The sequence below is a fragment of the Benincasa hispida genome, chromosome 4 (assembly GCF_027475165.1).
Source record: "Benincasa hispida cultivar pf3 chromosome 4, pf3_genome.v1.1, whole genome shotgun sequence".
In the NCBI taxonomy this organism is placed as follows: Eukaryota; Viridiplantae; Streptophyta; class Magnoliopsida; order Cucurbitales; family Cucurbitaceae; genus Benincasa; species Benincasa hispida.
In genome coordinates, this window is record NC_143481.1 from 69,740,142 (window position 1) to 69,812,230 (window position 72,089).

Consider the following 72,089-nt stretch of genomic DNA (forward strand, 5'->3'; position numbering starts at 1 on the left):
GATGAGGTGGCAGCTTATCAATGAAGGGTTATCATGCAGCTGCTAGTATAAAAGGGAAGTTTGGATTTGAAGAGAGGGTTTGAGCAGTTCACTCGTGAAAATGAAGTGATTTCAAAGCTATTCAAACCCTGAGTATGTCTAGTTGTTGAGGTTAGGTTTTCGGAAGGAAATTTCAGAGGAATGAGCTGGAGAGTGAAGAATCCGGCTGAAGGTTGAGCTCTCAAGTAAGCTTGGGCCAGCCTTGATGAGTTGAGAATTCTAGCCAAACCACGAGAAGTTCTGAGGTGAAATTTTAAGGTAAGCTTTCTAAGATATTTTAGATCAAGTTTGTAGAAGGAAACTTATTGAGAAAAGGCCTAGAAAATTAGTTATTAAAGTTGTAAGTTGAATCTGAAATCTTGAATAAGCAAGTGGCTACTTGGGTTGAGCAAGCAAGCAGCTTGAAGGGCCAGATGATGATGTTGAACGCACGCACTGAGAGCTAAGTTACGTGCAAGGGATGCGTTGGCCTGGGCGCAAGGAGCATTGAGATGTGTTGGACCATGCAACACATGCTGAAGCCGTAAGGGCAAGTGTTGTGTGGGCGTTGGACTGCAAGCAGGCGCGCGAGGTGTTAGGCATAAGAGGGGTTGGAGCATGTGGCGTGTGACTGGCCGAACGCATGAGGCATGCGTTGATGTGCCACAAGATGGGTGCATAGGCAGTATGATTGTCGCAAAGGCTAGCTATGCGATAGGTTGTAGGCATGGGTTGGAAGCTTGACGCCTAAGGCAGGACATGGATGCATACGATGGACGCATGGTGAAGTTGTTACCGCCTAGTCAAGTTAAGGCCTAAGAAATTGGCTAAGTGTTCAACGCACAGTGAGCTTAGCATTGAAGGGTAAGGCTGCACACTAAGACAAAGTAAGCTAGTTCTGGAATGTTAGTCCTAAAAAGGGGGCCAATGCTAATGAATAGAATGTGTTGTGATGTCCACAGGTTTGACATCAAAAGGAGAAGTACATTAAGAGGATTGCCAAAGACAGTAAGTGACTTTAAATTCTTTAGATGCCTTAAGTGAATTGCAAATGCTTTATGAATGTCTTAGCAATTCATGTTTACTGAAGGCTTTTTATGACATCTATTCTCAAATAGTTTCCAAAGTAATGCATCTCTCTTTAATGTCATGTTATGTAATTTAATGATCATGAGTATGCGTTAGTACTGAATGCCTTAGGGCAACCAAGTCATATAGAGATAAAAATGTGCCTCAGAACATATATCACATATGAATAGCTCAGTACTGAAGGACTAGATGTGAAAGTACTAGAGCTAAGTCCTAGACATGAGTTCTAATATCAGAATCCAGTCTACATGCATGTAAGATAGCTAAGACTAGGAGAAAGGTGATGGAAAAAGCTGACATACCTTATCTCAGGGATGAAGGAAATCTAAACAGAGACCTCCATGAGCAGCGGAAGTAGATCGTTCAAAATCCCATTCAGAATGAACACAAGAATTACAATCTTAAACAGAAACAAACAGATTATGCATAAACAAAAATTACAGCATGCTACAAGAAGATACAAGGGATAGAGTATGTGTACCTTTGGAGAACTCTTCTTCAAGTATCCTTCGATCGATTTCCAATGCGTCCAACGATGCACTCGAATGCAATGAATAGAATAGCCAACAACACGAACAACTGGATGCACCTCGAACCCAATCAAGTCCAACTCGATCCACGAACGTGAAGGAACTCTTAAACAAAAGTATCCATGAGCGAGTTCGGATCTTTCCTATTTCATTATGACCGAATTACCACACACACATTCTAACAAACAGGTATGCATTTTAACACTAATTATAGGTATGCTTTGATAAATAAAATATAATAGATTGAATAAACGTAACAGTTGAAGACTATCTTCACTCGAACTCAATCCAGCGAAAGCGACTCCTCTATGGTCCAAATCGCCCACCAATCAGTCGCCTAACAGCACGATTGTCTACACGAATGGCAGCACACGAACAAGCAGCAACCGGGGACGACACCACCACTTGAAGACCTTGGTATTCTTGGAGTGAGAATCCAAAGAGTGGACTTTGATGGAATTGGTAGAGGAAGGAGGAAAGGACGATCGTGTAGAACGACAAACAAGTGGGAGATAGTAGGTGACTATCATATAGTTGGGTGCTCGTTGCTTAAAGAAAGGTACACGATCGTGTAGGATTTACTAAGTGATCGTCTAGTAATTAGTAAACGATCGTTTAGAAAAACTTGGTGTGCTAAGCGATCGTTTAAAGAATGTGTGCGATCGTTTAGTGCGCAGGGTGTACGATTGTACGACGATGGGCACTATCGTAGGGCTCTCAACTAAGCGATCGTGATGTTTTCACTCCTTGAGCGATTTTTTTCGAACTCTTTGCAAAATGAAAACAATTTTCATTTTATTCTTCAGTTACAATAACCGAAATTGATCTTCCCACTATCACATAATTTAGGGGAAATTCCCGGTCAATTATCATATAACCAACTAATTAATTAATAAATGAATATAATCATATTATATTCTTAACCTATAGTTTGATATCATATATCTACTATAGTAATTTCTCCTCTACTTGATATAAATCATATTTATATCTAATTTCCTCTAAAATAATGTATCTCATACATTTAGTCAATTATATCATATTTAATTAATCAGTTCAATTATATCATATATAATCAAATTTCCTCTTGTTAATTTGAACATTTCAAACTGACCCAAAAACTGACTCTCGACTTTATCCAAGCTACCTAGGGGACCTTATGGACTTGTGGCTCGAAGCTCCAACGGTACGTGAATAGCTAACTAAACTCTTTAGCCATGAGATCCACCATCCGTTAACTGCCAGGCATTCCACTATAGACCAACAGCTGAATTCTTTTTACCATAGATTTATTTCTTTGTCCAGCGGATATAACCAATCATGCATACGATGACTCTTCATAGATGCTCATAAGTACAACTGGCCAATTTACCGTTTTGCCTCTATAGTTACATCTCACTTTTTAAATACCACTGATTCCTCTAATGAACAATACAACATAGTCCAACTATGTGTGAACACCTCTCGGGCTAAGAGAAAGTGTGTGGCGCCACATCGTTCAAGCCGTGGAATCAGCCCTTAAGGGAGCTATCTATCTACTTGCCCCTGCTTTAGGGAAATAGTGAATTCCATCTTGTGTAGTTGAGTTCTCAGCTCCCAAATCAGACGAATCCCCAAAATGATAGGTTTAAGTCAGCGACCTGGCCACTCGCACCCATACAAATTAAAGAACTGCCCTTAATGGCAAAAGTTTCTAACTCACTCAGGATTGAGGTCATGTTACCTATAGTCATACTAATGAAGTGAAGTCTCTGTCATGAATGGTGTTATATAACGAGACGTTAATATTTCATGGTCAGGTCTTATACAAACTCTTTGTATAGGATGCCCCTACTTGCATGTCCCCTACACGAATGATCAGGATCAAACCATCTGTGACAAGTCACAACACTTGTGACCATTCCACAAAGCGGGCCGCATCCATAGCGCTACCAGGATAAGGTTTATCTCCTATATCCGTATACTATAGATCATTTTGGTTATCACTTAAGACATGATCCACTTGTATATCACCACATACATGCTTAAGTTACATACAGATAACTAGGGATTTTATGTTTATTGGTTTGTGGTAAAGCAAATAAAACAAACAACTGAGCAAAATCAAGAAGTGAAGTAAAATATCATATATTATACATCACAAGCATTCGTACAAATTGTTTACAAACTATAGGACACGAGACTTTAGGGCATCAACCCCAAAAATCTCTCACTTGTCCTAAAGTGAAGTGGGGTGTACAAAAACTAGTACAAAAAAATAAACTAGGGCATAAAAGCCCAGTATAAGAAAATCTCCCACTTGCCCTAGTCCAGCAGCGGGCGATCTTGTAGACCCATGCTCTGAAGGTGACTCTCAAACTCTGTAGCCGTGAGAGCTTTCGTAAACAGGTCAGCAACATTATGCTCCGAAGCGATCTTCATAATGATCATGTCCCCTCGATGCACTATCTCGCGGATTAGATGATACTTTCGCTCTATGTGTTTGTCGCGCCTATGACTTCTAGGCTCCTTGGAGTTCACCACTGCTCCACTATTATCACAAAAGAGGGTAATGGGCCTAGACATATTTGGAACAACTTCCAATTCTGTCAAGAACTTCCTAAGCTAGACAACCTCCTTAGCAGCTTCGCAAGCCGTTACGTACTCCGCCTCCATAGTGGAGTCAGGATGCACCCTTGCTTAGTGCTTCACCATACTATAACTTCTCCGTTAAGAGTAAAGACCGACCCTAAAGTGGACTTGCGAGAGTCCCTATTAGTCTGAAAGTCAGAATCCATGTATCCAATAAGGACCAAATCCTTAGATCCATACATGAGCATGTAGTCCCTCGTTCTCTAAAGATACTTGAGGATGTTCTTCACTACGGCCCAGTGACCCTAGCCTAGGTTAGACTAACACCTACTGACTATGCCCACAGCGTAGCAGATGTCTGGTCTAGTACAGAGCATCGCATACATCAAACTGCCAATGGCAAATGCATATGGGACCCGTCTCATCTTCTTAACCTCTTGAGGCGTCTTAGGACACATGTCCTTAAACAAAGTGACTCCATGCCTGAACGGCAGTAGGCCCCTCTTAGAGCCCTGCATCGAGTACTTGAGCAACATCTTATCAATGTACGATGCCTGAGACAGTGCTAGCACTTTGTTCTTACAATCTCGAAATATATGTATTCCATAACAAACTGAGCCTCTTCCAAATCTTTCATTTGGAATTGGGTCACTAGCCAGTTTTTAACTGGAGTTAGTAAACCATCATTCCCAATGAGTAGTACATCATCTACATACAACAATAAGAAGACTACTAAAGCATTGATGATCTTCTTATAGACACAAGGTTCATCAACGTTCTGGTCAAAGCCATACGACTTGATCGTAGTATCAAATCGTATGTTCTAAGATCGAGATGCCTGTTTCAACCCATAAATGGACCGATTCAGCTTGCAAACCTTTTGCTCTTGACCTTGGACTATGAATCCCTCGAGTTGCACCATGTAAATGGTCTCCTCAAGATTGCCATTCAGAAATGCCGTCTTGACGTCCATTTTCCAGATCTCATAATTATAATAAGCTGCAATGGACAGGAGGATGTGGATCAACTTTAACATGGCAACAGGCAAGAAAGTCTCCTCATAGTCTACTCCCTCTACCTGGGTATAACCCTTTGCCACAAGTCGAGCCTTGAAGGTCTGTACCTTCCCATCAGCACCCCGTTTACGCTTGTAGATCTATTTACAACCTATAGGTCTTACCCCATCAGGCTGATCTACAAGATCCCAAACTAAGTTGAAGTACATCGACTCCATCTCGAGATCCATGGCCTTGACCCATTCATGCCAGTCAACATCCTCCATTGCCTTCTAATAAGACAACGGATCTTCAATGTTTCCATCTACTACCAAAGCAAGAATTTCCGTGAAACCCAGATAGCGAACAGTTGGGTTCGCAACCCTTCCACTACATCGAGGTTCCCTCAATTCTTGAGGTGGAACTGACCTACTAGTGAACTACCATCAACAATTCCTGCTAATGAAGCAGGCTCTTCAACAACTCTTATTGAAGTTTCAGTAGTTTCATTGAAAATCTCACGCAACACGACTTTACTTCGTGAACTATGCTCCCTAATATGATCCTTCTCCAGGAAAGTAGCATTCGTGGAAACAAACACCCTATTTTATGATGGATCACAAAAATAACCCCCTCGTGTACCTTTGGGGTAGCCTACAAAGAGGCATAACCTTGACTGTGGTTTCAACTTCTTGGGATTTGCCTTAAGCACATGTGCAGGGCAACCCCAAATGCGGAAATGACGTAAACTAGCTTTACGCCCGTTCCACAACTCCAGAGGTGTTCTTGCAACACTTTTGGAAGGAACACAGTTGAGTATGTATACTACAGTCTCCACTGGAAAACCTAAAAACGAGTCCGGTAAGGAAGCATAACTCATCATCGAACGAACCATGTTCAACAAGGTTTTATTTCTCCTCTCTGCTACACCATTTTCCTGAGGTTTACCCAGCACTAAGAGTTGGAAAACGATTCCATGTTCTATCAAATAATCCTGGAATGCCGAGTCCAAAAACTCTCCACCTCGATCCGATCGAAGTATTTTAATCCATATATCCAGTGCGTTTTCAACTTTAGCCTTGAACTCTTTGAACTTTTCCAAGGATTCAGACTTCCGTTGCATAAGATAAACATACCCATACCTAGAGTAATCATCAGAAAACTGCTAAAATACTCATAGCCACCTCGGGCTCGCACATTCATAGGACCATAAAGGTCAGAATGTACTAACTCAAGAGGCTCTTTGGCTCGATAACCTTTTCTAATAAAAAGTCATTTAGTCATCTTGCACCGGTAAAGAATTTTCTTCTAACTCACTTAGAAATCCATTCTTCACCAATCTCTCAATCCTATTGAGATTGATGTGCCCTAATCGAAGGTGCCAAAGTTGGGCATTTTCTTTTGGAGAAATACATCGACGTTTAGTTTGAGTTACGACAGTTTTAAACAATTCTGTGTTATGGAGGGAAATAATAGCTAACAACCTTAGTACATTCAAGTTACTTTCCAGATACGTTGTACAAATATTAACATCATCTTTATGAATAAACGCTTTATCCACATTAAATGAAATAGTGTATTTACATTGTAGCAAGCACTTTATGGAAATCAGGTTCCTCTTAAGTTCAGGAACAATATATACATCATTCAAAATTAGAAACCTATTCTGTAAAGTTAACTGGAGCCCTTCCACTGCCATAGCTGAGACGACGTGCCTGGTGCCTACTCGCATCATCATCTCACCAGCCTCCAGCTGTCGCTAGGATCTAATCCCCTAAAAAGAAGAAAAAACGTGATTAGTGGTGCCTAAATCAATTATCTAGGCTGAATCATCATTCTCCACTAAACAAATTTCAAGTACAAGTAAATCATATTTACCTTTATCAACCTTGGCCTTAGCCTTAGTGGCCTTTCTTTTGTTCAACCAACGAGGACAGTTCCTCTTCTAATGTCCATCCTGGTTGCAGTAGAAACATTTTTCCTTTTCAACCGATAGTGAATGCCTTCTTGGGGCGACAAGCGGCGGGTTAGCAGGCGCCTTCCCTTTTCCCTTACCACACTTCTTCTTCTTCCCCTTTCCAGAGTTAGAAGTAGAAGGTGCAAACTTCGTTCCTGAGGCCGAACCTCTATGAAACGTCCTGGAAGATGAAGCAACATTTTCCTCACCCTTCTTCCTCTCCTTACTTTTTTGTAAAGATCGGTAGGTTTGCAACTCGTTGAGGAGAGTTATAAGGTTATATTTCACTTTGTTAAGAATCACATTACTAACATAGTGCAGGAAGCTCTCCGGCAAAGAATGCAGAATTATGCTAACCTGGCTGCCCTCATCGATGGTAGACCCATTCAACTCCACCACATTGAAGTGGACCATCATGTTAAGCACATGTTCACGAACAGAGGTGCCTTCTTCCATTTTGGAGTTGAATATATACTCAAGAGCCTCGTGCATAAGTTGTTTAAACAATTGTCCAAAGATTCCCCACAGGTACTCCATAATCTCACGCGCTGAGACCATGGGCTCATGCTTCTTGGCCAAGACTTCAGAAAGACTTGCCAAGATATAGGCTTGGTCCTTCTCATTCATCTGTGTCCATTGCTTGTATGCCTCCTAAACATTTCAAGCAGCATTGGGAGTTGGAATAGGAGGACAGACCTCCGTAAGGGCAAACATGAGATCCTCGATGATCAGTATTGTCGTGATCATATGTTTCCATGTTGAAAAGTTATCGCCAGTTAATTTCTCGGCGCTAAGCAAAGCTAATGTGGTTGTGGCCATTTTTAAAAAAAAATGTTGCTGAAAATATGAACAAAACTTTTATTAGATTTTGCTAAACCACATTTTAACCAATTAATTTGCAAAATAGTTTCAAGTACCGTAAGTGAAAGACTTCTATTTTACAATGATGCCCCGTCGAGGCAGGACAAATATCATCGGTGGAGTGATCAGATGCCCGTTCACTAGGATGAGACCTTCTCAACCATTAGGCAGAACCAACTCTTGGAACTGAACCTAACAGCTACTATTTATTTGGTCCAGAATTGTTAACCTTTAACAATTTTACGTAAGTGTGACCCCTTGCTTTCGGTGCCAGGTACCACCCTAATGAGCCCACCGTAAGGAAGAAGCAGATTAGGACAAGAGACTAAGTAACCTTATCCTCTTACAAGAGATCAAATAAAGAAACGCGCAAAACTTCCATTCTATAGGGGGACACTCCCAGGGTGCCTCGAGGCAATGCGCAGAAACTTTATTCAATCCAACGGAGGAGACCGGGGGATATGCTATCGCACCTCCCGCTCCCATTTACTATGAACATTCTCTCCATCCACCTTGATATTGACCTACCCAAACACCATCCTTTAGGGGGACATTCCCAAGGTGCCACGAGGCTGAGGGTAGATCTCACGGTGTGGACTATATAAGAGAAACGTGAAAGATTTAAGTGAAGAATCATGCCCCAAGTACCTCCCACTGAATGTTCTACCTAGGGGTTCATTAACCTAGACAACCCGGCTACTGATTTTAGTCTAAGTCTTCTTTTTAAGTCTGCTCAAGTAGTCACATTTAAACACTTTAATGGACTGTCCGTAACTTGCATGCATGCATCAAATCTATCTAATTCATCTTTCCACGTAAGTTCCCAGGTAGGGGTGTTACGTTTTCGTCAACTTAAATACCCCAGCCTAACAGAATCCGCCTTAGACAAAAGGTCCCTTATAGATAGATTTGCTACACTTTAACCCTTTATTAGTCAATTTAATCCTATTAAACTGATTAAATATTAAAGCCTAAGGGTTGCTAATCATATTAGAACCATGACCTTAGGTCTATGTTACACAAGTTTTAAACAATTTAAAACCATGAATTAAGCCTAAGTGAGCATGGATGTCTTTCTTATTGATTTTAGTTCTAATTTCTCTTTAACCATTAAAAAGAAACAACTAAAACACATTGCTCACAACTAGGTGTTTATAACGCTTATAAAGAAATGTGTCATGCTTCATGCAATGTCTGGTCGTTACTATACATAACTTTTATATATAAGCCTAATAACCAAGCAAACATGCTTTCCATACACCCTTGTACTATAACAATTATAGTATAAAGATGATGCATGTCAATGCTTTTTATGCATGCATAAATATAACTCTTATATTATATGATGCATGAGCATGCTCTTACATAATTAAATCATGCTTCTCTAAATTATAACATTTATAATAAAGAGATGATGCATGACCGATGCATAACCTAAGGTGGTATTTACTATATGTGCATACCATATGACATATAAAAAACCATACTTCTCATGTAATAAACCAAGGATTAATGGACCGGGATGAACCGTTACAAAAACCAGAATGAAATAACTCTATCTATTACATTTTCCATCGAGTAAATCAGTTCACAGACGAACCGGGTCTTGAACCGCCAAGAGAAACTCCATCATTTAGTAAACACCGTAGGTAAAGGAATGCTTAGCGCACACTAGACGATAGCGCGAAAAGCTAAACGATCGCTTAGGCGACAACGAGGCTGCGAAGCCTGATCGTCTAGGTGATCGCTTAACGCAGCAAAAGGTAAACGATTTACTATGCATTACTCCACGATCGTTTAGTCAAACACTAAGCGATGAAGCTTGCTGAGCTAAACGGTCATCCAATGCGGCACACGTTAAACAATACTCAAGCATCCAATACTCAGCGATCGCTTATTCCATCATCTACATGACCCGATCAACCCTTGATCGTCTTCTTCCTCGAAGAATAGCAACCCTTGCTCTGAACTTCTTCACGAATGACTCAAGACTCAAACTGACTTTGAATTACAGACTCGATAACAATTAATTGTGCCCAAAAATGCAGGGACCTTTACAATTAATCGAAAATCCAAAAGAATTAAATCAAACTGAGGTAACATCCCAGAAAACTCCATTAATCCGCACATCCACAAACAATTTAACAATTAAACAGAGAGCAGATATGCACCCACTGTGAATGTATATGCAATTCGTTGCATTAATGAAATTGGAATATCATAACCTAGCTCTGATACCAATTGAAGGAAATCTTAAACAAGAGTATCCATGAGCGAGTTCAGATCTTTCCTATTTCATTGTGACCGAATTACCACACACACATTCTAACAAACAGGTATACATTTTAACACTAATTATAGGCATGCTTTGACAAATAAAATACAACAGATTGAGTAAACGTACCAGTTGAAGACTATCTTCACTCAAACTCAATCCAGCAGAAGTGACTCCTCTACGATCCAAATCGACCAACAATCAGTTGCCTAACAGCATCATCGTCTACACGAACGACGGCAACTGGGGACACCACCACCACTTGAAGCCCTTGGTATTCTCGGAGTGAGAATCCAAAGAGTGGACTTTGATGAAATTGGTAGAGGACGGAGGAAAGGATGATCGTGTAGAACGACAAGCAAGTGGGAGATAGTAGGTGACTATCATATAGCTGGGTGCTCGTCGCTTAGAGATAGGTACACGGTCGTATAGGTTTTACTAAGCGACCGTCTAGTAATTAGTAAGCGATCGTTTAGAAAAACTCGACGTGCTAAGCGATCATTTAGAAAAGCTAAGCGATTGTTTAGAGAACGCGTACGATCGTTTAGTGCGGGGGTGTGCGGTCGTCTAGGCGATGGGCGCTATCGTATAAGATCTCAACTAAGTGATCGTGATGTTTCCACACCTTGAGCGATTTTTTTTAAATATTTGTAAAATGAAAACAATTTTCATTTTATTCTTCAGTTACAATAATCAAAATTGATCTTCCCACTATCACACGATTTAGGAGAAATTCCCGGTCAATTATCATATAACTGACTAATTAATTAATAAATAATATAATCATATTATATTCTTAATCTATAGTTTGATATCATATATCTAGTATAGTAATTTCTCCTCTACTTGATATAAATCATATTTATATCTAATATCCTCCAAAATAATGTATCTCATGCATTTAGTCAATTATATCATATATAATTAACCAGTTCAATTATATCATATATAATCGAACTCCCTCTTGTCAATTTGAACATTTCAAGCTGACCCAAAAGCTGATTCTCGACTTTATCCAAGCTACCTAGGGGACCTTTTGGACCTGTGGCTCGAAGCTCCAATGGTATGTGAATAACTGACTAAACTCTTTGGCACGAGATCCACCATTCGTTAACTGCCAGACATTCCACTAAAGACAAACAGCTGAACTCTTCTTACCATAGATATATTTCTGTGTCCATCGGATATAACCAATCATGAGTACAATAACCCTTCATAGATGCTCATAAGTACAGCTGGGCCAATTTACCATTTTGCCCCTATAGTTACATCTCACTCCTTAAATACCCCTGATTCCTCTAATAAACAATACAACATAGTCCAATTATGAGTGAACACCTCTCGGGCCAAGAGAAGGTGTGTGGTGCCACATCGTTCAAGCCCTGAAATCAGCCCTTAAGGGATCTATCGATCTACTTGCCCCTGCTTCGAGGAAAGAGTGAATTCCATCTTGTGTGGCTGAGTTCTTAGCTCCCATATCAGACGAATCTCCAAAATGGTAGGTTTGAGTTGGCGACCTGGCCACTCGCACCCATACAAATCAAATAACCACCCTCAATGGAAGGAGTTCCCAACTCACTCAAGATTGAGGTCATGTTACCTATGGTCATCTTAGTGAAGTGAAGTCTCTGTCATGAACGGTATTATATAACGAAACGTTAACACTTCATGGTCAAGTCTTATACAAACTCTTTGTATAGGATGCCCCTACTCGCATGTCCCCTACACGAATTATCAGGATCAGACCATCCGTAACAAGTCATAACACTTGTAACCATTCCACAAAGTGGGCCGCATCCGTAGCGTTAGCAAGATAAGGTTTCTCTCCTATATCCGTATACTACAGACCATTTTGGTTATCACTTAAGACATGATCCACTTGTATGTCACCACATATATGCTTAAGTTTTATCTAGATAACCAGGGATTTTATGTTTAATGGTTTGTGGTAAAGCAAATAAAAAAAAGAACTGAGCAAAATCTATAAGTGAAGTAAAATATCATTTATTATACATCACAAGTGTTTGTACAAGCTGTTTACAAACTACAGGATACGAGACTTTAGGGCATCAACCCCAACACAATGAATTTAGAACACCACCACAATGGTTACCTTGGTATTCTCGATATGAGAATCCAAGAGTTGTGGGCTCTGTATGATCTTGGATTGAGGAAAGTATGAGGTAGAAAATCGAGTAGATGATCGAGTAAGTGAGAGATGAAGACTGTCATCGTATAAACGATATACTCAATCGTTTAGAGGATGAAGCCTATCATATAGACTTTACTACTCGATCGTGTAGCAACGATCAGCGAGTAACTATCGTATAGTCAACTCGTAGCTCAATCGTGTATGATCTCAATGCTATCGCTTAGTAAAAAGACTTTTTACTTGATAGCCTTTTTCTTGAGATTTTTCCGAATGAATCAACTACTAATTTTTGGAAAACAATTTTCCTTTTTATCTCACGATTACCATAAAACTTCCAATAGCCTCCCACTCAATTCAATTATTAGAGAAAAAGAAATAATTATCATATAATTAATGTATTGTAAATAAATATGATAACCAACTTATCATATTATATTTATAACCTATAGTTTTAATATTTCATCATATGAAACATATGAACCATAGTTCTTTTTCTATTTTATGGTATTTAATATAAATCATATTTCCTCCAAAATAATGCATCTCATGCATTCCTCCAATTAACGTATCTAATACATCATATCAATTATATCATATATAATTAAATTTCCTCTTGTTAATTTGAACACTTCAAATCAACCTAAAATCTGATTCTCAATTTGAACCCATTGAGCTACCAAAGGGACCTCATGGACTTGTAGCTTGAAGCTCCAACGATACGTGAAAAACTGACTCAACTCTTTAGTCACAAGATCCACCATTCGTTAAATGTTGGTCACTCCACTAAAGGCCGACAGCTACACTCTTCGCACTACAGATATATTTTTGTGTCCATATGACCAATCAACAGTGAAATGACCCTTCACAAATCGCTCGTAAGTACAGTTGGGCCAATTTACATTTTGCCCCTATAGTTACATCTAACTCCGTAAGTACCATAGATTCCTTTAATGAACAATAAGTCATAATCCTACTATAACTGAGTCCTCTTGTCCAAAGAGAGGGTGTGGCCATTATGTTCAAGACCCGAAATCAGCCTTTAAGGGAGCAATTTATCTACTTATCCTTACTTCAGGGAAGGAGTGAATTCCGTCTTGTGTAACTGAGTTCCCAGCTCCCCAATCAGACTAATCCCCAAAAAGGTAGGCTTGTTGAGTTGGCAATCTAGCCACTCTCACCCATACTAATCAAAGGATCGCCCTCATATGTAGGAGTTCCTAACTTATTCAGGATTAAGGTCATGTCACCTATGGTCATTTTAGAAAAATGTAAGTCTCAGTTATCAATGGCATTATATAAAGTGACTAATCATCTCGTGGTCTGGTCTTATACAAACTCTTTGTATAGGATACCCCGCTCATATGTCTCCACATGAATGGTCAGGATCAGACCATTTATAGCACTTCATAACACTTGTAACATCTACAAAGAGGGTCGTATCCGTAGTGTCATCAGGATAAGGTATCCTTCCTTTATCCTTATACTACAAACCATTTAGGTTATTACTTAAGGCATGATCCACTTGTATGTCTCATATACATGCTTAAGTTACATGAAATAACCATAGATTTTAGTTTATTGGATTTAAGTAAATGCATATAAAATAAAATTTATTTTATTAATAACTATGTGTGTACAAAAAGTCTACAAACTACGAGACCACCGAGAGAATTAGGACACCAATCCCAACAAGGGAAATATGAGGTAAGGTGATGGATAAAGGAGATAAACCTTAACCTGGTATATCATGAGAAAGACTAGGTAAGGTAATGGACAAAGGTGACATACCTTAACCTAGGTTAATACGGGGTAAGGTGATGGACAAAGGTGACATACCTTAACCTGTGTTAGTATGAGGAAAGCTAGGTGGAAGGTGGTGGACAAAGGCGACAACCTCAACCTAAAGTAGCATGGAAAGTTAGACAAAAAGGGTTCATTCTCCTAGCTAAGCAGTTAAGTAAAGTAGAGAGTTGGACAAGAGGGTTCACTCTAAGGAAAGAGGCCAAGTATTGAGAATTAAGCAAGAGGACCACTCTCAAAGTAAGAAATAGTCCAGCTATGTAAAAATGTGATATGTTATGTTAATGTTTATGTTTTCAGTTAAAGCTTTCCATTTTACTATCAGTTTTATGTATGATGCTTATGTTTTAAAAGTTAGTCACTCATTGGGCTTCTAGCTCATGTTTTCAAATGTCCCCCCCCCCCCCCCCTCTCGGTAGTGGTCACTTCCCAAAAGACATCTTTGCTACTGCTCTGCCACTCAAAGACACAGGTTGAAGAAATTGATGTCTCTGTGATTGTTAGTACATATTTTTCTATCATATAGGGACTAGTGTTGTAATGTTGGGCTCACAAAGTTGTAATATACATAAATGTATGAATGAACAATGTTATAAAACCCTGTAATGTAAATGTGTTAAGATTTAAGTTAATATGTTTAGTATGTTGATGAAATGATATATATACCAGGGTTTAAGACAGGTTAAACAAGTTAGTTAGGTAGTAAGTGTCAACAAAAGGGTTGGTAACTGCTGCAATCATATCTCCTTCCAGGTTAAGAGGGTAATTTAGTTGGAGTGGGGTGTGATATGTATTCTGTCACAAACAAGGTGGAACTCTTTCATGGTCTTGTGAGGGTCTTCACCGGTTTGCCCTCAGAAAGTAGGAAGTAGATATACTAGCCCTAGTTTGAGTTCAAATGGGACATTTGTCTCCGGGTACACGATGCAAAGTGGTTGCTGATTATAATCCGGTTCCGCACACGATGCAAAGAGGTTGTTGATTAAAATCCGATTTCGCTAACTCATACAGAGTTTGTTCTCTTGCTTCACCCATGATGTTGGTTGTGATTGTTCTTCTTCTTAATCCAACTCTTCAAATTCTTCTTGCTCTCTTATTGTCCTTTCCCTTCATAATTCTCCTCTCCTTGTGGTCGATATCTAAAATCAAATCACAATGTAAACTCCGAGAGGAGCGGGTCATACACAAAAGGAAATTTTAAAACCTATTTTTTTTTGTTTTATTATTTCTTTTTTTTAAAAAAAAAGAATTCAAAAATTTTAAAAGGCCAATTGCTCGGTTCCCCCAAAATGGAGCTAATTTATTTGGAGCGAAATAGGTGTCATTAATTCTATCTTATCTAAGACATAGGAAATGTATAAAACTCTAACTACAACTAGAACTAACACGTAGTAATAGTGGAAGTAAGAGGTCGACCTAAGAGAACCACTATTAATTGGCCTAAAAAATAGACAACTTGAATTTCAAAATGCAAAAGATTAAATGAGGGGAGTTGTTGTTTTAAGAACTAAAAACTAACTAAGTAAAAAAAAAAAAAAAAAAAATTGATATAGAGATTGTGAGATAAGATTCAATTGAAATGAAATCTTGGGGACTTTATGTAAACTAGGCAATTCTATCATTGACTAAACAAAGAATCATGCAATTAGATTATTCAATAGTTCATTAAGAATAAATTCCTAATGCCCTAATTAGCTAATTTCACGAACCCTAATCTTGGTCTTAATTGCTTCCTAAAGACATTTCATAATTAATCCCTAAATTGCATTAAACTCATGGGTTTTCTTAACTATTCCAATCTTGAAATCAAAAGACTGAAAATTCAACATTGATTGCATGAATGTTCTAAATTAATAGATTCTTTAAAGAAAAAGGAAAAGAAGTCCACATTTTCTATCAAGACTACTAATTCTTGCAACTACAATTATAATTTTATTATAGAACCATGTAATTTTTTGCATACAAAAATTGATTAATCGTGAGTCGTCAATTCAATATTAATCAATTTTATTCTAAGTCTCAGCAATAACACTCCAAAGAAAGTAAATTACATGAAAGAAAATTCAAGAAAATGTCAATCTACATAATTGCCCAAGAAAAAGAATTACCTACTCATAGATGATGAAATTCTTCAAGCAATCCATCGATAGTCGCATATTGATACAAAATCTTAAAAAATTGATTGAATCTCACAGAAAATTACAAGAATCGCTCTTGGAAATCGAAGTCTCTCTCTAAAAAAAATGGGTTTCTCTTCTCTTTAAGTTTCTCTCTCTAGAATGGGTTTTTCCTTTTTTGAAAAGTGATCTGAACTAAAAAATAATATATCTTCTTCATTTTTCTAAAGAACTGAACTTATTTATATACCAACAGCAAAGTGTCGTGAGGCGCAGGGATGAATCACGTCAAAATCCAGAAAAAAGAATGAATGCATCGAGTTATCTATAGTTTAAAAAGCGGGTTTTTTGTTTCATACTCGATCCTCGATGCACGATGATGCAATACTCGATGCTTAACATTGGATGTCCTTTACTTGATAGCTCATACTCGATGGAAAATGAATAAGAAGAAACTCGATGACTCGATGGCTCGATAGTTGATTACTCAATAGCTCTTATTTGATGGTATTTGATAGTATTCTGCTAAATACTCGATGCTCGATAGCTCAACAGCCTTACTCGATGGTAGTCTAGTGTTTACTCGATTCTCTTCAATTAGTTGATTTTCTTGGTCATTTTGGATCTTTTTGGCCTAATTTTCTTGTAATGACTCCTAAACGTCTCGAGGACCGTTTTACCTACAAAATTAGTATTAAAGCAAATAATCAACACAATTTTATCCATGCAATTTTGGGGAAATCTATGAAGAATGGTTCTTCAAAAACTCATACACCAGAAAATCTTTCAAGCTTTTGAATTCCCTCTAAATTCATTCTCGTTTTGGATTCCACAATACAATCTAAAGGCATAGAGGATAGTATAGAAGATCAAGTGGTGGTCTACAAGCTATTGGAGAGGAGATTCAACTGAGATTGGATAATTGAAGAGTTCTTCAAAGGTTATTCTGAAATCCTATTTCTGTCATTTTGAACTTGCATGTTTCTTTACTAAAATTAATGGAATTAGAGAGCTTAAGATCCTAATTGCTTCTACTTGTTGATTGTCAACATCAACATGTCCTACTCCAACCCTAAACTCAAGACAGTTCAAAATATCAAAAATATGACAACCGAAATGAAAAAAATTCGAGCTCCAACCAAACATGCAAGATATGAAAACCGTATCAGTCGAGTATCGAGGAACATGCAAGTGCATATCGAGGAACATGATGCCAAAATATAAACAAAGAAAGAGATAAATGATACCAAAATACAAAAAAAGAGAAGAATGTTACCTAATATAGAGAGAATCGGAAGAGTTTCGAGTCAAGAGGTGCAGTCGTTGAAGGATATAAAATTAGAAGACGAGAAAGAAGTCTCACAAACGAGTTGAAGTGGTGAAATAATGGACTTCAAACGGGTTAAGAATTCAAGAGTTTAAAAGGATCGAGTATAAAGTAATCGAGTATCGAGTATGATGTGGCTATGATCGAGTATGCACGTGTCGATTGCCATCATATCGAGTAGCCATGTATCGAGGTATTGAGTGACGAGCTATCAAGGATCGAGTTCCTTAGTAGTAATAGGCACGTGGGGTGCATCTCAAGGGTGAAATGGTAAAATCACACGTGAATGACGTAAGCAGAAAGCTGCTTTCCATTACTTTTTCAACATCTGGTCATTTTTCATTTGTGCGTTCCAAATGAGACCATTCGTACAAAAAAACTCTTAGAAATTTTATTAAATAGAGTTACTTGATAAATGTGCGAACTTCAATAGAATTTACTATTGAACTTGACTTCTTTACCCCAACTTTTTTGCCTTTTATTGATGGGTCAAACAGGCTCTTAATGTTACAAAATCGAGCGTCCTCATTAAAATCACTGCCACAATCACCACATTCATAAAACAGACTGAACTAGCAGTAGTTGATCATCCAAGTACCGTGTAATGCCCCGATCTCCTCCCCTTGTTGCCACCATTCTCCCTTTGGGAGCGCTTGTCTACTGGAACCGTTTGATTTCTGGTGAAACTCGAAGGCATATCCTTTAGGAAAATGTAGAGATCTATGGCAAAGATGAATGGGAAAGTAGCGCAAAAGATGGAAACCAGAAGGAACGAAGCAAGAAGGAAGAAAAAAAAAAAAAAAAAAGCGGCTTTGGACGGAATGAAGCCAAGAAGAGGCGGCGGTTAACATGATGAGAGGCGGATTTGTACGGATTTCATGGTGCAAGGAGCAGGGAAAAGAATAGAATTTGGGGGATTGGGGCTATGGTTTGCAATATGCATTTTTATATTATTTTATTTTTTAATTTTTAGTACATTCAAAATTAGTTAGAATTTATGATATATAAATGTAACATTGAGATCAAAAGTATTAATGACATAATATAAAAGAATTTGTAAATATAGCAAAATTTAAATTCTCAGAGTCTATAAGTAATAAACCATATCACTAATAGAAGCCTATTAGTGATAAAGCCTATCACAAATAGATTTTACTACATATTTGCAATCTTAGGAATGTTATACATTTGATTATTAACCCTAAAAGTTAAATCTGTTGCAATTACCCTATATAATTTTTGTTTACTAGAACATTCATTTAGGTTCATTTTAATATTTTAAAATTTCATAGTTACATGATAATATAATTGAATTGGATTTGTATTCGACATCATTTAAAACAAGTGACTTGAGTGAGAAACAATATTGCAACTAAAAATTTAGCAACATGTGAATGATATAGAAACAATTGTAATATTGTTATTAATTTTGCATTGAAACTTATGTGTATTTGATAATGTAAATGTTTTATAAGTATTTTTTATATATTTTAATGCATGCTATAGATCTTTTATTTTACCTAACAAATTATATTGAAACTATAAAATAAAAGAAAATGTAAGGCATCATAAAAAAAAAGTAAGGAAAAAACGAGAGATAATAAATGATTATAAAAAAAAAAAAAATTTATTCTTGTTTTCTTTTTTTAAGAAACAAAAAAAAATTTATCGAACATATTCCTACTTCTTGTTCTTAAAAAACAAGAATCAGAAAACAAAAAACAAGAAATGAAAAACGGACAATGAACACATTATCAAATAAGCCCTGAGTTATCAAACTCAACAATTTTCCCTTTATTTTACAACCTACAATTAACCTGAAATTATACAGGTAATGTCCACATCTGGTATCATCCTTGATCCCTTTGTTTTTCGTTATTACTAACAAAAATATGATGTGACGCTTATTTTTATTTAAAAATATTTAATTTTTCAATTTTAATAACTAAAACTTAAAAAAAATTATTTTATTTGTTTTGTTTTTCTCCTCTTTCTTTCTCCATCTGTCCTTTACCTTGTTTTCCAAAAAGAGAAAAAATTCACCCAAGGGGGCATGCTTGAGAATGTAGAGTGGTTTGTAAACGGTGGACTAGATCATTGGAAATCAACATAACCCTTAGCTGCTATTTAGGGGATGTTTGGATCCTTAACTTTTAAAGGTAGTCCTATCCATGTTTGGTGTTATCATTATAATAGTTTGTGTTTCTAACTAGGGATCTCTACATAAAAGGTCCTGAGAATAGACATTTCATTTTTTACCAAAAAAAAAAAACCTCTTGGTCTCCCTATTTTCACTAATATCAATGGCTATTTACAATTTAACCCTTACCTACGTTTTATTTATTTATTTATTTATTTATTTATTTATTTATGTATTTCTCTCTCCTTCGTGCATACTTCTCTCTCCCATGCATATTCTCTCTCCCCCATGCATATTTTCTCTCTTCCCAATAATATATTTCATATATTTTCTCCCCCATAATTCACACTCATTTCTTCCTCTTCCCTCTCTTTTCTCCTTCTGGCGATGTGAGTTGTAGGCGGTAGATGACGGCATGGGGCATGGCTCGACATGAGGTGACACAAACGACTTGGGACAAATCGATGGCGCGAACAATGTGGGACAAATCAACGGTGACGGGTTGAGCAGATTCGATCGACGGCACGACCCGTCGAGCAAATCTGGTCGACGGCGACAGGTGAAAGATCCGTGGCGGCCATGGCTAAAAAAGAAGAGATAAAGATAGAGGGTTATGTATTATAAACCCCATATGAAGATGTGCTTTATTTTTTCCTATTTTTTATATATACTGTGATATTTATGTACTTTTCTTTTTTAATTTTTGTAGGAAATTTGATATATATTGTGGTATATGCATTCGTTTATTTGATATAAATGAGTGTTTTTTTTAACTTAGACTTATTGTATTATAATATATATATACTATGATTTAAATGAAATTTATGAAGATTTATGTACTGTAGTATATTTTATATATTGGTTTATACTGTGATTTATGTCAAGTATTGAGTTAATCTCTAATTTATAAACTGTAGTATATTTCATATATTGGTTAGAATATTTTCAAATATCTAACAAAATGTTCTAAAGTATACTTAAAATATTCATGAATCCGTCAAAACGTTCTAAGGTATATTTAGAATAACCATTAATTCATAAAAAAAAAATCAATAAATTAATATGTACAAATAAACAATGGAATATATTACATGTACAAGTGAACAAACAATGAAATATTTCACATAATAACAAAAATCAACATGAAAAACGAAATGGAAAATAAAATCATATTAAATGTCATTGTCTCTCTCCAAATGAAAATGGAAAAATATATCAAATGTATTTTATCTCTACAATCGAAAAAGAGCAAACAATGATACATTTTCTCTATCCACAATAAATGCATTATATGGTGATTTATGTCAATGATTGAATCTATATACTGTGGTATATTTCATATATTGATTAGAATAATGTCAAATTCCTAACAAAATGTTCTGAGGTATATTTTAAATAACTATGAATCCACAAAAAAAATAATAAATAAACGTGAAACCAATGAAAATAGAAAAAAATCATTAAATGTATTTTCTCTCTCCAATTAAATTAAATAAAGAAAAAAATCCCAACAAATAAATGCATTTTCTCTATCCATTTGAAAATATGAAAAAAAATCATTTTAAATAAATCTTCTCTCTCCTATACAGTTTCTCTCTCAATCATTAAGAAAGTTTTGAAAATAGAGAAATATATATAAAAATAATAAAAAATGGTAAATTTGTCTAAAAATAATATTAAAAGCCTTTCGTGAAAAAAAATTCAAATTTAAAGACATTTTTAAAATATAAGACCTAAAGATGGTTTTTTATGTAAAAATCTCTTCTAACTATTATACCCTATAATTGATTATATAGTACTATTTTAAATCCTTTTTTGTTACCTTATTTCATATTTTAAATCTGAAGGAAATCGAACTCGAGATTTCCATGAGCAGTGGAAATAAGATCATTCCAAATTACAATCATGAATGAACATTACAAATTACAGTCATACAGAAACATACAATTATGCAATGTATACAAAAATTACAGCATGAACAACAAATGAACAAGAAGAAAACTCTACGAACATTTTTTTACTCATCTCCACGCTCCTTTGCGCACAAACGGTCGAACAACAGCAACCTCGAACGCTCAATCTACATGACCGCAACACAGCACGAACATTTCGCGCTCGAACTCAACAATCGCCTCGATCACCAACTCCTCAACAACATGAACGACCTCCACATAACCTCGACGGTGTCGAGTTGAGTAAGACACCACCAAGAAGGTTACCTTGGTATTCTCGGTGTGAGAATCCAGAGGGTGGGCTCTATTCGGACTTGGAATTAGGTAGACGAAGGAGGAAACACCGATCGTGTACACGACTGGGCAAGTGGAAGATGGCGGAGACCTATCGTATAGGTCGATGCCCAACGTTTAGCTAAAGCTATACGATTGTGCAATGTATACAGAAATTACAGCATGATGAACAAGGAGAAAACTCTACGAACATTTTTCGACTCGTCTCCACGCTTCTTTGTGCATAAACGCTCGAACAACAGCAACCTCGAACGCTCGATCTACACGACCGCAACACAGCACGAACACTTCGTGCTCGAACTGAACAATCACCTAGATCACGAACTCTTCAGCAACATGAACGACCTCCACAGAACCTCGACGGTGTCGAGTTGAGTAAGACACCACCAAGAAGGTTACCTTGGTATTCTCGGTATGAGAATCCAGAGGGTGGGCTCTGTTCGGACTTGGAATGAGGTAGACGAAGAAGGAAACACTGATCGTGTACACAACTAGACAATTAAAAGATGGCGGAGACCTATCGTATAGGTCGATGCTCAACATTTAGCTAAAGCTATACGATTGTCTAGAAAAATCTATACAATCGTTTACCTCAGTGTCTGTCGCCTACAAACACTACACAATTGTTTACTTCTGGCAAACTATCGCTTAACAAATACAACATGATTGTTTAGCTCGCCCAAGCTGTCGTTTAGTAAATCTATATTTACTTGAAAACTCCGTGAGATCCTTTTTGCGAGAGAGATCTCAAAAAAATTTTATGAAAAACTTTCTAAAATGAGGAAAACCATTTTCCTTTTATCTCACGGTTACTATGAAAATCCAATAACCACCCACTCAATTGGTTATTAAAGAAAAAGAATTAATTATCCAACAATTAATATTATTATAAATATAAATGATAACCAACTTATCATAATATATTTATAACCTATAGTTTTAATATTTCATCTCATGAAACATATAAACCATAGCTCTTTTTCTCTTCCATGACACTTAATGTAAATCTCATTTACATTAATTCTTCATTAGATGTATCTCATACACCACATCGATCATATCATATATAATCGAATTACCTCTTATCAATTTGAACATTTCAAATCAAAACCAAGAACTGATCCACAACTGAATCCAGTGAGCTACTAAGGGGACCTTATGAACCGTAGCTCGAAACTCCAACGGTACGTGAATAACTGACTACACTCTTTAGTCATGGGATCCACCATCTGTTAATTGCCAGGCACTCCACTAAAGATCGACAGTTGAATTCTCCTTACCACAGATATATTATGTGTCCATCTTAACCAATCAGCAATGCGACAACCCTTCACAGATCTATCGGGGTTTATGCCCTAAAGTCTCATGTATAGTAGTTTGTAAACAACTTTGTACGAACACTTGTGATGTATAATATAAATGATATTTACTTCACTACTTGACTTTTCACATTTAGATGTTTTTCATTTTACCACAAAACAATAAACTTAATATCCCTGATTATCTATATGTAACTTAAGCATGTATTTGGTGACATACAAGTGGATCATATCTTGAATGATAACCAAAATAGTCTGTAGTATATGGATATAGGAGGGAAACCTTATCCTGGTAATGCTATGGATGCGGCCCGCTTTTGTTGTGGTTGATGCCCTAAAGTCTCGTATTCTGTAGTTTGTAAACAGTTTGTATGAACGCTCGTGTTGTTAATATATGATATTTGCTTCACATCTTGTATTTTTGCTCAGTTGCTTGTTTTATTTACTTTACCACAAACCAATAAACATAAAATCCCTGGTTATCTGTATGTGACTCAAGCATGTATATGGTGACATACAAGTGCATCATGTCTTGAGTGATAACCAAAATGGTCTATAGTATATGGATATAGGAAGGAAACCCTATCCTGATAATGCTACGGATGTGGCCCGATTTTTGGAATGATCATAAGTGTTGTGACGTGTCATAGATGGTTTGATCCTGATCATTCTGTTGGGGACATGCGAGTGAAGGCGTCCTATAGAGTTTGTATAAGACCTGACCACGAAGTGTTAACGTCTCGTTATATAACACTGTTCATGATAGAGACTTCACTTCACTAGGATGACAATAGGTAACATGACCTCAATCATGAGTGAGTTGGGAACTCCTGCCATTGAAGGTGGTCCTTTGATTTGTATGGGTGCGAGTGGCCAGGCTGCCAATTCTAACCTACCATTTTGAGGATTCGTCTGATTTGAGAGTTGGGAACTCAGCTACATAAGATGGAATTCACTTCTTTCCCGAGGCAGGGGTAAGTAGACAGATAGCTCCTTTAAGGACTGGTTTCGGGGCTTGAACGATATGGTGCCACACACTTTCTCTTGGCCCGAGAGGTGTTCACACATAGTTGGACTATGTTGTATTGTTCATTAGAGGAATTAGTGGTACTTAAGGAGTGAGATGTAACTACAGGGGCAAAATGGAAATTTGGCCCAGCTATACTTACGAGCATCTGTGAAAAGTCATCGTGCTCATGATTGGTTATATCCGATGGACACGGAAATATATCTGTGGTAAGAAAAGTTTAGTTGTTGGTCTTTAGTGGAATGCTTGACAGTTAATGGATGGTGGATCTCGTGGCTAAAGAGTTTAGTCAGCTATTCACGGACTTTTGGAGCTTCGAGCCACAGGTCCATTAATCCCCTGGGTAGCTTGGATAAAGTCGAGAACCAGTGTTTGGGTTAATTTGAAATGTTCAAATTGACAAGAGAAAGTTTGATTATATATGATATAATTGGACTGGTTAATTATATATGATATAATTGGCTAAATGTATGAGATACATTATTTTGGAGGAAATTGGATATAATTATGATTTATATCAAGTAAAAGAGAACATACTATAGTAGATATGTGATATCAAACTATAGGGTAAAAATAAAATATGATTATATTTATTATTAATTAATTGGTTAATTTTATGATAATTAAGCCAAAAATCATGTTTGAACGTGGGTTAGTGGGAATGAGTCAGTTATTGTAACCGATGAAATAATAATGAAATTGTTTTATTTTGAATCGTCGTCCAAAAAGAAATAGAGAGAGCGCGCGATGGTAGAAAAGAAAACGATCGCTTAAGAATTTCGAGAGCCTATACGATAGTCCTCTCCGCCTAAACGATTGTCCTCCTCGCACCTAAACGATTGAACACTAGTTCCTACACAATCGCATAGCTTCTCTAAATGATCGTAGTGTGTGTCGAGTTTGCTAAATGATCATATACCTTTTCCTAAATGATCGTTCAGTAAAGCCTATACGATCGTGTAGTATCTCTTAAACGATAAGCATCGTGCTATGCGATAGCGCCTTTTCCTCTCCCACTTGCTTATCGCCTACATGATCTGGTATTCCTCCTTCCTCTACCAAATTCACCAAAGACCACGCTTTGGGTTCTCAATTCGAGAATACCCAGGGCTCTTTTCTGGTGGTGTTCGTGTTCGTGTGGTTGTTCGTGCTACTGTTGTTGACGCTGCTATTGGGCGTTGGTAGATCGCGTGGAGGGTTCTGCGACATTTAGTTCCGAAGTTTGAAGATTGTCTTCAACTGGTATGGCAACTCTTTCCCTTGTTATTTTTTTGTTCAGAGCATGCCGTTAATTAAGAATTGTTTGCATAATTGTACGTATGAATGTATATTGTTGTATTTCAGTCACTATGAGATCAGAGCGATCCGAACGTGCTAATGGAACTCTTCGATAAGAGATCCTTCAATTGGTATCAGAGCCAGGTTCTAATATTTTGATTTCATATGTTGCAACGAAATGACATTTACATTCATGGTGTGTACATTTCTACACTGTTTAATGGTTAAATTTGTTATGGATGTGCGGATTAATGGATGTTTTTCAGGATGATTAGCCTCGGTTTGATATAGATCCTTTTACATTTGCGATTGTTTGTAAAGGCCCCTGCGTTTTTGGGCATTAATAATCGTTATTGAGTCTGTATTCAATGTTTGTTTGAAGTTTTCCGTCGTTCGTCGAAGAAGTTCTGGGAAAGCGTTGCAGTTCTTCAAGGAAGGAGGCGATCTAGGGTTGATCGCATCGTGCAGAAGATGTGGTACGGGATCGTTGTTGATCGCATCATAAAGTCGATGGAGTATGCGATCACTGTTGAATGCATCGGTTAAACGATGGGGTATGCGACCAAGAGTTGATCGTATCGTTTTGACGATCGGTTACGTGATCGCAGAGTATCGGGTCGTGTGGATGATGAGATGCTCGTGTATCATTTAACGCACGCGCTAGATGATTGTTTAGGTCAGCAAGCTTCATCGCTTAGTAATTGACTAAACGATCGCTTAGTAACGCACAATAAATCGTTTATCTATCATCGCGCTACGCGATCGCATAGATGATCGGGCTTCACAGCCTCGTCGTTGTCTACGCGATCGTTTAATTATGCTCCTATTGTCTAGTGCGCACTGAATGATCATCTACCTGCGGCGTTTGCTACACGATGAAAAAATCCTAGCGGTTCAAGACCCGGTTCACCTGTGAACCGGTTTGCTCGATGAAAAATTTAATATATAGGGTTTTTTCATTCTAGTTTTTGTAAAGGCTCATCCCAATCCATTAATCATTTATTTATTGCATGCGATGTATGTTTTTATATGTCATATGGTATGCACATATAGTAAATCCTACCTTAAGTAATGCAATGGTCATGCATCATCTCTATATTGTAATTGTTATAATTTAGAGAAGCATGATTTAATTATGTAAGAGCATGCTCATGCACCATAAAATATAAGAGTTATATTTATGCATGCATAAAAAGCATTGACATGCATCATCTTTATATTATAATTGTTATAGTATAAGGGTGAATGATAGCATGTTTGCTTGGTTGTTACGCGTTATATAAAAGTTATATATAGGAATGACCGGAAATTGCATGAAGCATGACACACAGGTTACTTTATAAATATTATAAACACCTCGTTGTGCGCAATAGTTTAGTTGTTTCTTTTTAAAAGTTAAAGAGAAACTAAAACTAAAAGGAATAAGAAAGACATGCATGCTCATTTAGGTTTAATTCATAGTTTTAAAGTGTTTAAAACTTGGATCACATAGACCTAAGATCACAGTTCTAATACGATTAGCAACCCGAAGGCTTTAATCTTTTAATCAGTTTAATAGGATTAAATTGGTTAATAAAAGTTTAAAGTGTAGTAAATCTATCTATAAGGGACCTTTTGTCTAAGGCGGGTTCTTTCTAGGCTGAGGTATTTAAGTTGATGGGAACGTAACACACCTACCTGGGAACTTACCTGGAAAGGTGAATTACATAGATTTGATGTATGCATGCAAGTTAAGAACAGTCCATTAAAGTGTTTAAATGTGACTACTTGAACTTGTTAATATATCATAGACAAATGTTGTTTATGAGCAGCATTTAAAAAGACAACTTAGACTAAAATCAGTAGTCGGATTGTTTAGGTTAATGAACCCTAAGTAGAACATTCAGTGGGAGGTACTTGGGGCATAAGATGATTCACTTAAACCTTTCACATTTCTACTAAATAGTCCACACCGTGAGATCTACCCTTGGTCTTGCGGCACCTTTGGCGTGTCCCCTTAATGGATGGTATTTGGGTAGGTCAATATCAAGGTGGATGGAGAGAGTGTTCATAGTAAGTGGGAGCGAAAAGTGCAACAGCATATCCCTCGGGCTCCCTTGTTAGGTTGAATAAAGTTACTGCGCATCGCCTCGAGGCACCTTAGGAGTGTCCTCCTAAAGGATGGCAGTTTTGCACGTTTCGTTATTTGATCTCCTGTAAGAGGATAAGGTAACTTAGTCTCTTGTCCTAATCTGCTTCTTCCTTATGGTGGGCTCATTAGAGCGGGACTCTGGTACCGAAAGCAAGGGGTATACTTACGCGAAATAGTTAATGTTTAACGATTCTGGACCCAAAAATAGTGGTTGTTAGGTTCAGTTCCAAGAGTTGGTTTTGCCTAATTGTTGAGAATGTCTCATCCCAGCGAAGGGGCAACTGATCACCCCACCGATGACATTTGTCCTGCCTCACTGGGGCATCATTGAAAAATAGAAGTCTATAACTTAGGGTACTTGAAACTGTTTTGCAAAACTGATTGGTTTAAAAGTGGTTAGCAAAATCTAATAAAATCTTGTTCGTATTTTCAGCAACTTTTTCAATATGGCAACAACCACGTTGGCATTGCTATGTGCCGAAAAACTTACTGGGGATAATTTCGTGACATGGAAACACATGATCACGATGATCCTGATCGTCGAGGATCTCATGTTCGCTCTCACGAAGGCTTGTCCTCCTATTCTAGCTCCGAATACCGATCGAAATGTTCGGGAGGCATGTGAGCGATGGACAAGGGTGAATGAGAATGCCCGAGCCTACATCTTGGCAAGTCTTTTTGAAGTCTTGGCCAAGAAAAATGAGCCTATGGTCTCAGAACGTGAGATCGTGGAGTCCCTGCGGGGGATGTTTGGACAACTATCTGAATAGCTTATGTATGAGGCTCTTAAATACATATTCAACTCCAAAATGGAAGAAGGCACCTCTGTTCGTGAACATGTGCTAAAACATGATGGTCCACTTTAATGTGGCGGAGTTGAATGGGTCCACCATCGATGAGGGCAGCCAGGTTAGCATAATCCTGCATTCTTTGTTGGAGAGCTTTCTGCATTTTTTTAGTAATGTGATTCTTAACAAAGTGAAATATAACCTTACAACTCTCCTCAACAAGTTTGCAGATATATCAATCTTTACTGAAAAGTAAGGAGAGGAAGAAGGGTGAGGCAAATGTTGCTTCATCCTCCAGGACGTTCCATAGAGGTTCGACCTCAAGAACAAAGTCTACACCTTCTGCTTCTAACTCTGCAAATGGGAAGAAGAAGAAGGGTGGTAAGGGAAAAGGGAAGGCACCTGCTAACCCACCGCTTGTCGCCCCAAGGAGGCGTCCACAGATTGCTAAGGGAAAGTGTTTCCACTACAACCAAGATGGATACTAGAAGAGGAACTGTCCTCAGTATCTGAAAGAGAAGAAAGCAGCCAAGGCTAAGGCCAAGGTGGATAAAGGTAAACGTGATTTACTTGTTCTTGAAACTTGCTTAGTGGAGAATGATGATTCTGCCTAGATAATTGATTCAGGCGCCACTAACCATGTTTTTCCTTCTTTTCAGGGGATTAGATCTTGGTGACAACTGAAAGCCGGTGAGATGATGATGCGAGTAAGCACCGGGCACGTCGTCTCAGCTGTGGCAGTGGGAAGACTCCAGTTAGCTTTACATAATAGGTTTCTTGTTTTACATGATGTATATATTGTTCTCGAACTAAAGAGGGACCTTATTTCTATGAAGTGTTTATTGTAATTTAAATATACTATCTCGTTTAATGTGGATAAAGCATTTATTCAAAAAAATGGTGTTTTTATTTGCACAGCAAATCTGGAATCGAATTTATATGTGCTAAGGCTGTTAGCCATTTATTCCCTCCATAATACTGAATTGTTTAGAACTGTCGTAACTCAATCAAAACATCGATGAATTTCTCCAAAAGAAAATGCCCAACTTTGGCATCTTCATTTAAGGCACATCAATCTCAATAGCATTGAGAGATTGGTGAAGAATGGACTTCTAAATAAGTTAGAAGAAAATTCTTTACCAGTGTGTGAATCTTACCTTGAGGGTAAGATGACTAAACGACCTTTTACTGGAAAAGGTTATAGAGCCAAGGAGCCTCTTGAGTTAATACATTTTGACCTTTGTGGTCCTATGAATGTGCAAGCCCGAGGTGGCTATGAGTATTTTATCAGTTTCACTGATGATTACTCTAGGTATGGGTATTTTATTTTATGCAACAGAAGTCTGAATACTTTGAAAAGTTCAAAAAGTTCAAGGCCGAAGTTGAAAATGCATTGGATAGACGGATTAAAACACTTCGATCAGATTGAAGTGGAGAGTTTTTGGACTCGACATTCCAGGACTATTTGATAGAACATGGAATCATTTTCCAACTCTCAGTGCTGGGTACTGTTGGGATTGGTGTCCTAATTCTCCCGGAGTCTCGTTGTTTTGTAAAGATACACATTGCTCAATGAATAAAATAAATGTTATTTAATTCTGGCATTTACTCATATCCAATAAACAAAACTCCTTAGTTATCTTATGTGAACTTACACATGTATATGTGATATACAAGTGGATCATGCCTTAAGTGATAACCTAAATCGGTCTGCAGTATAAGGATTAAGGTGGGATACCTGATCTTGGTGACACTACGGATATGACTCGCTTTGTAGAGGTTTGCAAGTGTGGTAAACTACTACATATGGTAGATCCTGACCATTCATGTGGAGACGTGGAGCGAGGGTGTCCTATACAAAGAGTTTGTATAAGACCTGGACCACGAGATGACTGACTCTATATAACGTCGTCGATACTAGAGACTTACATCTCACCTAAACGACCATAGGTGACACGACCTCAATCCTGAGTCTTTTGTGAACTCTTGCCTTTAAGGGCGGTCCTTTGATTAGTATAGGTGAGAGTGGCCAGATTGCCAACTCAATATGCCTACCTTTTTGGGGACTTGTCTGATCTAGGAGCTGGGAACTCAATCCACAATATGGAATTCACTCCTTTCCCGAAGCAAGGATAAGTAGAGAGATTGCTCTCTTAAGGGCTGATTCACGGGCTTGAACATAGTGGCCACAGCTTCTCTTTGGAAGAGAAGACTCAGTCATAGTAGGACTATGATTTATGTTCATTAGAGGGATCAGTGGTACTTAAGGAGACAGATGTAACTACAGGGGCATAACGATTATTGGCCCAACTTTACTTACGAGCGATCTGTGGAGGGTTGTCGCACTGCTGATTGGTTAAGATGAACATATAATATATCTATAGTGAGGAGAGTTCAGTTTTCGGTCTTTAGTGGAGTACTTAGCAATTAACGGATGGTGGATCCCGTGACTAAAGAGATTAGTCAGTTATTAATGTACTGTTGGAGCTTCGGATCTACAGGTCCATGAGGTCCCTTGGTAGCTTGGATTCTGTTGAAGGATCAATTCTTGGTGTTGATTTGAAATGTTCAAATTGACAAGAGGTATTTTGATTATATATGATATAATCGGTATGATGTATAAGATACATCTAGTGGATGATCGATGTAAATGAGATTTACATTAAGTACCATGGAATAGAAAAAGAACTATGGTTTATATGTTTCATGAGATGAAATATTAAAACTATAGGTTATAAATATAGTATGATAAGTTGGTTATCATTTATATTTATAATAATATTAATTATTAGATAATTAATATTTTTCTTTTAAATAATCAAATGTAGTGGGTGGTTATAGATCATGGTAACCGTGAGTTTAAAAGGAAATTGGTTTCCTTTTTTTTTTTTAAAAAAAAAAGAGTTTTTTATGAAAAGTTTGAAAATAATTTGAGTTTTCTCTCCGGCAAAAAGAAACTCACGGAAGTCGTCAAGTAAATATAGATTTACTAAACGATGGCTAGGTGAGCTAAACGATCGTGCAGTGTTTACTAAATGATTGCATAGCTTTGTTAGACGATCGCTGGCCTAAGGTAAACGACCGTGTAGAATCGACCGAGCTAAATGATAGAGCTACACTATCGCATAGCACGATCACATAGCTTTTGTTGGACGATCACATAGTTTTATCTAAACGATTGGGCATCGACCTACGATAGGTCTCCGGCTTCTCCGACTTTCCCAGTCCTGTACGCGATCGTTGTTTCCTCCACTCGTCTGCCTCACACTAAGTCCGAACAGAGCCCACTCTCTAGATTCTCACACCGAAAATACAAAGGTCGCCTTGTTGGTGGTGTCAGACTCAACTTCACACCGTCGAAGTTTTTCAGAGGCCGTTCGTGGTGCTATGGAGGCCGTTCACTGTTGCAGAGGAGATCGTGACCGAGGTGATTGTTGAAGACGAGCACGAACAGTTCGTACTGTGTTCGTGCGGTGTTGCGGTCATGTAGATCGAACGCTCGTGGTTGCGGTTGTTCGATCAGATTCGTGCATCAGAGCATGGAGACATTTCTGCATATGTGCGTAGAGTTCTCTTTATGCTTTTGTTGTTCATGCTGTAATTTCTAGAATTATTTGTATAACCATTTGTATTGAAGTCGACTATAAGTGTATTTTTGATTCATGATTGTAATTTGGAATTGTCTTGCTTCCGGTGCTCACAGAAATCGCTTTTTCGATTTCCTTCAATTGGTATCAGAGCTAGGTTCTCTGATATTCCAAATTACAGATCTGAATCGAACGGTTTTCAGTCGCGGTGGGTTTCTGCATTTGTGGTTAACTGTTTTCTGCATTTGTGGATGAATTGATGAATGTTTTGGGTTTAAATTGCCTTTTTGTTAAAGCTTTCATTATTACAAAGTGTTAATTGTAAGGGCCCCTGCGTTTTTAGGTGACATTAACTTTGCAATCGAGTCTGTAATTCGAAAAGTTCGAGTTCGTCAAGTCGTTCGTGATGAATCTTCGGCGCATGGCGATACAATTTTCAACGAAGAAGAAGATCAAGTGTTGATCGAATCATGTAGCTTCAGGCAAACGATTTTAGGGATTTTACTAAGCAATCGTTTAGTGTCTTTTTTCTAGACGATCGTGTAGTATTTTCTAAACGATCGTTTAGATAATGTTAAATGATGGGGTAAATCGTTTACCATACCCGTAGCGTTGGTTGTGCGATCGCGCAAGCGCTGGAGGTAGACGATTATAGTGGAAGCATGCGATGCTTGTTGTTTAGTAGAAGGCGCGCACTAGACGATCGTGTAGTTAGCAAGCTTCATTGCTTCGTTACTACCTATGCGATCGCATGTATGCGATACGAAGACGCTTGCTAAGCGATCATTTAGGCGATAGTTCTTCGCGGCATTCTAGTCGCTTAGACGATCGCGGAAGGCAAGCGTTGTGTGGAGCGTACTAAGAAATCATGTACTTCAGGCTTCATCGCTTAGTAAAGGTACACGATTGTGTTGTAATGGCTAAACAATCGTATGGATTTTTCTAGATGATCGTATAGTAATGCTAAATGACCAAAGAGTTTGTTTTATTATCTAGACGATCGCGGGATGCTTTGTACACAATGGATGGTTGAAGAAGCGATGCTTTGCCGAGCGGTTCAAGACCCGGTTCGCCTGTTTGAACTGAAGACTCCTTGTCTTTGTAATAGTTAGCTTTCCCTTTTGTTTTTTAAGGCAATTTTACCCGGTTCATCAACTTTTATTGCTTATACATGTGATGTATGGTGCTTATATGCCAAAGTGTTTGTCATATAGTTAAAAACCCACCTTAGGTTGTGCAATTATTCATGCATCATGTATTATAAATGTTATAATCGAGCATGAAGAAATTACTTGAAAGCATGTGTATGCATCATGAAATATAAGAGTTATATTTTGCATGCATTGTGCATTATCATGCATCATCCTATTATTATAAATGTTATAGTCCAAGGGTGAATGGAAGCATGTTTTGCTTGTTTCATTGCGGATTTTGTATAAGTGTTATATAAAATAAGTAGGAATGAATGGACAATGCATTGAGCATGACACTTAGGCCGTTTATAAGCATTATAAATGCCTTGCATGTATTAGCTTAGCATTGTGGTTGTTTCCATTTACAAGTGTTGTAAAGGAAATTAGACCTAAAATCAATAATTCAGAGTTGCACGTGGATTTAGGGTGAACTCAAGTTTTTTAAAAGGGTTTTAAAATTGGATTGGGATAAACCTGAGTTCAAGTGGTTCTAAAGAATTTAGTAACCTAGCTTAATCTTTTAAAATTGGTTTAATAGGATTAAATTGGTTAGAATAAGAGATTAAATTTGTTATAAACCTATCTATAAGGGACCTTTTGTCTAAGGCGGGTTCTGGTTAGGCTGGGGTTCTTAAGTTGACGGAAACGTAACACCCCTACCTGGGAACCTACCTGGAAAGGTGAATTAGATAGATTTTCAACAAGCATGCGACGTTTTGGTCAAAGACTCTGTCAAAGAGTTTAATGGATGATGATCAAATGTTGTTCAACTATCCAAGGTAAAGTTTACTATTGGGAAAACCTAAAAGTCACTTAGATAAAATCCTTAGTCGTGTTTTTTCTAAGTAAACTAAACCCTAGGTTATAAAATACTTAGTGGGAGGAGGAGGCATATCAGATATGTCTATAATTCCATTCACGTTTCTCCCTGTATATTCACACCGTGAGGTAAATGTTTGGTCTCGAGATGCCCCAGGATGCATCCCCCTTCGGATGGTGTTTGCATGAGTCAATATCAAGGTGGACGGAGAGAGTATTTATAGTAAGTGGGTGAAAGGTGTGTGCCAACACGTCCTATGGTCTCTGTAATTGGTTCACATCGTGAGATCATTCTGTACGATCTCGTGTCGCCTTCAATGCAGCCCCCTTCGGATGAGTTTTATGCAGTTGGTCAATATCAAGGTGAACTTTAGAAATGGATAGGTTCGCTTTAGGTTTTGCCCCAGTCGGATTTTTTCCCTTCGGATTAGCGTTTTGGGACAGAACTCTAGGGCTTAAAATGGCGAGTCACACTTATGGGAGATTGTTAAGTAAGTTAATGATATCTTGGCCAAATCAATTATGGCTTGTCGTTATAGGAACAAGAGTTGTTCTAATATTAATGACTGGTTGAGATCTTCTCAATTCAGAGGAGGGATAACTGACCTCCCTTCGATGGCTTTTGTCCTAAACCTTTGAAGCGTCATTGCGAAACTAGATGTTACACGAGGTTCATGTTAGTTTTGCTAAAACCTTATTGGATGTTGTTTTGTTTTACAACGGATATTTGCTTAAAACCTAACATAGGTCAATGTGTTTTTCTTTTCAGCAACTCATTAGTATTTCCGTTTAAAGCTTTTAAAAATGACCAATTCATTACAGTGGAAAGAATCGTGTGAAACGAATTTCGTGCAAACAACCTCAATCTGACTACTCTCCAAAAGAGGAGACAAGACAGTAAATATGATTTATTGGTCTTGGAGACATGTCTAGCAGAGAATGATGATTCTGCCTGGACCCTAGATTCAGGTGCTACCAATCATGTCAGTTCCTCTTACCAAGGATTTAGTTCTTGGCAAATGTTGCCATAGGGAAAGATGACTCTTCGAGTCAGTAATGGTGAGGTTGTTTCAGCTGTTGTTGTAGGCAGGCTGAAGTTATTTGTTGACAAGAAACGTTATCTGTTACTGGAAAATGTTTTTGTAGTTCCTCATATTAAGAGGAACTTAATCTCGGTTTCTTGTCTCATTGAACAAGGCTATACCATCTCCTTTTCTAAGAATAAAGTGTTTATTTTCAAGAATGGAATGGAGATTGGTTATGGTTCAATGGAAAATAACTTATATGTACTAAGGCTGTTAGTCATAAAAGCCTTGTTTAACACTGAAATGTTCAGTACGGCAACAACAACTAAAAGACCAAAGGTTTCTCCAAAGGAAAACGACCACTTTTGGCATCTAAGGTTAGGTCACATCAACCTCAATAGGATTGAGAAGTTGGTGAAAAGTGGACTTCTAAAGAATTTAGAAGAAAACTCCTTGTCGATATGTGAATCATGCCTTGAAGGCAAGATGACAAAACGACCTTTTACTGGAAAAGGTTACAGAGCCAAGGAAGCCTTGGAGCTTGTACATTCAGACCTCTGTGGTCCAATGAATGTTAGAGCTCGAGATGGGTATGAATATTGCATCTCTTTCATGGATGATTATTCAAGGTTTGGGCATCTCTTCCTAATGTAACGTAAGTCTGAAGCTCTTGACAAGTTCAAGAAGTATAAGGCTAAAGTTGAAAACTTGTTAGGTAAAAAGATAAAACACTACAATCTGATCGTGGTGAAGAGTATATGGACCTCCAATTCCAAAACTATATGATAGAACATGAGATTGCGTCCCAACTCTCGGCCCCTGGTACACCTCAGCAGAATGGTGTATCAGAAAGAAGAAACAGGACCTTATTGGACATGGTTCGATCTATGATGAGTTATGCTCATCTTTTAGACTCGTTTTGGGGTTATGTAGTGTAAACTACGTGTTATATCCTGAACAACATTCTCTCAAAAAGTGTTTCTGAAAAACCTATTGAGTTATGGAGAGGCCATAGAGGTAGTTTACGCCACTTCAGGATTTAGGGCTGTCCGGCACATGTGCTAGTGACTAACTCAAAGAAGTTGGAACCGCATTTGAAGGTTTGCCTCTTTGTAGGCTACCCCAAGGAAGCGAGAGGAGGATACTTCTATGATCCAAGTGAGAACAAAGTTTGTGTTTCCACTAATGCTATCTTCTTAGAAGAAGATCACATGAGGGATCATAAGCGACGAAGTAAGCTCGTTTTACGTGAGATCTCTAGTGAGACTGAGACTACTGAGGGTTCAACAAGAGTTGTTGAACAGACCGATAGATCAACAAGAGTTATTGAGGTCGAAATGTCTAGTCAACCAGCTCAAGAGTTAAAACTACTTCGACGTAGTGGGAGGGTTATGAACCCACCGAATCGCTACATGGGTTTGACTGAAGCCCAAAGCGTCATTACTCACGAATGATGGGGTCGAGGATTCGTTGTCTTTTAAGAAAGCAATAGAGGATATTGACAAAGATGAATGGGTTACAGCCATGAACCAGGAAATAGAGTTTATGTACTTCAACAACGTCTGGGAGCTTGTTGATCCACCTGATGGGGTAAGACCTATTGGGTGTAAGTGGATCTATAAGCGAAATAGAGGTGTAGATGGAAAGGTGCAAACCTTTAAGGCTAGGCTCGTGGCAAAGGGTTATACCCAGGTTGAGGGACTTGACTATGAGGAAACTTTCTCACCTATTGTCATGCTAAAGTCTATCAGGATTCTCCTATCCATAGCCACATTTTATGATTATGAAATATGGCAAATGGACATCAAGACTTCCTTTCTGAATGATAATCTTGAGGAGACCATCTATATGACTCAACCAGAGGGGTTCGTAGTTCCAGATCAAGAGCAAAGAGTTTGCAAGCTTAATAGATCCATTTATGAACTGAAATAAGCATCTCGATCTTGGAACATCAGATTTGACATAGCTGTCAAGTCGTTTGGCTTTGACTAGAACATTGATGAGCCTTGTGTTTACAAGAAGATCATCAATAGCTCAGTAGCTTTCCTGGTACTGTATGTGGATGATATCCTACTCATTAGGAATGATGTAGGATATCTGACTGACATTAAAAGTTGGCTAGCTGCCCAGTTCCAAATGAAAGATTTGGGTGAGGCACAGTATGTTCTCAAGATCCAGATCATTTGGGATCGCAAGAACAAACGGTTAGCCCTGTCTCAGGCATCGTACATTGATCAAATGTTGATCAGGTATAGGATGCAGGATTCCAAGAGGGGTTTGTTACCTTTCAGGCATGGAATCGTTTTGTCTAAGGATCAATGTCCTAAGACACCTCAAGATGTTGGGGAGATGAGACGAATTCTCTATGCTTCTACTGTAGGAAGCTTGATGTATGCTATGTTGTGTACCAGACTCAACATTTGCTATGCAGTAGGGATTGTCAATCGGTATCACTCCAATCAAGGATTTGATCAGTGGACGGCGGTCAAGACGATCATCAAGTATCTTCGGAGAATGAGGGACTACATGCTTGTTTATGAAGATAAGGATTTAATCCTTACAGGATACACGGACTCTGACTTGCAGACCGTTCGAGATTGGAGTCAGTGTTTACTCTGAATGAAGAAGCTATAGTTTGGTAAAGCCGAATACGTAGCCGAATAAAGCCGAATAAGAAGCTATGCATCACAGACTCCACTATGGAAGCCGAATACGTAGCGACTTGTGAAATAGCTAAAGAGGCTATTTGGTTGAGGAAGTTCCTTACAGATTTGGAAGTTGTTCCAAATATGGATTTGCCTATCACTCTTTGTTGTGATAATAGCAGGGTTGTGGCAAATTCGAAGGAGTCTCGGAGTCATCGTCGAGATAAGCACATAAAACGAAAATATCACCTGATCAGGGAGATTGTGTGTCGCGGTGACGTGATAGTCGAGCAGATCGCATCGAAGCACAATGTTGTTGATCCCTTTAAAAAGGCCATCATGGTTAAAGTGTTTGAGGGTGTGATGAGATATAGAAATGCATGTCATCTTAGGCCTTTTACTTAGAATTATGAAGGTTATTAGGCAGAATATGTGTCAATCATGATAGGAATTCATAAGAAAATGAGCTTGCATCAATCAGCATGTTGAATCTTAGTTAACCTGTTATTTTGCGTTATTATGCGTTCAATGTTCTATTTTTGTAGCTAAAACAGGAAATAGATGCAAATGTGGAAATCGAACCAATGTATAGACGACTGCATGCGAAGAAACTCTCCATTGCAAAGGCAAACGCATCGATCAATGCATGGATGTTGCGGTAATCAGCCGTATGCCTCCATCGCATGGAAGTTACACTCGTCAAGCGATTGCGGTCATCATGTTGAGTTGTGGTATTAAGCGAATGCAGTCATTGAATGATGGTGACTACACGACAATGCATGCTAATGGGATCAACGCAAGGTTGGTGGAATGAACGCATCAATGCATCTACCTCGAGAAAAACCAAAAGATGATGCTGACATTTCACCTACCACGCCATTAGTGGCAGAGGTTTAGAAAGAACTAACGCGCCAAATGTTAGACTCAGAGCAATCTAATTAATGCTATCGACGACCCAAGCTCTATAAACAGAAGCCGATGAGTAGAAATTCAAGCTATCCGGGGATAATCCTTGTGAACCGGGGATTTTCCCCGTGATCCAGACAAACTGCGTGAGAAGATGGCTAAGAGTTCTTCACCTTCTTCATCCATTCCGAGTGACGACCGGAGCCTTCGACTAGAGCTAGATCTCGAGAGAGTCAGTTTCTCTGCCCATCCATGGCACCACCGACAACCTTGACGCACATCCACTGGAAGCAAGTCTTTGCTTTCAGTCGATCACTTCATTTCCCTTTCTTTTCTCATATTGTATTGTATGACATTTTGTGATTAAGGAATTAATAAAATTTGTTTTCAATGCATTTCTCTATCTCCTTCGACTCCATCTTCATCTTCTTTGCTTAGCATCTTTACTTTCATTGCAAAATTTAGTGAGACTGCTAGAGTATCGCATACTTAGTCGTGTGGATTAGAGATATGAAGCATGTAGCAAAACACCGAGAGGTGTGCATTGCGTGAGTGTGTGAGAAAACCTTATTTGTTTAGTGTGAGGCTGCAACAATGCCTGCCTATAGGCTAACGCAATGCTTGTCTATGAGTAAAGTCAGCAACAACCAACTGCCTGGGAGGGTAAGTGGTTGGTCGCATTAAGCAATGTATGCATTGTTCACTAGAGATAGGAATAATCTTAGGTCAACAAAGTTCATGCGGTTACCTTGTCTTATGTATGCCCCCATCACACCTTTAGAGTTGCTCGAGAGAGAGTCTAAAGAAAGAACCTAATGACTCGAGAGAGCTAGGTTAGAATTGATGCTCGAGAGGGCTAGATTAGGTTTGCATAAGCAAGAATGGAGACTTAGGAATAAGCTCTGTTTGTTATTACATAGCGTATGCACCCTACGGAGAGGACAATGGTTGCGTCTAGGAAGTAAGATATGGTGGCCGTATGCAGTCATAATCGACATTTATGCATACAAACCGCATACATCCTAGATTTAGGCTTTTAGTGTATGTATCATGATCGCATGGTTTGCGTTGACTAAGGTTGCCCTTGCGTTCACTCTAAAGTATTGCAATGAAATCATCTCCGCGTTTTATCTATTTTCCCATACATTTATTTCATGTCAAGTGTTGTCGTATCTCTACCTCTCATACATATTCTCATTGTGTTGTCTGTTAGCTAAGAGTAGGAGTAGTGTTAATATAGAAACCCCTCCATCATTCTTTTATTTAAACCGCCGCATGCACATTACCGCATACATATAGCTACAAGTTCCTGTGTTCGACCTCGAATTACCCAAAAAACTTGCGTTCGCGTTATACTTGGCGTGAGTGCAAGAAAACTTGTGACAGGATGCATGGTCATCGCATATATTGATTAACGCATATTTATTCCAACGCATGGCCATCAACGCATGACTATCAATGCATATCTTAAAAAACCTGGTGACGGGAAATTAAAAGTCAATTTTACTTGACAACTAAAATCCCGTGGATGCGATATGCGATGCATGTTCCTAAGATATGCATTGATAGTCTGGCGTCGATGGTTATGCGTTGGAATGCATATGCGTTAATAAATGTATGCGATGACCATGCATCCTGTCACAATTTTTCTTTCGTTCACGCCAAGTATAACACGAATGCAAGTTTCTCGAGTAATCCGAGGTCGAACACAGGGACTTGTAGCTATATGTATGCGGTAGTGTGCATGTGGCGGTTTAAATAAAAGAATGATGGAGGGGTTTCTATATTAACACTACTCCTACTCCTAGCTAACAGACAACACAATGAGAATATGCATGAGAGGTAGAGATACGACAACACTTGACATGAAATAAATGTATGGAAAAATAGATAAAATGCGGAGATGATTTCATTGTAATACTTAAGAGTGACCATAAGGGCAACCTTAGTCAACGCAAGCCATGTGATCATGCTACACACACACTAAAAGCCTAAATCTACGACATATGCGGTGTGTATGCATAAATGTCGAGTTGACCGCATACCGCCACCATATCCTACTTCCTGGAAGCAACCATTGTCCTCTCCATAGGGTTCATACGCTATGTAATAACAAAAAGAGCTTATTCTTAAGTCTCCATTCTTGCTTATGCAAACCTAATCTACCCCTCTCGAGCATTGATTCTAACCTAGCTCTCTCAAGTCATTAGGTTCTTTCTTTAGACTCTCTCTCGAGCAACTCTAAAGGTGTGATGGGCGCATACATAAGACAAGGTAACTGCATGAACTTTGCTGACCTAAGATTATTCCTATATCTAGTGAACAATGCATACATTGCTTAATGCGACCAACCACATACCATCCCAAGCAGTTAGTTGTTATTGACTTTACTCATAGACAAACATTGTGTTAACCTATAGACAGGTGTTCTGTAGCTTCACACTAAGCAAATAAGGTTTTCTCACACACTCATGCAACGTACACCTCTCGGTGGTTGCTACATGCTTCATATCACTAATCCACACGACTAAGTATGCAATACTCTAGCAGTCTCACTAAGTTTTGCAATGAAAGTAAAGATGCTAAGCGAAGAAGATGAAGATGGAGTCGAAGGAGACAGAGAAATGCATTGAAAACAAATTATATTAATTCCTTAATCACAAAATGTTATACAATAAAATATGAGAAAAGAAAAGGAAATGAAGTGACCGGTTGGAAGCAAAGACTTGCTTCCAGCGGATGTGCGTCAAGGCTGCCGGTGGTGCCATGGATGGGCAGAGGAGTTGACTCTCTTGAGATCTAGCTCCGATCGAAGGCTCCGGTCGTCACTCGGAATGGATGAAGGAGGTGAAAAACTCTCAGCCATCTTCTCACGCAGTTTGTCTAGATCACGGGGAAAATCCTCGGTTCACAAGGATCATCTCCAGATAGCTTGAATTTCTACTCATCGGCTTATATTTATAGAGCTTGGGTCATCGACAACTTTAATTGGACTGCTCTGACTCTGACATTCGACGCATTAGTCCTTTCTGAACCTCTACCACTAACAGCGTGGTAGGTGAAATTTCAGCATCATCTTTTGGTTTTTCTCGAGGTAGATGCAATGATGCGTTCATTCCACCAACCTTGCGTTGATCCCATTAGCATGTGTTGTCGTGTAGCCGCCATCATTCAATGACCGCATTCGCTTAATACCACAACTCTACATGATGACCGCAATCGCTTGACGAGCGCAACTCCCATGCGATGGACGTATACAACTGATTACCGCAACATCCATGCGTTGATCGATGCGTTTGCCTTTGCGATAGAGAGTTTTTCTGCATGCGATCGTCTATGCGGTGGTCCGATTTCCGCGTTTGCATCCATTTCCTATTTTAGCTACAAAAATAGAACATTGAACGCATAATAACGCAAAATAACGGGTTAGCTAAGATTCAACATGTTGATCGACGCAAGCTCATTTTCTCGTGAATTCCTATCATGATTGATGCATATTCTGCCTAACAACCTTCATAATTCTAAGTAAAAGGCCTAAGATGACATGCATTTCTGCATGTCATCAGGGTCATCTGGAGAGTCTGAGTCCACGAGACATGCGGTATCTTGTCTAGGGCAAGTGGGAGATGATATTGGAGTATGCCCTAGTTTATTGTATATTGTACAGTTTTATATTGTATTGTACATTAGTCTACCGAGTCATTAGGACAAGTGGGAGATTGTTGGGATTGGTGTCCTAATTCTCCCGGAGTCTCGTTGTTTTGTAAAGATACATATTGTTTAATGAATAAAATAAATATTATTTAATTATGGCATTTACTCATATCCAATAAACAAAGCTCCTTGGATATCTTATGTAAACTTAAGCATGTATATGTGATATACAACTGGATCATGCCTTGAGTGATAACCTAAATTGGTCTATAGTATAACGATTAAGGTGGGACACCTGACCCTGGTGACCACTACGGATACGACCCCCTTTGTAGAGGTTTGCAAGTGTTGTAAACTACTAAAAATGGTAGATATTGACCATTCGTGTGGAGACGTGGAGCGGGGGTGTCCTATACAAAGAGTTTGTATAAAACATGGACCACGAGATGACTAGACTCTATATATAACGTCGTTGATACTAGAGACTTACATCTCACCTAAATGACCATAGGTCACATGACCTCAATCCTAAGTGTTTTGTGAACTCCTACCTTTGAGGGTGGTCCTTTGATTATTATGGGTGAGAGTGGCCAGATTGCCAACTCAACATGTCTACCTTTTTGGGGACTTGTCTGATCTGGGAGTTGGGAACTCAATCCACAATATGGAATTCACTCCTTTCCCGAAGCAGGGATAAGTAGAGAGATTGCTCCCTTAAGGGCTGATTCCGGGGATTGAACATAGTGGCCACAGGTTCTCTTAGGAAGAGAAGACTAGTAGGACTATGATTTATGTTCATTAGAGGGATCAGTGGTACTTAAGAAGATAGATATAACTACAGGGGCATAACGGTTATTGGCCCAGTTGTACTTACGAGCAATCTGTGAAGGGTTGTCGCATTGCTGATTGGTTAAGATGGACACATAATATATCTGTAGTGAAGAGAGTTCAGCTGTCGGTCTTTAGTGGAGTGCCTGGCAGTTAACGGATGGTGGATCCCATGACTAAAGAGTTTAGTCAGTTATTCACGTACCGTTGGAGCTTCGGATCTACAGGTCCATGAGGTCCCCTTGGTAGCTTGGATTCTGTTGAAGGATCAGTTTTTGTTGTTGATTTGAAATGTTCAAATTGACAAGAGGTATTTTGATTATATGTGATATAATCGGTATGATGTATAAGATACATCTAGTGGAGGATTGATGTAAATGAGATTTACATTGAGTACCATGGAATAGAAAAAGAACTATGGTTTATATGTTTCATGAGATGAAATATTAAAACTAAAGGTTATAAATATAGTATGATAAGTTGGTTATCATTTATATTTATAATAATATTAATTATTAGATAATTAATACTTTTTCTTTTAAATAACAAAATGTAGTGGGTGGTTATTTGTCATGGTAACCGTGAGTTTAAAAGGAAATCGGTTTCCTATTTAAAAAAAAAAAAAAAAAAAAGAAGAAGAAGAAGAGGTTTTTACAAAAAGTTTGAAAAGAATTTGAGTTCTCTCTCCGAGGAAAAGAAACTCACGAAAGTCGTCAAGTAAATACAGATTTACTAAACGACGGCTGGGCAAGCTAAACGATCGTGCAGTGTTTAATAAACGATTGTTGGCCCAAGATAAACGATCATGTAGAATCGACCAAGCTAAACGATAGAGCTAAACGATCGCATAACTTTTGCTAGACGATTGCATAGTTTTATCTAAACGATTGGGCATCGACCTATACGATAGGTCTCCGACTTCTCCCACTTGCCCCAGTCATGTACGCGATCGTTGTTTCCTCCACTCGTCTGTCTCACACCAAGTCCAAACAGAGCCCACCCTCTAGATTCTCACATCGAGAATACCAAGGTCGCTTTGTTGGTGGTGTCAAACTCAACTTGACACTGTCGAAGCTTTTTGAAGACCATTTGTGGTGTTGTGGAGGACATTTGTTGTTGCAGAGGAGATCATGACCAAGGAGATCATTGAGGATGAGCGCTAAGAGTTCGTGCTGTGTTTGTGCGATGTTGCGGTCATGTAGATCGAGCGCTCGTGGTTGCGATTGTTCGATCAGAGTCACGCATCGGAGCGTGGAGATGTTTCTGCATATGTGCGTAGAGTTCTCTTTATGCTTTTGTTGTTCATGCTGTAATTTCTGGAATTATTTGTATAACCGTTTGTAATGAAGTCGACTGTAAATGTATTGTTGATTCATGATTGTAATTTGGAATTGTCTTGCTTCCGCTGCTCATGGAAATCACGTTTCTGATTTTCTTCAGGTACACCTCAGCAAAATGGTGTAGCAGAGAGGATAAATAAGACCTTGTTAGACATGGTTTGCTCGATGATGAGTTACACTTCCTTACCGAACTCGTTTTGGGGTTTCGCAATGGAGACTGTGGTATATATAATCAACTGTGTTCCCTTCAAGAGTGTTGCAAGAACACCTCTGGAGTTGTGGAACGAGCGTAATGCTAGCTTAAGTCACTTCCAAATTTGGGGTTGCCCTGCATATGTGCTTAAGGCTAATCCCATGAAGTTGGAACCACGGTCGAGGTTATGCCTCTTTGTAGGCTACCCCAAAGGTACACGAGGGGGTTATTTTTACGATCCGACAGAAAATAGGGTGTTTGTTTAAACAAACACTACTTTCCTGGAGGAGGATCATATAAGGGAGCACAGTCCATGAAGCAAAGTCGTGTTGCGTGAGCTTTACAATGAAACTACTGGAACATCAACAAGAGTTATTGAAGAGCCTGCTACATCAGCAAGAGTTGTTGATGGGAGTTCATCCAGTAGGTCAGTTCCACCTCAAGAGTTGAGGGAACCTCGATGTAGTGGGAGGGTTGGGAACCTACCCGTTCGCTATCTGGGTTTCACGGAAATCCTTACTTTGGTAACAGATGGTGATGCGTTATTTTATGATGTGGAATTGTGGATGAATTGCGATGATGGAATGCATTGAGCACTCAATTTTTCTCAGTGAAATCCAAGTGTATACCCCACTGAGTTTCCTAGTAAGTCTAGGGTCAAACTCAGGGACTTGGGAAAATAGGTTGCGGTGGTAATTTTTAGGAAAACTTTGCGGTAACCAATAACTCAAATAAGTGTTGGTTTTGTTTGTTGCAGTAATGAAAATAAACAAACGCAGCGGAGTTCGAAAAGAGTTGATAAACGGAAGATTCGATGAGTATGCAGTGAACGGGTTGAGAAAATTTTCGACTAACACTTCCTAGGATACGTTCATATTATGTGATCATGCAACATGCATACAACAGTAAACCACCTCTCGGTGAGAATGCCATAGCTTCTAAGGCTAGAACGCATGTGATATATGCGATAAATTTATAGGACCTACACATAAGCCTCTATTCTTATTTATTTGTTGATAAAATGACACATACACAAATAAGGCGACCACATAATATCATACCTATCTATCGGATGCATGCAATGCAGGTTGGCAAACAGAGATTATCTCTAAGTCCCTATCTCTTCTTTATGCATTTCTAATCTTGCTCTCTCGAGTCTAGATTCTAACCTAGCTCTCTCAAGTCTTAGGTTCTTTCTTTAGACTCTCTCTTGAGTAGCTCTAAAGGGATGTTGGGCACATCATAACACAAGATAATCACAAGCAATGAACATCCTAGGTCATGTTAGCTTAGTTCTTCTCGACCCATTCAACAAGTTTAGTTACTCATGCGTGCTAAAAGAGTGAATAGATGTAGAATAAGAACTTCCATTGTATAAATATAAAGATGAAGTACAAAATAACAATGCAAGAATACAATAAAGAGCCTGGTAGCAATCTCTTGCTGCCCAGGCTTTTACACTGTCTTTCTACTCGTGTTCAAAAGATAATCTCGCTCTTGCGAGAGTTGGCCCACTCTCTGCTTTTACACCTCTAGGTTCTCTCTCGAGTTGCCCTGAGCGATCTTCCAGTGCCTCTACTCTTCCTTTGCTCTGCCTTAAAAATAAAAGAAAACTATGAACACGGCTAAAGCTCCTAAATCGGTGAACAAGTGAATTCGTTAACTAGTGGAACCCCTTTTCTGAAGGATGCCTCTTGTATTTATAGAGCTTTGAAGTGAAGGTGGCATCTCTCTTATGATTGAACAGATGGAATGGCTTTAATTCCCTGACAGATGCGTCGAATATTTGTCACCGAAAAGTTGAATGTACTTGTTATCGTTAGCGGCTGTCAGCTTAATTCGGATTCGACCGTCATCAGCTTTTTGTCCCATCGTGATTAATTATGCCTTTCACCGAGATGTGCCCACCAAGTTACGCCGACTCTTATGCGGAAATTCTTCTTGAGTAGATGTTTGCAAACACAAATCACTGTAAAGCCTTGCAGTAATAAACAATGCTTGTCCTCAAGCATAAGCTAAAGATTAACAAGTCGACCACAATGTTCTTTTCCTAGATTTCTCAAGGATACTTCATTCAACTCCTGTACACCAAAATTTTCTTAAGTCTTATTCAAGTCTCTTCTTAAAATATTTCTAAGACCTAGGGATCGCAAGCTTAACCTTCAAAAGGACTTTACTCGATTACGGGACATCGCATGATTTATTTCAAAAAGAAAACTTTTCCACTGGGGTGTCAAATGATTTTTATCCTTGCATATTTCTTGACATTATATTTTTTTTTTTCTCTGACCTTGCGCTGATCCAAGTGCCTTGCCTTTGTTTTGGCTTGCCTCCACGTATGTCATGCCGACTTCCAACTATGAGCAGTGCGCTCTTTCTCAGACTAAACTCATACCTTCTTGACAGTGGAGTTGCGGTCATTTATTCATGTGTTGATCCTGGTGACTTACTTTCATTTTGGCTTGCCCCCACATGTGTCATGCGGACATCCAACTACGGATAAGTGCCCTTCACAACTTAACTCTTGTAAACATGGGTTTCCCCATTGCGTTGACAGTGGAGTTGTTATTCAAAATTTTCCTCTTTTCTTCTTCTCTCTCTGTTTTTTTTTTTTTTTTTTTTTTTTTTTTGATAGCAAGGTCCAAAATAAATTACCTCACCCCCAAATTTAAAATGCGGCAATGTCTCATTGCCAAAAGATTGAAAGAATTCATGTGATGTTCCTGGTGAGCTTCATAAACAAAGTTTGAAAGAAAGCTAGCAGACCTCTAACTTCTAGAAATATTTCATAAGGTGACTTTTCTAAGATTAAGTCGACTTTAGTATATACGAAAAAAATAGAAGCATGTATCTCATCAATGAAATCATAATTGGCAAAGAACTCATGCAACGACTCACTAAATTTATCAATATTAAATGATTGCAATAATCAAAGAGGATGTGGTGATAAAACTTTTAAAACTAAAATGCGATGCGATGGCCCAAAATTTGAAATCAAGTGAAGGAAGAATACAACCCCCAAATTTGTGTTGTCACCGCATTGTGTATTGATGCATCCTTCTTTGCGGCGATCTATCTTCTTTGGATTGTGGTGACGGAATGGGATAAGTTGCTTCTTCGTGTAACACCTCCGCAATCCAACGCCTCAATCGTTGCAAGAAAAACAGAGAGAGGGCCAAATAAGATTTAAACAAAACAAACACTTTTTTTTTTTAGAATAAAGTAAGAATAGATATAGACTGAAAGGATATAGTGGAATGAAAATTCAGAGTAGTGGAGGAAAGTTGAAGATTCCATGAGTACCAAAACTTGTGTCCCTGATGAATTTCGATCGTCTGATAGCGCAGGGACCACCTACTTCCTTCTTTATTCAAAGATTCTCAGTTTCACGGACTCGACTTGGCGATGCCAACCTTCTTCGTGATATGCTTTTACTCACTGCCCATTAACTTTGAATATGTTGGTTCTGTCATCATTTGATAATTCAACCGCGCCATGCAGAAATACCTATCTAACTATGAATGGTTCGAACCAACGTGACTTTAGTTTCCTGGGGAAGAGCCATAGACGTGAGTTGAATAGTAAGACCCTCTACCCGACTTGGAGGTTCTTACTGCGTATGTGTTTGTCGTGCCAGCACTTGGTGCGCTCCTTGTCAATCTTTGCGTTCTCATATGCGTTAATCCTCCATTCTTCTAGCTCGACTAGTTGAATTTTTTGCGCTTCTCCTGCTTTCTTCAAATCAAAGTTTAGTTTCTTTACCGCCCACAATGCCTTGTATTCCAGCTCAAGAGGTAGATGACATGCCTTACCAAATACCAACGTATACGGGGATATACCTATGGGTTTTATAAATTCAGTCTGGTATGCCCACAACGCATCATCGAGCTTTGTTGCCCAATCTTTTCGCGAAGGTCTTACCATCTTCTCAAGTATTAGCTTGATTTCTTGATTAGACACCTCGGCCTGACCATTCATCTGCAGATGTTATGCGGTGGCCACCTTTTGGAGAATGTTATATTTGCATAGCAGCTCCTTGACGGCATGATTGATAAAATGGCCTTCATCACTGATTATGGCATGTGGAGTGCCAAAACGAGTGAAAATGTTTTTTTTCAAGAATTGAGAGACAACCACCGCATCACTTGCGGCACATGCCACTGCCTCTACCCATTTGGATACATAGTCAACAGCTAATAAGATATAATGTTTACCATTTGAGGGAGGGAATGGTCCCATGAAGTCGATACCCCATACGTCAAACAACTCCAGCTCCAAGATGATGGTCATCGACATTGCATGTTTCCATGAAATGTTGCCTGTGCATTGGCACTTATCACACTTTATCACGTAGTTCGTTGCATCTTTAAACAATGTTGGCTAAAAGAATCGACTCTGTAAAACCTTAGCTGCGGTGCGCTATCCTCCAAAGTGCCCACCATATGGTGAGTCATGGCATTGTGATAATATGCATTGTTGAGCAGCATTTGGTATGTATAGTCGCAGAATCTGGTCTACCCCCCTTTTATACCAATTCGGCTCATCCCAGAAATATGATATGCATTCGTGCTTGAGCCTCCTCTTCTGGTGGTCAGTATATTCTTCTAGAAATTGCTTGCAAACCAGATAGTTGACTGTTGACATGATATTGGTGAATGTAATGTGCATGCATGATGATGTGCTACAACCTCATGTTGCCATAAACTTATAATGCAAAATGTAATCTTATGTTGTGTTGTTGCTCATGCACACTTTATGCAATACTACTTCTAAATGTATGCGTTATTAATGAAATGCTTGTAGTATGCTATGCGTTGTCACAAGTATAATTCCAACGCAAGTTTCTCAGAGTAATCCAAGGTCGAACACAGGGATTGTTGTCGTTAGTGTGTTACATTTGTGATATATGCGACCGGTGTTTTTACAATTAATGAAGTGTGTGTTTGTACAGGAAATTAAATTGCAGTAAAGTAAAATTGTGCAGATAAACTAAAGTTGCTTTAATAAAATAAAGTGCGATAAAAATAAACCTAAGCTAACGTGATGCAAGATATAAGATACATGATATACATGATGCTGAGTTCGAGACCGACTGCGAAGTTTATACAAGGATCGTGGTATGAGATGGCAAGTCTTTATGTATGAATCAAAAATGGGAAGGAATAATTAGTACAAACATCGCAAGGTTGTTAATTGCGTTAAAGATATAACTAAGGTTTCGTTTTCCCTTGGCGGACACCTCTCGGTGATCGGCTGCGTTCCCATATCTCTATGGTGAAACAGGGATGAACGTGATGAATGCAAGGTTGCTTCCATCTCTAGAAGTACTTCTCGCTTTAGTTAATGCATTCTTCCAACCCTCTCTCGATAGGCGGAATGGCATCTTCACTTCTGCTCTCACAGGTGAAGATGTCGCCTTGCATGCTTTGACTAAACCTAATTATTTCCTTAACCTAATTAATTACTTGCTTAATTCATGCTAATTATTCAAGGGATTAAGAAAACATCGTGGAGAAAGTAAATTACGGATGAACGGCAATAGACAGAAAGATGGAGGTGAAAATGATCATAACAATTAATACTAAGATTAAACGTCTGATACATGGTGTGAATGATAGAGATTAAGAAGATGAGTACAAGTGATGATAAAGAGATAGAAACAAATACAGAAGAGTTCCACATCTTGACACAGATCTGGACAGTGATTTTGCTTGTCGGAATGTGGAATGAATAAACAGAAGAGCTTCCCTCTCAGGCTTGCTCGTCTGGTAGAGGTGACCTTCGTACAGAGCTTCAACGACGGGGATCGGAAGGATTCTTTGCCCGGAGACTCACCTCTCAGCCTTGTCTCTTAATTCTTCCCAGATCTACTCTGATTAGTCGCTCAACCAGTCTCTCCCTCAGATCAGTATATACACTTTTCTCTATATTCAAGTATCCTTTTCCAGTGGAATGGTCGGAGCTATTTATAGGCTAAACTTTGACTCTTTGCATTGTGATCCCCACTTTATTGTTAAGGTAGTTCCTGAAATGGTGGAGTGAATATTCCTTCTGTTATGCAATCAATCCCATCAAAAATGCACAATGGTCAGCAGTACATGCGTCAGAATCCTCCGCATTTGCGTTGCTCTTTACATCTTTGATCGTTTGCCTGCATGCAGTGTTGTTTTTTATTACCGCATGCGGTTGAAGTTGCGTTGATCAAAAAACTCTTAATCAATTTTCGCATGCGCCGTCATTGCATTGATCGTCTATTCATTCCTGGATGATGGGCGCAATGCGACTTAGATGCATTGTTCTTTTTATCTTGAGCCATGAACGCATGCGGTGACTTGATTTCCTGCAAAACAGACTTGAAATATTCTTTTCTACCATCGCAATGGTGTCAATGGGTTAATTGACGATAATTTATAATTCTTGCATTTCTTACCTAATTTCTATACAATTGACGCAACTTTCCTTTCTTTTGGCCACACTATCTAAATAAAACAGTATAAATAACATGTATTTCTACAAGTTATCATTGACTATGTCTACATACCAGGGAAATTCTTCAACATGGAATAGTTGCTCATCTGGGAACACCGCACTCACCTCTGACTCATTGCGGTCAACCTCAAGGTTTTCCAATCTAGACAAGTGATCCACAACTTATTTCTCTATCTTCTTTCGATCAATTATTTCTATGTCAAATTCTTGAAGGAGGAGAACCCATCTTATCAATCTCGGCTTTGCGTCCTTCTTTGTCATTAAGTACTTTATCGCGAATGATCAGTATGGATGAGTACCTTCATCCCCAGTAGATATGCTCGAAATTTTTCCAACGCAAAAATTACCGCAAGCAGCTCTTTCTCTATGGTGGTTTAATTGGTCTGAGCAGGATTTAACGTCTTACTCGCATATGCTATGGGATGTAAGATTTTTTTTCAATTCTGTGCCAAAGCTGCTCCCATCGCATACTCGCTTGCATCGCACATTATTTCAAAAGGAAGTGTCCAGTTAGGTGCAATTAACACGGGTGCGGTAATCAGTACATTCTTTAAAATTATGAATGCATTGATGCAATTTTCGTCAAAATCAAATTTTCTGTCAGCCTCCAACAACACAATTAGTGGTCGTGCTATTTTTGAAAATTCTTTGACAAAGCATCTGTAGAATCCAGCGTGCCCCCAAGAAACTTCGTATAGCCTTGGCTTGCTCCCACGGGTGTCATGCGAACATCCAACTACGAGCAGGCTCTTTTCACAACTTAACTCTTATCAGGTTGGGATTGTTTTTTGAGTTTTCCCTTATGCTGACATTGGAGTTTATATGAATATATATATATATATATATATATTTCTTACTTTATTATTTTTTTCCTTATTTTTTTATTTTTTATTTTTTTGGATAATAATGAACGCATTTTTCTTAATGACCGCATCACTTGATCGTATCTACTCAATCAGTCTCTCCCTAAGATCAGTATATACACTTTTCTCTGTATTCAAGCATCCTTTTTCAGTGGAATGTCCGGAGCTATTTATAGGCTAAGCTTTGACTCTTTGCATTGTGGTCCCCACTTTATTGTTAAGGTAGTTCCTGAAATAGTGGAGTGAATATTCCTTTTGTTATGCAATCAATCACGTCATAAATGCACAACGGTCAGCTGTACACGCGTCAGAATCCTCCGCATTTTCGTTGCTCTTTACATCTTCGATCGTTTGCCTGCATGCAATGTTGTTTTTTATTACCGCATGCGGTTGAAGTTGCGTTGATCGCAAAACTCTTGATTGATTGTCGCATGCGCCGTCATTGCGTTGATCGTCTATTCATTCCTGAATGATGAGCGCAATGTGACGTAGATGCGTTGTTCTTTTTATCTTAAGACATGAATGCATGCGGTGACTTGATTTCCTGCAAAATACACTTGAAATATTCTTTTCTACCATCGCAATGGTGTCAGTGGGTGTATTGACGACAATTTATAATTCTTGCATTTCTTAGCTAATTTCTATACAATTGACGCAATTTTTCTTTCTTTTGGCCGCAATATCTAAATAAAACAGTATAAATAACCTGTATTTCTATAGGTTATCATTAACTATGTCTGCATACCAGGGAAGTTCTTCAATATGGAACAGTTACTCATCTAAGAACACCGCACTCACCTCTGACTCATTGCGGTCAACCTCAGAGTTTTCCAATCTAGACAAGTGATCCGCAACTTGGTTCTCTGTCCCCTTTCGATCAAGTATTTCTATGTCAAATTCTTGAAGGAGGAGAACCCATCTGATCAACCTCGGCTTTGCGTCCTTCTTTGTCATTAAGTACTTTATCGCCAAATGATTAGTATGGATGAGTACCTTCGTCCCCAGAAGATATGCTTGAAATTTTTCTAACGCAAAAATTACCGCAAGCAGCGCTTTCTCTGTGGTGGTGTAATTAGTCTGAGCAGGATTTAACGTCTTACTCGCATATGCGATGGGATGTAAGATTGTTTTTCGTTTCTATGCCAAAGCTGCTCCCATCGCATACCTGCTTGCATTGCACATTATTTCAAAAGGAAGTGTCCAGTCAGGTGCAATTAACACGGGTGCGGTAATCAATGCATTCTTCAAAATGTTGAATGCATTGATGCAATTGTCGTCAAAATCAAATTTTCTGTCAGTCTCCAACAAAGCATTCAGTGGTCATGCTATTTTCGAAAAGTCTTTGACAGAGCGTCTGTAGAATCCAGCGTGCCCCAAGAAACTTCGTATAGCCTTGGCTTGCTCCCACGGGTGTCATGCGAACATCCAACTACGAGCAGGCTTCTTTCACAACTTAACTCTTATCAGGTTGGGATTGTTTTTTGAGTTTTCCCTTATGCTGACATTGGAGTTTATATGAATATATATATATATATATATAAATATTTCTTATTTTATTATTTTTTTTCCTTATTTTTTTTATTTTTTATTTTTTTGGATAATAATGAACGCATTTTTCTTAATGACCACATCAGTTGATCGTATCTACTCAAACCTTCCCCACCCCCAAATTTAGAGATGCACAAGGTCCTCATTTCGTTGTTTGGACAAAATAGAAAAACACTTAGACAAAATTTCAAAAAGAAGGTTTGAGCAAAATTTTGAAGGATAAAAGGTAAAGCATTGCTATAGCCACGAATTAACTAAGTGTTAGTTAGAAAATACAAAGTGTGGAAAATGTTTCTAAGTGTATGCATATAACTCATCATGGAAGCACAATGAATAACGCAAAATAGAAGATCAAGAATATCGTAAATAATGACAAAGGATGATAAAGAAGAGGTTATCGCGTACTCGAAAGAATTGTTACTTAGTTGTATTAAAAATTAACTAAGTATACAAGAGATTACAATTAACGCAATACAAAACTTTTATTGTGTACAAAGAATCAAAGAATCAGCTTATTTACATAAAGAAATAATGAATGAAGTTATCTTTTTTTTTTTTTTATTCAGACGAGTGCACGATTAAAAATTAACACCACGCTTCCATTAACGCAAATACATTTTTGCTGAGGACGGGCAACAACGCATGTACCATCGCAATACACCCCTTAACTCAACGCATTTCAGGAGGACGGGCACACAGTATTTCTACCAGCGCATCACTATCTCAACATAGTGCATTTTCGCTAAGGATGGGCTACCAATACATACGAGCACAACACACCCCTCAACGCAATGCATTTGGGTATAATGGACGCAAAGTGCATCTGTTATCATGAAATGCACCCATCATCGCGTTGCATACCAATTTTTATTTTTCCTTTTTAATTCATCAATAACGCAAGTCAAGAAAACTTTGTGATGTTCATTGTTTTATTTAGTCATTCACAAAAATTTTAAGAAAAACGCTACTAATGCATGTAAATTAAAGAAATTAAACATGATATGGAAATACACAAATGAATTAAATTGAAGGTAAATACAGAAAGCATTAATAGCTAATTCTAATAAGCAGTAAATAACGCAATTTAGGAAGCAGTAAATGAAAGCTGTAATGAAAGCAATTAAACATAGATATGGGGATGCTAATTGAAAGAGTTTTTCAGAATTACCGCAATGGCATCCCCTACAAGCGGTTAGTCCTGCTTGCCCAAGTCAATGGTCTCCATGCGTCAATCCACATCACGCCCGTAGTAAGGCTTAATTCGTTGACCATTGGCTTTAAATGCGTTGTTCCCATCTTCAGTTGTCAGTTCCACTGCGCCGTGGGGAAAGATAGTCTTCATGCAGAATGGCCCAGACTAGAGAAACTTCAACTTCCCTGGAAACAATCACAAACATGTGTTAAACAATAATACCTGTTGACCTTCGATGAATATCCGATTGTTTATGCGGTCGTCATGCCACTTCTTGGTTCTCTCCTTATAGATCTTGGCATTTTCGTAGACATCCCTTTGCCATTCGACCAGCTGGTTTAGTTGAAACTTCCGGACTTTTCCCGCACTTACTAGATCAAAGTTTAGCTTCTTGCATGCCCACATCGCCTTGTGTTCCAACTCGAGAGGCAGATGACAAGCTTTTCCGAAGACCAAGGCATATGGGGACATGTCGATTGGATTTTTAAAGGCAGTCCTATATGCCCACGGCACTTCATTGAGCTTGGGTGACCAATCCTTTCTGGCGGTACTGACTACCTTCTATAAGATAGTTTTGATCTCTCGGTTAGAAATCTCTGCCTACCCATTAGTCTGTGGGTGATAAGCGGTTACAACTCTATGGCTGATGTTAAATTTAGTCAACAGGTTGGTGATTATGAGGTTGATGAAATGTGAGCCCTCATCGCTGATTAAGGCCCGTGGCATCCCATATCGGGCAAAGATATTCTTCTTGAGAAACTTTACCACCGTGGTCGCATCATTCTTAGCACATGCGATAGCCTCAACCCACTTCGATACATAATCAACCGCGACCAGGATGTATTGATGGCCTTCTGATGGTGGAAATGGGCCCATAAAGTCAATTCCCCATACATCAAATAATTCAATCTCCAAGATTGACGTCAAAGGAATTTCATTTCTTCTAGACATGTTCCCTGTTCTCTGGCATCTATCGCACTGCATAACGTGGGCATGGGCATCCTTAAACAGTGTTGGCCAAAAATAGCCACTCTATAGAACCTTTCCGTCAGTCCGCTGCCCCCCAAAATGTCCTCCATAAGGGGTCTCATGACAAAGCTCTAGAATGTGCTTGACTTCATGCTTAGGGACCCATCGACGTAAAATATGATCAGGTCCAAGTCGATACAGAAAGGGGTCGTCCCAGAAATAAAACTTAACGTCATGTCTTAGCTTCTTCTTCTGCTGATAAGTATAATCCTCTGGTATTTGGCCGCAAACGATGAAGTTCACAATGTCCGCATACCAGGGAACATTAATACCTACTGACATCAGCAGCTCATCAGGGAATCTTTCTTCAATATGTTTTTCTTTCTCTTGAACCTCACAATTTTCCAATCTTGACAGATGATCAGCGACTTGGTTGTCGGTGCCCTTCTGGTCCTTAATTTCTAGGTCAAACTCTTGCAGGAGCAACACTAACCATATCAGTCTCGGTTTCGCATCCTTCTTTGTCATAAGATACTTGATTGCAGAATGATCAGTATACACCATAACGTTTGTTTCAATTAAGTACTGTCGGAATTTCTCTAGTGTAAATACCACCACGAGCATTTCTTTTTCCGTGGTTGTATAATTCTTCTGCGCATCATTCAACATTTTACTCGCATAATAGATAGGATGCAATACCTTGTCCTTGCGTTGACTCAAAACTGCGCCCACTAAATATCCGCTAGCATCACACATCAACGAAAACAGTTGCGTCTAATTCGGTGCAATCAGAATGGGTGCGGTGATGAGTGCATTCTTCAGTGTGTGGAATGCTTCAGTGCACGCATCATCAAAATCATATTCGCGGTCAGCTTCAAGGAGCGAACTTAGGGGCCTTGCAATCTGGGAGAAGTTGCGAATAAATCTTCGATAAAACCCCGCATATCCAAGAAAGCTTCTAAGTGTTTTCATGTTTACTGGTGGTGGTAGCTTGGAAATTGCATCCATTTTCACCTGATCAACTTCCAATCCTGCCTTCGATATTTTGTGACCTAGCACAATTCCTTCTTCAACCATAAAGTGACATTTCTCCCAGTTCAGAACAAGATTAGTTTCCACACATCTCTTCAAGACTTTCTCAAGATTAGATAAACAGGAGTCATAATTATTGCCGAAAACTGAAAAATCATCCATAAATACCTCGACTGAGTCCTCCAAGAAATTTGAAAATACCGCCATCATACATCGTTGGAAAGTACCTGGCACATTGCAGAGTCCAAACGGCATGTGACGGAATGCAAACGTGCCAAATGGGCACGTGAAGGTTGTCTTATCTTGATCCTCCGGTGCAATTGCAATTTGGTTGTACCCTGAGTAGCCGTCAAGAAAACAGAAGAATTCATTCCTAACAAGTCTGTCTAACATCTAATCAATAAACGGGAGTGAGAAGTGGTCCTTTTTAGTGGCCAAATTTAATTTGCGATAATCCATAAAGATTCTCCACCCCGTAGTTGTCCTTGTGGGAATTAATTCATACTTGTCATTGGTGACGACTGTCACTCCCCCTTTCTTCGGAACGCACTGCACTGGGCTTACCAGCTGCTATCTGATATAGGGTAAATGCGCCTGCATCCAGCCACTTCACTATTTCCTTCTTCATAACCTCCCTCATGGCAGGGTTCAAGTGATGTTGCCTCTCTAAAGATCCCGTTTTGCCTTCTTCCAGACAAATCTTGTGCATGCAATACGAGGGACTAATTCCTTGAATGTCTGCCAATGTCCATCCTAAAGCCTTTGCATTGTTTTTCAGGATCTAGATGAGTGCATCCTCTTTCTCTTTACTTAATAAGGCGGATATAATAACTAGTAACGTGTTATTATCTCCTAAGTACGCATATTTGAGGTGCACAGGCAACAGCTTCAACTCTAACACAGGTGGCTCTTCTAACAATGGCTTAGTGCATTGCGATGTCCGTTCAGATAACTTGATTGTTTCAAAATCTGATTTAATTTGAATTTTGACGCAATTCTCCTCCCACATTGCACCGATTTTAAAATCTTCTTCCTTCAACTCTTCTAGGGGCTCGTGCCAAGGTTCTTCCTGTAATTCCTCAACATATTGACAAGTCTCCATATCGCTTGGGTATTTCAACGCATTGAGAACGTTGAATTTAACTTGTTGATCATCTACCCTGATGGTAAGTTCTCCTTTTTATACATCGATCAGTGCCCGCCCTGTTGCAAGAAATGAGCGACCCAAGATGATAGGCACCTCTCTGTCAGCTTCATAATCTAATATGAAAAAGTCAGCAAGAAAGATAAACTTATCTACTTGCACGAGTACATCCTCTATCTTGCCCTCGGGATGCGTTATCAATCTATCGGCCAACTGCAATGTAATTGTGGTTGGTCTTGCGTTGCCAATATTAAGCTTCTTGAAGATCGAAAAGGGCATTAAGTTTATACTCGCTCCTAAGTCACACAGCACATTTCTGACCTTCTTCCCTTCTATTGAGCAGGGCAATGTAAAACTCCCAGGATCTTTCATTTTGGTGGGGATGTTGTTCTGAAATAGAGCACTACATTCATATGTTAACGCAACTGTTTCATTTTTCCAGATCTTTCTTTTGTTAGCAAGTATATCCTTGAGGAATTTCACATAGCTCGACATCTGTTCCAGAGCTTCTATTAAGGGGATATTGATGTGTAGTTGTCGAAGAACATCCAGGAACCTCTGAAATTGCTTACTATCATCTTTCTTCTTCAGCCTGGACGGGAAAGGTGGAGGGTCTCGCCGAATTTCTTGTTCAATTGGCTGCTCATTGAGGTCCTGTGCTTGCTGAGATTTAGTAGTTGGAGGTTGCGTTGATTTTGAATTCAAGTCTTGCTGAGATTCATCTCTTATAGATGTACTTACTTCTGAACTGGTGATTCTGTCATTAATGGTTGATTGGTCATCGTTGACAGTTAAATCTACTGGTCTTGTTATTGAATCTGGTACTGGTGCTGTCGGGACCACTGTTTTACCACTTCGCAATGTCACTACTTGACATTGGCTTTACCACGTGGCCCCGATGCTCCCGAACTGCTAAGCAGCGTACCAGGTGCTTTATTCTTTAATTCAATCGCAATCTGTTTAACCTGGTGATAACTTGTAGAAATAAAAGTTATTTTTGCTCTTAAGTTGGAACAACTAAGGTTTTTAATGATAAATTCTCCTCATTTTTAGAAGAAACGCATGGATTTATTTAAACATTAGCAAACTCATGCAAAAGAAGTTTTATTACTAAATATTGCGGCATTAACGCATTGTATTAAGGGATTTCAATGTAAGGATTAACACTAACGCATTAGAAAAGTGTCGCAGGAAAAGCTCTAATGCATGGGCCATGCGTCGGAGGGAGTTCAACGCAGAGAAGATTCATTGCTCCAGGCTGATTGTGTCACATCACCACTTGCAAGTATAGACATCTGCAGCAAGCGGCGTCTGAAAAAGCTTCCATGCAGCAGGTGGCATCTAAAAAGCTTCCAAGAGTCAGGCAGCTAACCAGGGCATGGACTTTAATGCTAACTAGGGCATGGACTTTAATGCTGCCCATTCACCAAGTGGATGTGACCAACGCCTATAAATAGATGAAGTCCTTCCAGAGTCAAGGAGTTCGAAAATTATCAAGATCCTTACTCTTTGTATATTGTAGTCATAGTTTTAGTTCTTAGAAGCTGTGTTGTGGTGCCAGACGATCAGAAGGGTTGAGAACCATCACCACCGCCGGTCAGAAAGCGGAGGAAGCCATTCTTGAGAAAGACACTTCATCCAATTCCTATACAAGTGATTGTACACAACGAGATTGAGCCAAATAAATACAAGAGATTGTATTCTTTGGCTTAACTTAGTTTCCTTCTTCTCATTTATCACTTTCATTTTATTTGATTAAATATTGCTTTTGTAAAGACTCTCTGTTTCTTTATAAAATTCATATATTTGATCCATCATACTTGCCATTGTTTATTTCTTGTTTATGTTGAACGCATTAATACTTTATGCCAAACATCATTCCAACGCTTAAGCCAACTTGAAAAATTGGTAAAAAGCATCTTTAACTTAGATTGTTTGAAAGAATAACTAAGCTACATCAAGTAGGACGCCTAGTACACCTAGAGATAGACTTACTGGTGTCTATTGCATTCTGTGTTAGACGCATGCATCCTAGAGATAGGTTTTGTATGTTATTCGCATTGAGAAATGTTGAATGAAGTCTAACGCATGAACAAAAGATAAGTAAATCACTCTATCTCATCCACATCACATCCTGGTTTGTGTACATTCATCTTAGACCGACGCATCCACTTACATTAAACTCCATTCTCACATGATCCATCACTAACTACTCAACTCTTTTGCATCTCTTGCACAGGCACAGCAATTTAGTGTAAATAACACATTTCTCACATTTATTTAGGAAAACCCCTAAGTAGATACAATGCAAGGTCTGCGTTTGGTTAACTGAATCCCTGAGTTCGGCCCTGGACTTACCAGGAACCTAAATTAGATTTATACTTGGGTTTGGTTTAGGAAAACTTGAACGTCATTAGAAGGAGTTGTGTGCGTTTTGCATATACCTGACGCCCCAATGCGTCACATTTACTTAAACGCATCAAAGCATAAATGCATCACTTACACTTAGAACTGATTCTTCCAATTTAGTTTATACAATACACTCCTAGAGCGAATCACGATAGCAATGAACACCTGCTCCTCCAAAGTTCTCAGGGAGAATACTTGCGATTGCCTAACTGCCTCGCTCTTCTCAATATAATGTTTCAATAACATCTCCAGAGACGAGGTACTGTAAGAGGTGTCAATTAAGAACGACTGGTCATAGGGTTGTACACTTTGAAAATTACCTTAATTGTGATCCTGATTAATGAAGACCGGAGGGTTGCCTCGATTACCCTGATAACTGTTTTGATGATCACTATCATTTTGGCTCCCCTGGTTGTGATTCCCATCCCAACTGAAAGTTGGGTGATTTCGCCAACCAGGGTTGTAAGTGTTGTCAAACGGTTCATTGTAGACAGAGTATACGAGTTTTTTATTCCACAGGCAGACTTCCACTGAATGTCCTTCTCCACATTGAACGCAATTCATTGCGCCCATGTGTATCGACGCATTGACTTGCGCTGATCCTTGAGAGAGATGTCTTAGCTGATTAGCCATAGTCTGAAGGAGAGAGGTCATTGTGGACATCTGATCTACCAGGGTGCTCATTGTATCAGTCGGTACAACGGTACCTTCTGCTCTTTCTTGCTTCAAACCTTTTTCTTCAAGCCCGGTATCTAACCATTCATCTGAATTTTGCGAAATGCGATCTAAAATGCACTTGGCTTCTGTATACGACATGTCCATTAATCCTCTTGCTACGGAGGCATCAGCAATTGCTTGTGTTAGTTGATCCAAGCCATTGTAAAAAGTCTCCATCAGAATGCAATCGGTAATCCCAATATGCAGATAGCTCTTCACTAATTGTCTGAATCGCACCCAGGCGGTGCTCAAATTTCATAGCCCTTCTGTTCGAAATTCAACACATCTCTCCATCTCCTTGGGTTGACAGCTGGAGGGAAGAATCTGTTCATGAACCTTTCAACCAACTGATCCCATGCATTAATCTCATCTGTCTCTAATGACTGAGCCCACCTCTTTGCTTCATCACACAGTGTATACGGGAAGAGATATAATCGAAGTCCTTCTTGAGTCACACTAGGTCTGGAGAATGCATTGCACATGTCTACAAAGCTAGTCAAATGAGCATGCAAGTCTTCTCCTTGTAATCCCCCGAATTGTCCTGCATTTTGGATCATTTGCAGCATAATTGGTCTCATCTCAAAACTTGTATTCTTCTCAACTGTAGGTCTTGAAATTCCTGACGAGAAGTTATAAAAATCCAGTACCGCATAGTTCCTTATAGGGATGTTGCGGTCAGCAGCAAGAAATACAGAGTCTTGCACTGGTCGGTTCATCTTTTGATTCCCTATGGGTGCCTCGTTGTTATCTGCCATACTTCTCTGCTTAATTCGGCCCTGATGTGCTCTTGCGCGAAAAATATACCTGATTTCTAGGTCAGCTTAGAATTTTTGGATCACTCCAATACTCATAAACCGTCAAACTGCTCTTCGCGATAAACAGGCAGTACAAAAAGATCTGTCCTGCAAAATATCACAAACATACTCAACAATAACCGTTACCAATCCCCGAAAACGGCGCCATAAACTTGTTGACTTGATATTGGTGAATGTAATGTGCATGCATGATGATGTGCTATAAGCTCATGTTGCCATAAACTTGTAACGCAATGTAATCTTATGCTATGTTGTTGCTCATGAACACTTCATACGATACTACTTCTAGATGTATGCGTTATTAATGAAATGCTTGTAGTATGCTATACGTTGTCACAAGTTTCCTTGCGCTGACACCAAGTATAATTCCAACACAAGTTTCTCAGAGTAATCCGAGGTCGAACACAGGGATTGTTGTCGTTAGTGTGTTACATTTGTGATATATGCGATTGGCGTTTTTACAATTAATAAAGTTTGTGTTTGTACAGGAAATTAAATTGTGATAAAGTAAAATTGTGCAGATAAACTAAAGTTGCGTTAATAAAATAAAGTGCAATAAAAATAAACCTAAGCTAACGTGATGCAAGATATAAGATACATGATATACATGATGCTGAGTTCGAGACCGACTGCGAAGTTTATACAAAGGATCGTGGTATGCGATGGCAAGTCTTTATGTATGAATCAGAAATGGGAAGGAATAATTAGTACAAATATCACAAGGTTGTTAATTGCGTTAAAGATATAACTAAGGTTCCGCTTTCCCTTGGCATACACCTCTTGGTGATCGGTCGCATTCCCATATCTCTATGGTGAAACAGGGATGAACGTGATGAATGCAAGGTTGCTTCCATCTCTGGAAGTACTTCTCGCTTTAGTTAACGCATTCTTCCGACCCTCTCTCGATAGGCAGAATGGCATCTTTACTTCTGCTCTCACAGGTGAAGATGTCGTCTACCATGCTTTGACTAAACCTAATTATTTCCTTAACCCAATTAATTACTTGCTTAATTCATGCTAATTATTCAAGGGATTAAGAAAACATCGTGGAGAAAGTGAATTACGGATGAACGGCAATAGACAGAAAGATGGAGGTGAAAATGATCATAACAATTAATACTAAGATTAAACATCTGATACATGGTGTGAATGATAGAGATTAAGAAGATGAGTACAAGTGATGATAAAGAGAGAAACAAATATAAAAGAGTGCCAACGTCTTGACACAGATCTGGATGGTGGTTTTGCTTGTCGGCATGTGGAATGAATGAACAGAAGAGCTTCCCTCTCAGTCTTGCTCGTCTGATAGAGGTGACCTTCGTACAGAGCTTCAACGGCGGGGATCGAAAGGATTCTTTGCCCGAAAACTCACCTCTCGGTCTTGTCTCTTAATTCTTCCCAGATCTACTCTGATTAGTCGCTCAACCAGTCTCTCCCTCAGATCAGTATATACACTTTTCTCTATATTCAAGCATTCTTTTTCAGTGGAATGGTCGGAGCTATTTATAGGCTAAACTTTGACACTTTGCATTGTGATCCCCACCTTATTGTTAAGGCAGTTCCTAAAATGGTGGAGTGAATATTTCTTTTGTTATGTAATCAATCCTGTCAAAAATGCACAATGGTCAGCAGTACATGCGTCAGAATCCTCCGCATTTGCGTTGCTCTTTACATCTTCGATCGTTTGCCTGCATGCAGTGTTGTTTTTTATTACCGCATGCGGTTGAAGTTGCGTTGATCGAAAAACTCTTAATCGATTTTCGCATGCGCCGTCATTGCATTTATCGTCTATTCATTCCTAAATGATAGGCGCAATGCGACTTAGATGCATTGTTCTTTTTATCTTAAGCCATGAACACATGTGGTGACTTGATTTCCTGCAAAACAGACTTGAAATATTCTTTTCTACCATCACAATGGTGTCAGTGGGTTAATTGACGACAATTTATAATTCTTGCATTTCTTAGCTAATTTCTATACAATTGACGCAACTTTCCTTTCTTTTTGCCACAATATCTAAATAAAACAGTATAAATAACATGTATTTCTACAAGTTATCATTGACTATGTCTACATACCAGGGAAATTCTTCAATATGGAACAGCTGCTCATCTGGAAACACCGCACTCACCTCTGACTCATTGCGGTCAACCTCAGGGTTTTCCAATCTAGACAAGTGATCCACAACTTAGTTCTCTGTCTCCTTTCGATCAATTATTTCTATGTCAAATTCTTGAAGGAGGAGAACCCATCTTATCAATCTCGGCTTTGCGTCCTTCTTTGTCATTAAGTACTACATCGCCGAATGATTAGTATGGATGAGTACCTTCATCCCCAGTAGATATGCTCGAAATTTTTCCAACGCAAAAATTACCGCAAGAAATTCTTTCTCTATGGTGGTTTAATTGATCTAAGCAGGATTTAACGTCTTACTCGCATATGCTATGGGATGTAAGATTGTTTTTCATTTCTGTGCCAAATCTACTCCCATCGCATACTCACTTGCATCGCACATTATTTCAAAAGGAAGTGTCCAGTCAGGTGCAATTAACACGGGTGCGGTAATCAGTACATTCTTTAAAATTATGAATGCGTTCATGCAATTTTCGTCAAAATCAAATTTTTTGTCAGCCTCCAACAACACACTTAGTGGTCGTGCTATTTTTGAAAATTCTTTGACAAAGCATTTGTAGAATCCAGCGTGCCCCCAAGAAACTTCGTATAGCCTTCACGCTTGTTTTGCTTCTATTTTTGCTTTATCCACCTCCAACTCGTCCCAAGAAACCTTGTGCCCCAACACGATGCCCTTCTTAACCATAAAATGGCATTTTTCCCAGTTAAGAACGAGATTTTTCTGTTCGCATCTTTTCAGTGTCTTCTCCAGGTTGGCTAGACAGACTTTATAGGTGTGCCCATAGATAGAGAAGTCATCCATGAGGATTTCAAAAGAGTCCTCAAGATAGTCTGAAAAGATGGCTATCATGCACCTTTGGAACGTGCTTGGCACATTGCAGAGGCCAAATGGCATGCAGCAAAAAGCAAAGGTCCCACATGAGCAGGTGAATGTAGTCTTGTCCTGGTCTTCTAGAGCAATCATAATCTGGTTATACCCGACATAGCCATCCAGAAACCAGTAAAAGTCATTTCTAGCTAAACGGTCTAGCATTTAATTAATGAACGATAGAGGGAAATGATCTTTCTTTATGGCCGCATTCAGCTTGCGGTAGTCCATGCAAATGTGCCACCCAGTGACAATTCTTTGCGACATCAACTCATTGTTTTCATTTGGGACTACTGTCATGCCATCCTTTTTAGGCACACACTGCACGGGGTTGACCCACGTGCTATCTTCTATCGAATAAATAATGCCTGCATCTAACCATTTAATGATCTCCTTTTTAATGACCTCTTTCATCGCAGGGTTGAGTCTGCGCTGATGTTCGATCGTTGCCTTGTAGTTTTCTTCAAGACGAATTCGGTGCATACAGTACGTTGGGCTAATTCCTCGAATGTTGGCGAGCGTCAAGCCAATTGCTCGCACATGCTTCCTTAGAATGCTCATCAACGCATTCCCATGCTCTTTGTTAATTTCCGAGGAAATTATTACTGGTAGCTTCTCATTCTACCCCAAAAATGTGTACTTTAAGTGGTTCGGCAGGGTCTTTAATTCCATTGTTGGTGGTTCTACTAGGGACGGTTGCATTGTTTTTCTTTCTTATTTTTCTGTTGGCTCTTCTTCTTGGTTTGCGATCTTCTCTTCTTCCTTGCTTTTTTTTGTTATGATCGCATTACAGGCAGCAATGGATGCGCTTGCATCCTCTTCTTCATTCTATTCGTCAAACTTCTTTTCTTCAATCAAATTTTGGTCGTCGTTTGAGTCATGCAGGTCTTCTTCGTCTGGAAACTTCATGGCATGGATTATGTTGAACTTGAGCTTCTATCCATTGAAGCTCAAAGTGATCTCCCATTTATGCACATCAATCTAGGCACGACCTGTTGATAAAAATGGTCGCCCCAAGATGATGGGCACTTCTTTTTCGTCCTCGTAATCCAAGCTGATGAAGTCAGCTGGTAGGATAAATTTGTCGATGGTGATCAGCACATCCTTCACCTTCCCCTTTAGATGCACTAGAGATCTATCTGCAAGTTGGAGAGTCACGGTCGTGGGCGCAAGTTGCCCTACATTCAGTTGCTTAAAGATCGACAGAGGCATTAAATTGATGCTGGCTCTAAGGTCACAAAAGGCTTGCCCGATGTATAGTCCTCCTATTGAGCAAGGTATAGTAAAGCTCCCAGGATCGCTCATCTTCGGTGGAATGATTGATTTCGAACTCTGTGTCAAAGCCACCATGGAAAACTTACCAGCTCCCCTCTTCTTGGTTACCATATCCTTCAGAAACTTTGCGTAGGCAGGCATCCCCTCAATCGCTTCATTGAATGGAATGTTAATATGTAATTGTTTTAACATATTCAAAAAGTGTTGGTACTGTACCTCTTCATTCTTTTTCTTTCTCAGTTTCTGCAGGAAAGGTGGTAACTGCATCTCACGGTCCCCTTCTTTGTTGGCTTTGAGGTGGACACAACTTCTGGCTCTATTGCTTCTTTTTCTTCTTCTTCTTCTTGTGTCACCGCAATTTCAGGTTCCAACGCAATGGGAGCAGTCCAGCTCGGCTTCTTTCTTTCTCCCTCCACAGTTTTTCCACTCCGCAATGTCACAACCTGACATTGCTCTTTACCTGATCCCCCCGAGTTGCATAGGAGTTCTGTTAAACTCGGTAGAGCCCCTTGTGGTCTGTTCTTTAGCTCACTTGCAATCTGGCCCATCTGTAATTCTAGATTGCAGATGGACGTAACCTGACTTTGAAGCCCAGTTTCGTTTTTCTCTATATACTGCTTCAATAGGCTATCCAGGGAGAAATATTATGGCGGTTGCGAGCTACTGGCTTGATTGCTTGTTTGACCGTTATTGCGCGGGAAGAATCCAAGTGGCCCTTCTTTCTGCGCTACAAGTTGGAAATTCTGCTGTTGATTCTTCCATGTAAAATTGGGGTGGTTTCTCCACCCGAAGTTGTAGGTATTCGAAAATGGATTATTTTTCACAAAGTAAATAGACTGTGGATTCTGTGGGCAATCTTCCATTGCGTGCCCACCACCGCAAGTTGCACACTTTGCAATGTTTTGATTAATTGCGTTGATTTGCCCATTTTGTGGTGTTGGATTGTTGATCGCAATTCCCTAAATTAAGTTCATCATTGCGGTCATCTGATTCTGTAGCGAAGTAATAGCACCATTACTTGTGTCATTATCCTTGATTCTCAGTCTCTAATCACTCTCTCTCCACTCCTCGTGGTTCTTAGAGATACGATCCAAGATGTTCTTAGCCTCATCATACGTTTTATCAAGCAGACCACCAGCGACTGCCGCATTGGCAGCAGTCTGCGAAGCAGGATTTAAACCATGATAAAAGATTTCCATCTGAAGGCAGTCTGGAATCCGTTGTGTGGACAGTCCCTGATCAACCTCTTAAACCTCACCCAGGCATCACTGAGCGATTCATCCATGTCTTGTTCAAAATTCGTGATTAGTTTCCTTCATTTAGCAATCTCAGTAGGTGGAAAATATTTCTTCATAAATTTCTCTACGACCTATTCCCATGAAGTGATCTCTCCCGGCTCGAGGGAATACGCCCATTTTCCTGATCATAAAGAGAAAATGGGAACAAAGTTAGTCAAACTTCTTCAGCAGAGATGTTCGGGAACACAAAAGTATTGTAGATTTCGATAAAGCTATGGAGGTGGGCTTGCGGGTCTTCACTACGCCGTCCTCCGAATTGCCCTACAATCTGGATCATCTGCAGCATCACCGGCTTCATTTCGAATCTGCTTCCATCGAGGGCAAGCCTCATGATTCCTGGAGAGAAATCATAAAGGTTTGGCAATGCATAGTCTCTAATGGGTCTATTGCGATCGTTAGCCAGAAGGATTGGATTTGCCATGACGTTGTTTCTGTTTAGTGCTTCGTTTCTAGGCTACTCTGCCATATCTTCTTTGTCTAACTGTTGTTGTTGGCAGTCTCTTAATCATCGTCTGAACATCCTCTCAATCTCTGGGTCGTAATTTGCCAGAGATTGAGAGCCTGCAAAGAAATCAGAAAAATTACCGTTAGCACACTATTTTGCCGAAGTCCCCGGCAACGACACCAAAAACTTGATGCGTTATTTTATGATGTGGAATTGTGGATGAATTGCGATGATGGAATGCGTTGAGCACTCAAGTTTTCTCAGTGAAATCCAAGTGTAAACCCCACTGAGTTTCCTAGTAAGTCCAGGGTTGAACTCAGGGACTTGGGAAAATGGGTTGCGGTGGTAATTTTTAGGAAAACTTTGCGGTAACTGGTAACTCAAATAAGTGTTGGTTTTGTTTGTTGTGGTAATGAAAATAAACAAATGCGGCGGAGTTCGAAAAGAGTTGATAAACGGAAGATACGATGAGTATGTGGTGAATGGGTTGAGAAAAGTTTCGGCTAACACTTCCTAGGATGCGTTCATGCTATGCGATCATGCAACATGCATACAACAATAAACCACCTCTCAATGCAAATGCCACGGCTTCTAAAGCTAGAACGCATGTGATATATGCGATAAGTCTATAGGACCTGCACATAAGCCTCTATTCTTATTTATGCGTTGACAAAATGACACATACACAAATAAGGCGACCACATAATATCATACCTATCTCTAGGATGCATGCGATGCAGGTTGGCAAATAGAGCTTATCTCTAAGTCCCTATCTCTTGTTTATGCATTTCTAATCTTGCTCTCTCGAGTCTAGATTCTAACCTAGCTCTCTCAAGTCTTAGGTTCTTTCTTTAGACTCTCTCTCGAGTAGCTCTAAAGGGATGTTGGGCACAGCATAACACAAGATAATCACAAGCAATGAACATCCTAGGTCATGTTAGCTTAGTTCTTCTCAACCCATTCGACAAGTTTAGCTACTCATGCGTGCTAAGAGAGTGAATAGATGTAGAATAAGAAATTCCATTATATAAATATAAAGATGAAGTACAAAATAACAATGCAATAATAGAATAAAGAGTCTGGTAGCAATCTCTTATTACACAGGTTTTTACACTGTCTTTCTACTCGTGTTCAAAAGATAATCTCGCACTCGCGAGAGTCAGCCCGCTCTCTGCTTTTACGCCTCTAGTTTCTCTCTCGAGTTTCCCTGAGCGATCTTTCGTGCCTCTACTCTTCCTTTGCTCCGCCTTAAAAATAAAAGAAAACTATGAACACGGCTAAAGCTCATAAATCGGTGAATAGGTGAATTCGTTAACTGGTGGAACCCCTTTTCTGAAGGATGCCTCTGGTATTTATAGAGCTTCGGGGTGAAGGCGACTTCTCTCTTATTATTGCACAAATGGGATGGCTTTAATTCCCTGACTGATGCGCTGAATATTTGTCACCCAGGCCAGGGTCACTGGACCGTAGTAAAGAACATCCTCAAGTATCTTCGGAGAACGAGGGACTACATGCTAGTGTATGGTTTTATGGATTTGATCCTTATAGAATACACGAATTTTGACTTCCAGACTAATAAGGACTCTCGCAAGTCCACATCAGGGTCAGTCTTTACTCTTAACGAAGAAGCTATAGTATGGTGAAGCACTATGTAGGGTTGCATCACCGACTCCACTATGGAGGCAAAGTACGTAACAACTTACGAAGCTGCTAAGAAGGTCGTCTGGCTCAAAAAGTTCTTGACAGAAATGAAAGTTGTTTCAGATATGTCTAGGCCCATTACCCTCTTGTGAAAATAGTGGGGCAGTGGCGAACTCCAAGGAGCTGAGCAGTCACAGGCGCGGCAAACACATAGAGCGGAAGTATCATCTGATCCACGAGATAGTGCATTGAAGGGACGTGATCATCACGAAGATTGCTTCGGAGCACAATGTTGCTGACCCGTTTACGAAGGCTCTCACGACTATAGTGTTTGAGGGTCTTCTATGGAGCCTGGATCTACAGGATCGCCCGCGGCTGGACTAGGGCAAGTGGAAGATTTTGTTGTACTGGGCTTTTATGCCCTAGTTTATTGTTTTGTACTAGTTTTTTGTACACCCCACTTTGCTTTAGGACAAGTGGGAGATTGTTAGGGTCGATGCCCTATAGTCTCGTGTCCTGTTGTTTGTAAACAGTTTGTACGAATGCTTGTGTTGTTAATATATGATATTTACTTCACATCTTGTATTTTTGCTCAGCTGCTTGTTTTATTTGCTTTACCACAAACCAATAAACATAAAATCCTGGTTATCTATATGTGACTCAAGCATGTATGTGGTGACATACAAGTGGATCATGATAACCAAAATGATCTGTAGTATATGGATATAGGAGGGAAACCTTATCCTAGTAACGATACGAATGCGGCCCGCTTTGTGGAATGGTCACAAGTGTTGTGACTTGTCACAGATGATCTGATCCTGATCATTCGTGTTGGGGACATGTGAGCGAGGGTGTCCTATACAAAGAGTTTGTATAAGACCTGACCACGAAGTGTTAACGTCTCGTTACATAACACCGTTCATGACAGAGACTTCACTTCACTAGGATGACCATAGGTCACATGACCTCAATCTTGAGTGAGTTAGGAACTGCTGCCATTGAGGGTGGTCCTTTGATTTGTATGGGTGCGAGTGGCCAGGTCGCCGATTCAAACCTACCATTTTAGGGATTCGTTTGATTTGGGAGTTGGGAACTCAGCTACACAAGATGGAATTCACTTCTTCCCCGAGGTATGGGTAAGTAGATAGATAGCTCCATTAAGGGCTGATTCCGGGGCTTGAACGATGTGGCAGCACACATCTTCTCTTGACCCAAGAGGTGTTCACTCATAGTTGGACTATGTTGTATTATTCATTAGAGGAATCAGTGGTACTTAAGGAATGAGATGTAACTACAAGGGAAAAATGGTAATTTGGCCCAGTTGTACTTACGAGCATCAGTGAAGGGTCATCATACTCATGATTGGTTATATCCGAAGGACACAAAAATATATTTGTGGTAAGAAGAGTTCAGCTGTTGGTCTTTAGTGGAATACCTGACAGTTAACGGATGGTGGATCTCGTGGCTAAAGAGTTTAGTCAGCTATTCACGGATCATTGGAGCTTTGAGCCACATGTTCATTAGGTCCCCTGGGTAGCTTAGATAAAGTCGAGAACCAGTGTTTGGGTTAATTTGAAATGTTCAAATTGACAAGAGGAAGTTCAATTATATTTGATATAATTGGATTGGTTAATTATATATGATGAGATACATTATTTTGAAGGAAATTAGATATAAATATGATTTATATCAAGTAAAGGAGAAAATATTATAGTAGATATGTGATATTAAACTATAGGGTAAAAATATAATATGATTATATTTATTATTAATTAATTGGTTAATTATATGATAATTAAGCCAAAAATCACGTTTGGACGTGGGCTAATGGAATGAGTCAGTTATTGTAACCGATGAAATAAAAATGAAATTGTTTCATTTTGAATCGCCGTCCAAAAAGAAATAGAGAGAGCGCGCGATGGTAGAAAAGAAAACGATCGCTTAAGAATTTTGAGAGCCTACACAATAGTCCTCTCCGCCTAAACGATCGTCCTTCTTGCACCTAAACAATCACACACTAGTTCTTACACGATCGCATAGCTTCTCTAAACAATTTTAGTGTGTGTCGAGTTTGCTAAACGATCGTATACCTTTCTTAAACGATCATTCAGTAAAACCTACACGATCGTGTAGTATCTCTTAAACGATAAGCATCGTGCTATGCGATAGCGCCTTTTCCCCTCCCACTTGTTTATCGCCTATAGGATCTGGTATTCCTCCTCCCTCTACCATATTCACCAAAGACCATGCTTTGGGTTCTCATTCTGAGAATGCTCGAGGCTCTTTTTTGGTGGTGTCGTCCCGCGACATTCGTGTTCGTGCGGTTGTTCGTGCTACTGTTGTTGACACTGCTGCTGGGCATTGGTAGATCTCATGGAGGGTTCCGCTGCATTGAGTTCTAAAGTTTGAATATTTTCTTCAACTGGTATGGCAACTCTTT